The sequence below is a fragment of the Epinephelus moara genome, chromosome 20 (assembly GCF_006386435.1).
Source record: "Epinephelus moara isolate mb chromosome 20, YSFRI_EMoa_1.0, whole genome shotgun sequence".
Taxonomy (NCBI): domain Eukaryota; kingdom Metazoa; phylum Chordata; class Actinopteri; order Perciformes; family Serranidae; genus Epinephelus; species Epinephelus moara.
In genome coordinates this window covers 6,702,869-6,774,597 of record NC_065525.1, presented here as the reverse complement: position 1 = coordinate 6,774,597, position 71,729 = coordinate 6,702,869, and the positions used below count along the sequence as shown (strand labels likewise).

Sequence of the window (71,729 nt, the reverse complement as noted above, 5' to 3'; positions counted from 1 at the left end):
AAAAACCCTCATGCAGTATACTATCCGCCACATGCTCATTTCCATGCCAGCCATCTGAGGTGCACCACAGGAAGTTGTTCTGATCCACCAGAAAGTGTCCTTTCTATGTATTCCACTATCGTGATTCTAACACCATGGGGATCTACTGTACATGACTCATCAATATAGATATATCCTGTATAGATACTGTATGTATGTATGTTTGTATAGGAGTTATTATTGTATGCTGTTGGTTTGACCAAAACCTGGGTGTAACACCGCATGATATTGATGTTGTAAAATGAAGATGCACAGAAGATTCACAGACTGGTGATAATGATGGTGGTTTTTCTTGTCAATAAATCACATTTACAACTGCACATAAAATACATGTTCTTTAGTAGGAAGCAAAGGACCTTCTTTATAGAATATAATTTTACCACATTTTAATGAATGATTCTTAACAGGATTTGATTTACAGTTAGCTAATTTAGACCTGCCATGTACGACTACATTGGAAGGCTGCCATGAGTCACTGCAGTTGTAGCAACTCTTACTTTTTTCAAAGATTTTTTTTTGTCATAAAGGGGATACAAGGAACAGTTCAAATATGGGAAGGTTGTAACACCTTGAATTCTTCCAATAAGAAACAAGCTACAACAACATATCATTATAATCTGTGCTAGCAGTCGGACTAGGTTACATGAGGTAAAAACCTAGCTGATACTGGGATGGTTGCAACGCTTTCATAAACTAGATTACATGCTAATTTAATGACAATCAGTTCCATGCTAATAGTCAGTGGAAGAGCCAAAGAAATTTCAGCCTCTGCACACTGGAATGGTTGTAACAGTGGAGTAATCAGCTGTGGCTCAGGAGGTAGAGCAGAGTGAGGACTTCTTGGACTCAATTTTGCATCAATCTTTTGACCATACTTTTTAAGCCTCTGGGCCGGCGATAGCCTTGGCCAAAAGCATTATGTTTTTCAAGTTGTGTATCTGTCCGTCCCTTTCACGTGAATGTGATATGTCAAGAACCATTTGAGAGAATTTCTTCAAATTTTGCACAAACGTCCACTAAGTGATGAATTGATTTGATTTTGGTGGTCAAAGGTCAAGGTCACTGTGACCTAGCACCCATCTCATTCTTGTGAATGTGATTTCCTAAGGGGCCATTGAAGGAGTATGCTCAAATTTGGCACAAACGCCTACTTTGTCTCAAGAATGAAATGGTTTGAATTTGGTGATCGAAGGTCACTGTGACCTTACAAAACATGTTTTTAGCCATAACATAATGTTCTACATAAAACACTTTACTGGCCATTATTCAACGTCACATCTCAGAAACAGACGGGGAGACATTGGGTCAGACACTTAATTGCTGACACTAATCTTGGGTGTCTACCTTGAACCTGTTCTGACTGTATAGATCTTCTGTGCTGCCGGCGCAAAGATGTGTGAGAAGCATCCATGTTTTCACAGACATGGATGTCAACTGTACAAGCAACCTAAACGCGTTTGCAGAAGCATACATCTGTGAGGCTGTAATTCTAGTTTTACTCGTTTCTTGTGTGTTCCCCATCTCACACAAAGACCACATTCAGCACCAGTAAATATCTGTCAGATGTCAGTAGCAGTGACCAAAGTAAATTGTCCATTTCAGGTTTCACAGTTACATTTTTATTATTCACAGTGTGAGGATATTCATTTGTGTCATATCACATTCACATATTACACTTTATATCATTCTTTTAACCCGTAAAAAAAAGTCATAAATAAATATGCACTGTCAATTCAGTTCATGCTTGAGCTGTTTGCTGTGGAGGCTCTTAACAGGCAGAAGAATCCATGTTCTTTCACATGCACAGACTGAGAACCACATAGAACAAACATCTGCTATTGCAGTCAGGTAAGACTTATAATACACTTGACTTTCATTGAGAAACTTATAGCATTAAAGCTGCAGTTGGTAACCTTTATATAAATGAGTTTGTCATATTGCTGAAACTGTCATTACATCTATACAGTAGTACATGAGACAGATTACCTGTGAAAAAAAAAAAATCATTGTAGCGCTTCTAATTGCATTTGCAAGAATCCAAACTTGCAATCTTTCTCATTTTACAGCTAAACAGTACACTAATATGTTTCTGAAAACATGGACGGAGAGAAACAGGCAATGCAGTAACAGAATCTTGATTCATATTTGATCAGCGACATTCTCGGAACCCATCGGCTGTATTCGGCGTCTGACTTCCGGCAGACGGCGAATACAGCCTCTGGGGGCAGACCCCCGATTTTTTGGCATTCCGGTTTGATTTGGGCAGAGGAGGCGAATTTCCGTTTCCGACTTCCGTTTATATATAAGTAAATATGCTGAACCATTGCGTTGGATTCAGAGTTTGCAGTGACGCCAATTATGTTCCGCCTCGTTAGTTCACCGCACGGAGCGTTTAACCTGGCAACAACTGCAGCCGGCTCAAACGTGATTGGTCAATATCACGTGGACTACAAACAGCCTACAACCGGAAACCAGGGCTCTTCCGCTCTTCGTCCGGAGGCAAGATCTCCAGGGTTTGCCTACAGACTCTACATTCACTGAATGTAGAGTCTGTATATAGAGACTAGATCAGCGATGCCTAGTTTGACCACAGTTCACTAGCAGTGACTGGCATGACAGACAGCTGCCTTGGAGACTCCTTGGCCTGCAGTGGGTTTTTGCAAATATCATTAGAAGTACTGGGAGAAGGCAGGACGAGGAACATTATTATTTTTTTTTTTTACAGACTTTCTGTTTCATGTCCTGCTGTGTGGATATTGTTACAGTTTCAGCAAATATGACAAAGTTTTCTTTTTTTTCATAAAAATTTCCAACTACATCTTTGATGTCCAGTGTTGTGGCCACCCTTTAAAAAGGGAAAGATTTAGAGCAGCAGGACTTCTGTACATTCACCCGCAGCATGTGATGAAAAGCTAATAAGTAAGGTTGGTGTGCTGACATCAAGCGAAGGTTTTTATGAAAATTCAAGCATATACAGTCAATAATTCCATCTCCAACATGACAGAGGTTACGATCTTTTATTCCAGTCACTCTGTAAAAGCAGCAATGAAACCTGCCTTGTTTTGCTTAATAGGAGTAGTTTACCCTACAGTACCTAAAACTACTTCATTAGGTGAACTTTTAGTGAGGAGTAGTAGTGTTTTGTGATGGTATGGTATAAATGCTGTTTCAGAGGCCTCTCCTACATGACAACAAGAGAATTTCTGGGAAAATCATAAGTACTTGTCTTTGAGTATTAACTGGAGTGTTACTGTTATTATATATGTAAATATATATATATATATATTACTTGGTTATATTACTGATCACTAGCAAAATAAAAAGCATTATTGTTAACTAATGCAAACATTTTGTTTGGTCAGATTACAGTAAAACTCAAAACACCCTGCAGTAGCAGAGCAGTAGCATGTCACATGACCACATGCAGACATGGGACTTACACATTATTAGGACTACACGGCACAGGAAGAACAATGTGTAGCATTAAAAGAGGGGTATTCTGATGTAGACTGACAGTTCACTTGATCATGCACTGCTTGTTAAGACATCAGTGCTGGACAAAACAAAGACAATGGCATATTCTGTTGTGAGGTGGAATGTTCTTTTGCACCGTTGTGCACCTATCCATCACTAGTGTGGGTTTGTATAGTTATGGGCAAGAAAGTTTTGACATGTACCATATAGCCACAGTGTGTTTTGGACTTCAGATGGAAGGTGACGTGGTCACAGGCTGGTCAAAGGTTCGAGGTCAGTTTTCAGAGGAGTCGGTCTCCTCTGTGGAACCATCGCTCTCCACCTCCATCTTCCTCCTGTGGTGGATGTTCCTCCTGGGGGATGCCTTCCTCTGCACCTCCTTCAGCCCCCCCACTGCACTGCCACTGCTGTTGCTGCCAGGACTCACTGAGATCTGGGCAATTCTGGACAGCACGGGACAAGGACAGAGATAATGATTAAGAAAAGAAAAAAGAAAGCAGAATGGACAGAAAGTAAAGTCCAAACAAAGGAAAGATATAAAGGATGACAAAATGAGGAAACAGCAAAAGGAAAAAAAAGAAAGACATTTTAAAATGTTTTGCTTGTTACAATACAGTCATCCTGCACAGTATACAGTGTACTGTCTGTGTTGTTGATACAGGTGTGTGTGTGTGTGTGTGTGTGTACCCAGAATTGCTACATAGTGAGGACCGAAACATGTTTTTGACAAACAGAGGGAGGACAGTTTTGGAAAGTGAGAACATTTTGGCCAGTCCACACTACTTTAATGGCCTGTTTGAGGTTTAAGACTTGGATTAAGGTTCAGTTTATAGTAAGGTTTAGGTTAGGGTCAGGGTTAGGCATTTAGCTGTGGTGTTTAAGGTGAGGGTAACGGGCTAGGGAATGCATTATGTTAATGAGGGTCCTTACAAAGATAGAGCTACAAGAGTGTGTGTGTGTGTGTGTGTGTGTGTGTGTGTGTGTGTGCACGTGCATGTGTGTTCTTACAGTTTGTCCAGTTCCTGGTCCATTTCTGGGTCAATGAGCAACTCTGCCTTGCTGGGTAACGCTCCTGCAGAAAGAGGGATGAAACAGCAGGTTAAAACAGAGACAGAGGTTTTTACTCCCAAGGTATAAAACCAAGCACTATATAAACTGCTTTGTTCCAGCTGCCATCAATCTGGTAAACAAGCTGTAGAAAAAATGCACAAAATCATTATTTTGGAGCCTGTATTTATTATTTGTTTACAGTTTTTAGATTGTTTTTATTTCCGGTTTTCTTTTGTAATTTAGGGTTTCTATAAGTATTTATTACATATTTAAAGTTTTGAGTAGCACTGGAGCACTTTTACCAGTATGGTCTTGTCACGTTTTATCCTGATGTTGCATGCAGTTTCTGAAACTGTGTCAATGGATGCTTTGTACTTTCATCTGCAAACCAAATCCGCCTACGGATACAAAAACGGTAACCTGAACCTGCACCCGACTCTACTGTATGACGCCATAGTATGCTGCATCTCTTTATATGGCCATCTGCTCGAGTCACGCTACTGCAAGTGTTTACATTGCATAGCCTACACTACATGAAGCTACATGATTACAACAGGTAAACATATAAGTTTGGTCGCTGTTGTTGTTAATATCTCCCTGATTTCAGATCAGATTCCTGCTGGAACATGGCTGGATGTGTTTAGTAGCTTTTATTGGTGATTTTGACAGTAGAAAATGCCACTAATCGCCGTTCTCATTCCTGAGCTACAATGATGGTGCAGAGATGCTTAGATCCAACAGACCCAAAAACACAGACTAATCAGAGCAGACAGTATGAGGAAAATAAAGTGTTCTTTAAACAATAAATCATGTAAACGTGTTCTAGTAGAAACCTTAAACACAAGTATGAACCTGAAAATGAGCATAATAGGTCCTCTTTAAAGCACCTTAATTGCCTAGCTGCAGGGAGGCATATGGGCAAAATGCTGGATCATCTACGTCATCACGCTAATTTGAATAAATTATCCGGAACTTTGAGGTGCGATGGAAACGCAAACCACACAGATTACCAGGAATTCTTTTACCCAGGTAAATAAATTCCTGGTGATAAAGGTTCCTGGAAATGTTGGTGTAAAAGTGGCTATTGTGTATAAGTCATGTCTGAAATCCGTACAGAGGTGGACATTATAGTAAAGCAAACTGCGTACACTTATACACACATCATACAATTGTACACTCTGCAACGTGTTTAAATTCAACAACCTTTTGTGTGTAGTAGCAGTAGCAATGTTAGCATGGTAATATGTAATGTTGTACCTACCAATAGTTTGGTTGATGGTCTCATGTTTAGCCAGGCTCATTAGGAAGCTGTAGTAAGAGACTTTGTTGGTCTGTTCCAGGACTTCCCTCATACAGGACCTGGGAGGATAACTACACACAGACACAAAAAAGTCAGCTAAAACACACACAGGACAACATATCAGTGTTCAACAACACTTCTCCTGTTTGTTTTCAGCTGCTGCATAGATGAGTGCTGCTGGCGCCTGAGGGAATGTCATACTTGTATTTGTGCTGACCTTGAGCAGGCTGGCTCTCTGAATCAGCGTATGTGTCTGAGAGACACCAGCCTTGCGATCTACCACCTGGAAGCAAACCATTTCCACAGGGAGAGAAAAACAGATAGAACACCGGCACTCATAAGTTTATTCATTTAATACTCTATGTGTCACACTGATGATGGCTCTTTGGCTGAAACGTGTCCGTGTCTATATGTTTTTGCCCATATCAAATAAATGAATTCTACTATGAGTGCTGGAGTTCTATCTGTTTTTGATCTTTGCCAGTACCATTCACCTTTTTTATACTGTCTAAGATTTTTGGAGTTGTGCACACTGCTATTTTTCATTACAGTATATGGAGGGATAAATGACAGCCACAGGCCTCTCAGAGTGGCATCATCACTCGTACACTGTCATTCTAAAAGACTCTGATGTGGTATAAAACTATGCTTTTAATTTAGTGGAGTGACTAATGATCTGTGTGGTGTTTACTGAGATTTATAAGGCAATTGAAAGAGACAGGGTCTCTCTGACACGGTTAGGAAATGACGACGCACTGATATTGCAGATGGTATGCAAGCTGGGATGTCTGCCTTTCATTGCCTGTCTTGTCTGAAAAATCTTCAGACACAGACAACAGTAAAAAGAGGTAAATAGATCTATTTGTGTACATTTTATGGAGTAAAATAGAAGTCATACCACTCACATGTAGATATTGGCTTGTGTATGAATTTGTAAAAATGATGTTTCCTTTTTTCACCTGTTTATGTTTTTTGATTAATAGATCACAGTTCCACTGACAAAACAACTCAAGACTTTATTACATACATACAATTCTTCCTCCCCCACTTCCACAACTAGCGCATCCAATTTGGGAGAAGCAGGAGCAGAAGGTTGTGGATGACACCGCCTCTGCTAGTGCATACATCCCCACACCCCCTGCCAGCGCTGAGCCTGCTGTCGTAAGAAGAGAACCACCACTACTGCCAACATCGCCACCACACCCACAGATTACATTGTGGACATAACTACAGCTGCTATCTGCTGTTGTATTTATGACATTATTAGGAGCACAGAGAACAGCTGGCTATTACGGATGTGTGATACAAGATATCAGCCTATCCCAGCTGACATTGGGCAAGAGGCAGGGTACACCCTGGACAGGTTGCCAGACTATCACAGGGCTGAGACAGACAACCATTCACACTCACATTCACACCTACGGTCAATTTAGAGTCACCAATTAACCTGCATGCCTTTGGACTGTGGATGGGAGCCGGAATACCTGGAGAAAACCCATGCTGACACGGGGTGAACATACAAACTCCGCACAGAAGGGCTCCCCCACCTTGGGTTCTAACCAGGAACCCTCTTGCAGTGAGGTGAAAATGCTTACCACTGCATCACCGAGCCGCCTATAATCATTGCAACAATTCTGCTTGGTCCTTATATGTCAGACTGACACACACCAAACATAGAACTGCAAATGCTAACATTTCACCCAAAGAACAGAATACAACAAACTTAAATGATTACTAAACAACTAAATTAACAAATTTAAATTATCCTAAGTTTTATTGTCCAAAGTATGATTATTAATTAGAGATAACTTGAAACACATTTATACTGTATCTATATTTATACTGTCACTAACACTGGACATTGATAAGCAGATGTGTTTAAAAAATAAAGGTTGATTAAGTTCAGTTCACATCAAATAACCATTGTGTTTAATGTTTGTATGAGACACAAAATATTCAATGAATTTTAACATTTATTTTATTATGTTCTAAATCTTAGGATGAAATCTGTAATAATAGCCATGTGCAGTAACTACTGGTGGGATTTGTTTATCACAACTTTAGTGGAAGTGTGTCACTGGGAACTTGACAAACTGTACTGTATGTGCATGCAGCGTTCATTAAATAGTATTCACAGTGTGACATGCTACATGAGGTAAATACTGAGGTTTTTTATTACAAGCTGTGACAGAGGGACTGGTATTGTTTCCACCGTGTGTGTGTGTGTGTGTGTGTGTGTGTGTGTGTGTTTTACCTGCGTTTGAACCTGTCACAGAAGGCGTCTATACACTGAGCCAGAGTGGACGGATCAACTCCGTCCTGCTGCAGCTCCTCTGTGTCATTCTCCTCTGCAGCCACAGAGGGGAGCTGCTCGATGGACGTGGACGTGGGGACGATGACAGTGTTAGGACTCTTCCCTGCTAACAGATCCTGGTAGATCACCAACACACTGTCCAGGAACTCTACAGACACAGGGCGATGATGGGCAATTGGAAGTCAGGGGGTTAAATTCTGTTTGATGCAGCTTTTTTTGGATATGGGATTATACTTTCAGCATAAATTAGAAAATAGATAAAAATAAGATATTACATCTGATAGATGATTCCTTGCTCACTATTGGCAGTTTCTGTTATTACTTTCATATCAGATATCTGAACATGAGAATCATTCAAGTGTGGTGTACAAGGTTTTCCTCTTTCTTTAAAGGAGAGTGCAACTTCTCATCCTTAAACTATTTAATCTACAATCTAAGAGCTTTACCCCAGACTAGGCGAAACAACAAACAATGATGAAAACGGTCAAGGTCAGACATATGAAAAAGTCATGTAACACATCTCTTACTGTAGCGAATCAAATTCAAACTGTTTAAATGTGATTCTGTTGAGAAATAATTATTAACAGATGCAAATCATTAACATGCCCATGTTAATAAAGGTCACAGCCAAAGTGAGTGAAATATTTGTATAACAGGACATGCTATAAATAGCCAATATTCAACAGTAGTTTCTGTTGTACCTTGGTAGTAGAACTGCAGCTGGAGGGCATAAAGGAAATCAGAGAAAGACATCAGGCAATCTATGGCGTCGTCCATCAGAACTATTCTACAGGACAAGGAGAGAGCACATGACATCAGTTTACACTGCTCTTCTGTCAACCAATTAAAATTATAGTTGGCTCAAACTGTCACTGTATCCTGACAGTAGTGCATGAGACAGTCTGTGAAATAAATCATGTTCCTCTGCCTCCTTGTAGTGTCTCTGGTATTTGCAAAAATCCATGAGAATCCATGAGATCATTTGCTCCAGTTGGTGGGCGGTGCTTCGTTTTGGCTTGACTGATTCTAACATGGTGTCACAAACCTTCTTATTTTACAGCTCAACAGTCACTAAAATATGTCACTGAAAACAGTTTAGGTGAGAAACAGGAAATGCAGTAACAGAATCTTGATTCATATTTGATCAGCGCTGCCTAGTTTGACAGTTTGACTACCGTTCCCGAACAGTGATTGACATGATTGACAGCTGCGTTAGAGACTCCTCAGCTCTGTTTGGTTGTTTCTTTCACATGCAGTGGACTTTTGCAAATGCCATTTGGAGCACTAGGAGAAGGCAGAGGGACATGATCTTATTTCACAGATTATTTGTCTCTTGTACTACTGTCTGGACAGTAAACTGGTCACTGAGGGACATATCCTAGAAGTAACACATGTCAAAGAAAAAACAGTATGCATCTTAGACCAAAAAATGTGAGCAGTGCAACATGAAAATACATTCTAAAATATGTGTGAAGGGCTTGAGGAGAGAAGATTCTGCACATGACTGAAAGATTATATGTCCGTTTTAACATACAGCACTGTCATGTACAGTCTACACAATATAACTACATGATATTGACTGCAGTGTACTTTAACACTACTAAAATGACCGTCCTATTTGCTCTACAGTATCTACCTCAAACTCATCATCAGAGTAAGCTGAACAGGCGTATCCTCACAGCATGCATGTTAAAGTCATGGTAACCACACAAACAAAGGTGTAACCTCTTTGGAGTGTTAAACTACAGCACAAAGAAATCCTGGTCAAAAGAGTTTAATGGAATAGTAAACATGTAGAGAAGAGACTAAGTATGGTGTGTTGTCTGAGGCGTGCCCATGCACTGACCTGGCTGCACTCTGCACCAGCTCCAAAGGGAAGTCTGGACACAGTAACTGCAGCAGCGACCTGTACTCCAGCATGGACAGTAAGTCTGGAAGACAACAAGAGAATAAAACTCATGTCAGTTACAGATTATAAAACAGTGAAGCACTGATTTCAATGTTAAAGACAGTCAAATCCACCACTCTGGCTAAGCAGGCTGTGAACACTACTGTATTTCCTATTTTTAATTCACTTAACAGTCCGTGATAACTTTGAATACAAGTCTTATGTCATAACATTACCCTAGCCTTATATAGAGAAAGAGGCAATTATTTAATGACTTAAACAATCTAACTACAATGAAAACAGAAACGTTTCCTGCTCACTCTCACCTCCACTCTTGCCAATCTGTCTGTAGCATCTCCAGAAGACTCTGATGAAGGAGGCTCTGTTATGAGGAGTGGCCTTAATGTAGTTATACTCTCTGAAGAGCACGTGGTTACTGTTTTTTACACTGCTAAAACTACAAACACACAGAGACAAATGACAAAAAGAAGCAAAATTCAGGTAATCACTTTGTTAAAAATTACACACACAAGATGCATTACATTGTATTTACATCCCCCAACTCTCGCAGCTAGGACAACAGTCTGTCTTGTGAGACAGGAATGTGATCTAGTTTTGTGGAGACTCCTCACTGTTTGGATTACATTTGGTACATAACATATATTCACAGACTGTCTACATGTGTCAGCCACTTAAATGTAATGCTTTTAAAGACCTTTTCAAGATCATTTTAACCAAATTTAACACTGATATTTGCACAAATCAGATTGTTCACATTTAACCACTGCAGGTAAGTATAAAGGTCAAGTTATACATAAGCTGCTGAGCAAGGTTTTATGTAGGAATACAGTGATTAGAGTGAGTTAGGTTCATCTACATTTTGCCAACAGGTAAATGCAAAACAGTATTAGGTTAAGTGATGGGTTTAAAAACTTTATACGCCCAGCCTAATTTAGGCAATAACCCACCATTAAGCTTAACAACAAGGAAGCTAGTCTTGCATAAAATGACATGAAATTTGCATCACCTGGCCTTTCATAATGGTATTTGTGAACAAGCCAGAGCCCTAACAAGCTTATTATGGTCTGAGACTCTGGTAAAAGTTGTCTGAGAGCTGAAATGTCTTGGGGTGCACAAACCTTGTCTCCATGTCTTTTTTTCCACCCTAAAACTGTACAAAACAAAAATAAAACACTAATTTTGCTTAATATGTTGAAAAGCATGTGTCATCTTTAACTACAGGCCTTTTGGAGATCAGTTCATCTTCTACTTACTTAACTAATCACAGTAAACAACATTTTGACCAGGGGTGCCCAAACTTTTGCATGCCACTTTATATTCTATTGTATTTTTATTTTGATTTGTCACCTGCAGCCTGAATTTTGTGTTTTCCTTTACATAAATTAAGACATTTCCACCATAAATTGATGCAGATAAATTCAGCAGAATGCAGGAAGCTAAATTTCTGATGCTCAAAATTTCTTGGGGGAGGACCCCCAGACTCCCCACTTAATATTTGTCCCTCAAACGTTCAAACAAAATGACACCCTAGTCTGCACGACTGTATGGGTATTGATAGGAATAAATATGTAAGTAAGTAAAAGAAGTGCTACTGTATGCAACTTTATTTTTTATTAATCATAATGAGCAGGGTGCCCTTTAATCCGCTTGAACATCAGCCCAAAATAATGTCTGTGCATGGCACTGACAGATTCTGGGTTGGTTTGCAATATGAAAAGGCGCGCCAAGTTATAATGAATAGCCAGTTTAATTATATTCAGTTTCTGTCTTTGTGGTGATGTATAATTAAAAAATGTCCGCATTAACCTCAGTCCAAACTTTTTTTACAGACCTCCAGAAGAACCCTCCCTATGTGTATAGCTACAGTAGGTGACTGACTGTGTGTTGAGTGTAACATACTATTCAGCAAAGTAGCGGATCACCCCAAACTGGGTGTATTCCTCTTTATGTTCCAGCAGCTGGGTCACTGCATCACTCAAATAGAACAACACGTTACTGTCCGCTGGAAGAAAAGTGAACACACAAGAATCACACGTACAGATACAAAGATAGACCTTAAATTCACTGACGATATACTGACGAGACAGAGCTGCGATTAGAGAGCTCACAACTGTTAAATGAGAATATACACACAAAGAGGAGTTAGCTAAAGAGCTCAACTGTTAGCAGCGCACAGCTAACACAGAACGTACCGAGGTACTCGTCATCTGGGACGGTGGAATTAAAGCGGTTCATTCTGCTCGTCCTTTCAGGGGATAAGGCTGAAATTAACATTAATAAACTTGAGATATATGAAGCTATTATCGACGGACTGTATAGCTAGCTATGTACAATTTCAGTTTAATACACTTAATTTCAGTAGCCATGGAATTTTGCAAGCTGTCGGTGTCCTGATATCAACATGGTGGGCTTCCATAGAAACAGCAGGATGTTGTGAGTTACACTAATTGCATCCCCCTGAACAACACAACACACAAAGGTTCCTATTGCCCACATAGACATAATAATAATAATAACAACAATAATAATAATAATTCTGATATTATTGTTGTAATATTAATAGTAATAAGTATGCTAGTGTGGCTGTCATTTAGATTTGTCAGTCAGCTAAAATACCAGTCCGTACCATTATACAGTACCATCAATATTGCTGTGACAAGGAACTTTATATTGTAGGCTAGCATCATGCCTGTTATACAGTGTACATTATATTTAGTATTCTCTAATACTCCGTATGCTAGTTGTGTTGTTCCTGAACGTCAAAGAGGATTAGAATCAGGTTTGTCATTGGACCATCAAATGACTCCTCAAATCATTAATTGCAGGTTTGCTTGCAAGATTGTGGCTGTGTCTTTCTTATATCAATTACTACAGTGCTTCTCTGTGAAGCAATCCCAAACTTTTGCTCAATCACCATTTACATCACTTTTTATTTCCTCCATCTGGCTCATGTAAGCTTTCAAAATGTCTCACTTTGGTACTGTCCTCACTTTTCATGTGAGTGCTGTTCTACTGCAGAGCTTTTTTTATGAGTATAATAATGTTTACAGCAGAGTCATCTCTAATGCAGCTCTTCTTTGCTTATGCAAATATATATAAATATACTCTGCACCATCAGGCCCTCATCTTTTGCATAAAGTCTCTTGGATGTTAGTGGACACTGTTGGCTTTCTGTTCTTGAGTGGTAAGCATCTGTAGAGCCTGTGTTTTTGAAATTACACCAACATGTCTAATGTGTTGCTACACTGAACTCCTTTTTTCCCTGTAATTAAGGAACTGTTGCTGTTTTATAATTTACAGCCGTTGGAGAGTTACAGTTAGACAATTGAAGATATATTAAATGAAATGCTGTTGTGGGTTGTTCTTCTCTAAGTGTTACATTTTCAAACAGTTAGAATGCTATGTACAATAGTATTTCATGGAGAAATGTGTACCCTTATTCATTGTGTGTGGGAGTGTGAGAGGCTCCACGTGTTAAGTGTGAAGGTGTCCTTTTTAAGTGAAAAAGTCAAAAACAAAACAATTTAAAAAAAAGTTGAAATACCTAATTCAAGACTACTTGTGGTATTATGCACAGTTGTGTGTTTATTCACACATTGACATCATTTATTTAAATTACATATGCGAATAATAAAACAATATAAACATGAAACGGGATTTAAAAAACGTCAGCCAGTCGAATCAGGTATGTGTAAAGGCAATACCTGACATTAACCAATAATAGAAAGATTTTCATAGTTACAGGGAGGGCTAAATTTCAGACTGGCCAATCAAAATATCTCGTTATGAGAAGCAATACATATGATGGTCCAATCAGCAAAGGAAGTTTCTACATTAGGGGCGGTCTATAGTTCAAATGCAACCAATCAATGGCTTCGTCTAGTGACAAATAAGGAAGCTGCTAATAAGTTATACGGAGTAAATTGTTATGTATGAGACGTGAGTCCAACATTAAGTGGAGTGTATTGGGTTTACTGGTGTTTCCTCGTCTGTGTTTATGCTTCATGCAGTGAAAGTGTACACATTAAACAAAACAAGGATGTAGTCAGGGTGGTGCCCCTGTCTCCGCCCCTCCTCTGTCTCTCCGCCCTTGGAGACATTTCAAAAAGCTGTAACAAGTTGGACAAAGGCAGCAGTTGTGGGACCGGAAATTGGTATTCATTTGTTTTTAAAATAAGAGCGCAAAAAAATCTCAGTTGCACAGAAAGACATAAACGAACAACACTGTATTCCGCAACTTAGATTTACTTAAGATATTTACTCCTGCACAATTTATGTGAATGAATTATACACTTACTATTAACCGAGAAACGTTGCAGCTGACAGTTTTATTTAGAAACCGGAAGTTGTGCTTTGTCTTCAGGGCGGCGCTGCTTGTATAAAGCTCCGCTGGGCTCTTCTGTAGTGATCCCATTATCAACCCCATCCAACTGGACAGCCAGCATCGTATTGTCTCCTAGAGACGCAAACAGGTATCCAGCGATATACAATTCATTTCTTATTTTAGTCCAAACTCGTATTTTACTCTGACTTAGCATGCTAGCTTGTTGCGTTTGTGCATCTGTCGTTGTGAACTGCGTTGTTAGGCCTGGCTGTGTTGGCGCTTGTGGAGGGTTAGCTCATAGCCTTGTTTCTAAGCAGCTAACGGCAGCTACCTGCCGCTAGCAAACAATAAGGTCTCGCTATTAACACAGGCTTTAACTAATACATTTTGCCACATATGTCAACAAACTACATGATGGGCGCCATTGTTAGCTGCTTGTATTTTTTGCCGTAGCGGCTTGAACCAGAATGAGCGGGTTAACGTGCTAACCTAGCAACTGTCACAGTCGTTGCTAAGTTCGCTATTTAATGGCGCTCATCTGACTAGCTTGTAACTAACTAACGTCAGCTAGATAATATGGTGACCACTCCCAGCCTTGGCAAACTGGAAACAGCATTGGTGACATTCATTGACATGGCTAACTAGATAGCACAGTTTGAAATAGGTTGCTAACCTAATTGGTTATGGCTGGCTGTATTTGATGGTGCAGTCTAGCCTCCGGGTGCATGTAGGGTAGTTAGCCTCCTCCAGTCCTCATGTGTTCATTCTTGTATGCAGTTCAAAATCCCAGTAAGAATTCTGACGGTTTACTGCTATCTCCTTCATGCATACTGTCATACCTGTATTACAAGTGAAACACGACTGGGATTACATCTGGGTGATATATTAATATGTCAGTCTTATGATGTGTGGCAAATTCTCGTCTGACGTCTTGGTTATAATTGTATTGTAATGTAACTTAAATATTTATGAGTCCTAAAGGCATTATAACAGTTACAACTTTGATCTAACGTTAAACTGTTGTCTCAAAACGGAGTGAAAATTGAATGCATCTGCCTGCTTGGACATCTTTTCACATTACTAATGAGCTTTCTAAGATTGTATAAACCCACCCATAGTTCACATGGTGTATGTAAGCAACAATAGCTCTATCCTTAAAGGGGAACTACGCCCATTTTCAAAATTCATACATGTTATTCCTATGATTTAAAAAATATAACCTTGTGATATCATAGAGCAGGGATACTCCAACTTGCTCTGCCTGGGGGCTACTGTGCAAATGACAGGGGCCAGATTTGGAAAATATATATTAGTAAAGCAGATGGCTAATTTTTAACCCTTTGACATTTGCTGTCCTCGCTCACCTTTGCCAAGAGACAAATTCAGTCACGGCAGCCCCGCACAGATCAGGTGTAAGTAGGGGCGTTTCCAGGATTTAAGGACATTTAGGGTTCAACCTAGATCTCTGTCGGGGGATTTTGGGTATCCTGCCCTTGCACTTTTTTTCTCGTTTTTCTGACAGACAAGCTCTTTTTTGATGCCTTTTATGCACTTTGGAGCCTTATTAACATTCAAAGTTAAAAAAAAATCCCAGTGTGAATCAATTTATTTTCATTGTGAATGATGAAAAATGGCCAGCAGGCCACATAGTACCCTATCAATGACCAAATTTGGCCTGCGGGCTGTTAAGTTGAGTATCACTGTCATGAGGTTAAAAATCTGGAGCTGTTCCATAGGCACTGAATGGTGAAAAATGTTCTCACTGATGCTGCAGGCCGACAGAGGGATGCTCTCAGTATATGGGTACATTTCCTGTTTCAGAGCTAAGAACAGTAATATAGAGTAAAGCACATTTGGGTATTAAAAAGAAAACAAACAGTGTGTGGGTCCACAAAATCAGTCTCCCATTCACTGGCTATGGATTGGCTCCAGACTTTATACCCTATGACATCACAAGTTTGAGATTTACTTCTCTGGTTTCTGGCATTGAGAGAGAGTAGCTCATGTTCACAAATATTGATTGAACTTTCCTAGGCCATGGAAATAACATTGGAATTCTTAAATTAGGTGGTGTTCCCCTTTAAGCACTGTATCGTCACTGTGTATTTCTTATAATTGTGATGAGATGACTCTTGGAAGGGTATCAAGTCACTTTGTGCACCGACCATAATGAATAACCAAGGTCACATTAAATTGCACTGCTTTTTTTGATGGAGTTAGGTGCTCTTTCCATCCAGAGGTTTGCTATAATTTTTGTGTCATACATTTGTAGCAGGTGTTGTGAACTTTGAAGGATGCCACTGTACCAGTACGCCTATAAACTATTCTAAAGGCTACATCTGCTAAATTTGCATTGCTTATGTGTCAGACTGGCTCCAAGCTGACAGTACTTTGCCGAGCTATGGGTGATGTCTTTAGCTTGTTTACTAGACTGGCTTGGATCAATATGAAATATGAACCCATGGCTCCTCCCTGAATGTGCATTAACAGTCACATGCTTATGCTTGTGTGGAAGTAAGTGCATTTAAGTGAGTGACACTGCAACTGAAGAAAGTACTTTACACAGTTCTTTGGTGAAGCACTTTTACAGGACTTGAGACTGAAGAGACAGTAACAACAATTTAACCTTTTATTATTCCCAAGTAAGGCTGTCAGCATCAAAAATCTGTTATTGGTTCTGCTCATGTAGAAATTCTGTGCTCCACTTTCCCTTTGGTTTACTTGAGATAGTTTGGAGACCACTGATCTACATTACATAGGACACACAGGGTTCTTGAAAGGTGCTTGAGATGCTTAAAAGTATTTGAATTGGGTAATTGGATATTTAAGTACTGGAATGCCTTGAAAATGAGACATTTTTAACTTAGTCCTTGAAAGAGAACTTGAATTTAATTCAACAACAGTGTTGCAGCCAGGTTCACTGATTTGTAAAGTGAAACTGCTTTATTCAGTATTACTGGTTTGAATCAGCGTTTTTTTTCTTCTTCTTTTTTTTCTTTTAATGGAAAGGAGGCTTCTGCGAAAGTGCGAATAATTCGGCTCCAAGTAAAAAACGTCATGAACCTTGAACACTGAAGGAATTCCAGCTTGGAGAAGTTTTAGCTGGTTGCAATTCTCACTGCTAGATGCTACCAAATCCCCCTAAATCTTACACACTTTACCTTTTTAAATTAAGATAAATCATGGATAGCCATGATGCACTGGTGTAATGGACTCTGTGCACACTCTCACACTGAATGAGGCAGTGCCTAGTACAGGTGGAGGAAGAGTGGACTAGTCGTAAAAATGCTGCCTCTGGTTATCCAGTACTACATTTCCCATTTCCTGCTCCCAAGAGTCTTAAGGGTTCTTTTTTCGGATGTCCAATAGTAGAACTTATTATTGGATACATTTTTTATTAGTTTGATCAAGAGCCAACAAGGAATCAGTCAGGGTTCCTGGGGGCGACTAGTAAATTTAGGGTTTTGATTCTGTATAAAATGCCATATTTGGGAAAAATTAAAACAAATGGATTTGAGGACATCAAACTATTTTGAAAGCTCTGCAGAGGACATAAAAACGAAAGCAGCGTCAGTTATTAGCGGGTATTTTGAATCATTTTTAGCTGGTAGACGGGAAAAAAGGTTAATACTACCAATTAGGAAATTGCAGTGAATGTAGGGTGACTGTTTTGATTTTGTGTTTATCTTGACACAACAGTCATAATTATTAAAGCAGTTCTGGTGTTGTTAAATGTCCCAAGCTGAGGTGTGAGTGAGACGGCTTCAGCTGAAAGGACAATGTTTCTCATAAAATCTCGATTTTTGTTTTCGGGTGGTGCTCTACCGACACCAAGATGTGACACATTTTAGGGTTCACTTATTCCCCAGCAGTAAACCACGGACGATTGCACCAAATGTAATTTTGTGTCAATGCTGCTGTTTTCCAGTTGAGTACCTTTGGGGAAGCCCACCCCTGAGTGGCCACCATGGGGGACGATAGCGAATGGATGAAGCTTCCCATCGACCAGAAATGTGAACACAAGGTGACTGATTCACTGACCAATGTTTGTTCTCAGTGAAACTCAATTTCATTCACTCATTTAGAAAATATTTCCTTTAAGTCAAGTAATGACAACAGTTGTTTGTTATATTTCATCCATCCTATATACTTTCTGATATGTAATGTTTACTTTTGGTTCCTACTCGTCAGCTGGTGTTGACTGTAGCTCATCTTCACCCAAACTATTCTTTTTTCGTATGTTAAAATAAAAATAAATTCATTTCTCAGGTTCACTGTTAAACTAGCTCTTGCACAGTTTCCGACTGATAATCTCTTACAGACTTGCTTACTGTGTTTATTTGGATCCTTATCCCAGAAAGGCTTAAAATTTGGGATTAAACTACTACACAAATCTAATCCAAGTCTTATGAGCAAACCAATCCAGCATGACATCAGTCTTAATCTAATATACTGTAAGCATCTAATCTGGAGACAACGCAGTGCCATATGATTCTTTGGTTATTTAAAGTGCTTGGTTTTGCCTTTTCCCAAACTCGGTCTTAAACAATGAATTCTCATCAAATGGACTCCTAACTGGCTCCCTGTTAGGCCGCTGTATATAGTCCAGTAGCATCTGAACTTCTGCTTGAATGATTAAAGGATGAGCCTGGAGATATTCTAGATACGTACTGTCTGTATATCAAAGCCTGGTATCTTATTCGTGTGTGCCCTAGAGCTCTATTGTTGTCCAAAAACATTTAGACAGCTCAATGCTGTTGCACTGGAAAAAAATCCCTCATTAGCATGAACACACAAACTGTAGTTTACTCAGTTTGACTCTGTTACACATATACCATCCTGCTCTTACAAATGTGCTCTACTTCCATTTGGTTAGATCACCTAACTAAAACTAATGCAGGCTAATACAGCAGCCATGTCATGAAGCCTGCCTTGAAGAAGCTTTTAATCAGAGCTGAAATATTTGAGGCCCAGACACACCAAACTTACATCAAAGAACTAGAGACAATGAAGGCTGACTGTTGCATTGCCTCACATTGCCTGTGTCTCAGCCAAAAAATTACACTTGATCTCACCACACCAAGACTACAGCCAACAGCCTCCTTGTATGTATGTTATGCGTCTGCATGACAGGAAATTATTCGCCATGGCAGCAGGCGGCCGTAGTCTGTACTTGTCATTCAGAACGGGAAACTGGAAGACCGACAGGACAGATTCAAGACGCTAGTTGTCAGTTAGCACATTAACAACACAGCTCAACGTTGAAAGAACACATGACATTTACAGGGTGCACGCAAACCATCACACAGTTACTAACCATTTCTGCTGAAGAGCTCAATAGCTAAAAAAATAAATAAAGACATCTTACCCAATATAATATGTTTCGAGCTCAGTTCTCCTTGACTTTAGTCATTTATTTGCTTTCCTTACTTACCTTTTTCTTCTTGTGTACTAAGCTGAACTGCCAGTCTGAGAGGTTTTACACACCACTGGCTCTGATGCTGAATCAACATGCTGAATAAGAAAAAAGAGAGCCTAGAAGTGCTAACTAGTGCCAGCTGTGGTGGACACACTCCCAAAATTACAATAACTGCACTCACTGACAGCCCGATATTGACTGCCTGCCCGCCAGCTTGGTGTGTCAGAGATCTTAGTTAATTAATTGATTGCTTGATTGAAAGAAAATGAAATGGCGGCTTTTTTGATAACTGATTAACTGTTTTAGTAATTTTTCAAGCCAAACTGTCGAACATTTGGGGGGTGTAGTTTCTCAGATGTCAAATTTTGAAGCTTTTCTTTGTCATATATGTTGTAAACCTAAAACAAATGATCAGTTCAGTTATGTTACCGGTTCACCGATGAGCCTGAAATAAAAGCCAGTGAACAATTTGCCTAGTGTGCACTTAAAGGGAAAATGCAGAAGATGATCTAAAACAGATACTATGAATGTAGGTCACATCCCCTGTCCATTATACAGACCTCCATCTTCCCACCAGGAACCAGAAAGACATTTGTGCATTTGTCCTGTCCTGCTTCTCTTTCTCCATTTTAAGAAAGACAAATCTAATTGTGTACATCTAGTTTTGTGCTGACAAATCACAGCTGATGTTTATTTAACTTTGTATACCCCTTTCTCTTTTTGTCCTTCACCCTCTTCTTGGCGACTCTTGCTCGTCTCCAGGTGTGGAAAGCCCGTCTGAATGGTTATGAAGAAGCTTTGAAGTTGTTCCAGAGGATAGAAGATGAGAAGAGTCCAGAGTGGGGGAAATACCTGGGACTGATAAAGAAGTTTGTCACTGATTCTAATGCTGTGGCTCAGCTTAAAGGCCTTGAGGCTGCCCTGGCCTTCGTTGAGAATGCCCATGTAGCTGGCAAGTAAGTAATTGTTGCAACCATGTCATCTTCAGATTTATTTAAATGTCTGAAATTAGCAAGATTCGGGCTTAAAACCGCCCTGTGTTACAACAGTGCAGGAGGCTGCGCTGGTGGAGGCGTGTTGCTGAAGGCACCAGTGAGACAATGAAATGCAGTCCAGTTGAATTAACAGGTTCTTTTAAAGGCTTACCAGATGCTGAAACGCTGCACAAGTGTTTGTAATACTCACAGACAGGAATATTAAAGTTCAGGAAATTTATCATGATGCTAAACTGAACAATTTTATCTTTCGTTTTGATGATTGTGAGGTAAATTGCAGACAAACTGCGGTCATGTTACAAAGTAATCTGCAAGGAGTGTGCTTTTGAGTAGCCAACGCAATGCCCTGACAGATGGTGTTGCATTGCAGCAAAAGTTGAGCCCTTTGTTGTTTTGCAGTAGCACCCAACTGTGCCACCATGATGGGTATATTCAAATTTACGAGAGGGCAGCATTTTTTCATGCAGGACTTCACTGCTAAGTGTCATAGCTTTATGCTAGTTATGTTAGCATGCTGTGATTGTGAGTTATAATGGAGCTGAATTTTGTACTTTTCCCTAATGTTGTTACAATCAAGCCATGTTTTACGTGTTTTTTAGGTGCGATAGTTTAATTCATCTTCACAGAAACTCAACACAGTGGCACAGAAACACCACGGCCAACTAATGTTTTGGAGGTGTAATTGCAGAGCGACGCAGACAGGCCACTGCACAAGTAGATATGCTCAAAACAGGGTTGGCCACTTGAGTAGGCTTTAGGCTATAATCAGTGTTTAGTCAAGGAAATGCGTAGTTTAAAGGAGTAAAGTTTAATTGGAAATCTTTCCCCTTGTTTAATTTATTTTTAAGAAAGGTTTGTGTTGAACCCTTCTCTGGGTTTTCCTGCAGAGGAACTTGATGTCAACCTGATTGTTGTGTATGGTGAGAGGCCTGGCAGTTGATCTTGGTAATACTGTATGCATCAGCTCCAGTTAGGCTATTCTGCTAGCGAAGCAGGCTTTCGGGACACAGTGTCATTTTTGGCAGTCAGCTGACTGAGCTCGGAGGTGTTCTCTGGTCACTGAATAAATTATCCAAAAAAAGAAACGATTGTATTACGATCATCCGTTGAGACCAGAGGCAATATGTTTGTCCCAGTGTGAAGGAACTGCCATTGTCTCACCAAACCAGTAATGGGAGAGACAGAGGATTTTTTTAAAAAGCTTTTTTATTTTCAAAACAAACCTGCTAAGAAGGAATGTGATGTGATGATCACTGAAGTCAGAGGTGTAGCTGAGTGGATGTGAGAGGAACGTGCTGTGAAAATGCTGGAAAGTAGAGGGACAAAGAAAAACCTAGAGCATGGATCTGAGATAAGACAAACTATAGTACTTGGGGCACTGGGCCACGGTGCTCCCAGCTGCACTGACAGTACAATGCTACCCAACATTTACTTGCATGACAGATGTTTTTTTTATTGTAGCTTGTGACATTAATGATGGAATGCCTCTGGAACTGGTAAACATGGATCAAATGCAGCTACTTTTGTGTTGGTGGTTACAACTATTTGTCTAGTCAAGAGGTCCATTGTGAGAAAGATCTATGGCAAACAATGAGTCAGCCTCAGCCGCACCTAATCAGGCTGAATATGAACTTACAGTGTTAGATATGGAGATACATGGCGGTAATCCTGTTGTCATGCTGAGCCACCAACCTCGAATGAATTCAGTCCAGTTTGGAGCCAGATGTACTGCAGATCGCTGGTTGTCAGAGCTGTGTATATATAGTATATAAGTTATAAATAACTTTGATCAGATTAAATCCAGGTATATCCATGTTTTTGTGCCTTTAAAAGTCCATGTCAGGTAGCTATGTTCATAAGATTGTATCCATAAGTGTGTCTGGTGTGTTTTGCCAGGCTGATTGTGTCATTGCCCTTTGCTACAGGACAACAGGGGAGGTGGTGTCCGGCGTTGTGACCAAAGTGTTCAACCAGCCAAAGGCCCGGGCTAAGGAGCTAGGCACAGACATCTGTCTGATGTACATTGAGATAGAAAAGGGCGAGGTGGTTCAAGACGAGCTGCTCAAAGGACTGGACAACAAGAACCCCAAGATAGTGGTCGCCTGCATCGAGACACTCAGGAAGGCTCTCAGGTTAGTGCTACTTTCTGGTTTATAATTCTTAACTATTTCCTCTGTCAGTCCATAATCTGATTAGCAGTTATGGTCAAGCGTCTGCCTGTTCTGTCAACTGGTCCAAGACCAAACTCAGCTGGGGTTGAGGACTTCCAAACATTCTTCTCAATCTGTCAAATGTCTCACAGTTCATGTAGAGTAATGTCGAATCTAAATGAAGTATTCAGACTTGAATTTAGTGTCATTATTTTTTTACTGCAAAAGATTAAAGATGACTTTGAACAATGGAAAAACCAAGCCAAGTGCCAAATGCGAGTAGATTTTCCATTTTGCAAGTAAATTTCGGAAGTCTGTCGGCCACACTGGCAAGTAAATGTTTTTTTTATCACAGTAGTCATGTAATTGATTACTATGCTGAGTCTCCACCGTGTGCTGCTTTCATTTGTGGTCACCTTACTCTACTGCTCCTCTCTCGTCAGTATGAGACATCAGCTGATCTGCTAAAATATCACTTTCTGTTGGCCCGTTGCTAGCTGCCGCCATGCTAAGGTAGAACTAATGGTTATGAGTTGTGCCCATACTTATGATGGTAATGAAATAATAACATGGAGGCCCCATAGTCTAAAACAAGATGGCAAACTCTTAATTGTCTCCCTGTGAACAGCACATCACAGCTTCACTTCTTTCGTTCTTACCTTTCACCATAAAAGCCCATATACACTGCATCACTGATCACCAGAGGGAATTTATTCACATTCTGAGACTAACCTGGGGGTCCTGACCCCCACAAGGGTTCACCAAAGCTTCACATGGGGTCACGAGACTTTGCTTTTTGGGGGTTTAAGAAAACTTTTTTGTTTTTAAATATATAGTTGATGTATAACTCAGCATTAATTTATTTCTGTAAAGAAAACTAAACAAGTGTCCTATTTTTAAAGTTTGTACTATTATTGAAGATATAAACTTTAAAAAAAACCTCTCAGGATGAGGCACGGTGAAGACCTGAACCCAAGCTATATTCACAGAACCTTCCCTCTCTGCAAAACAGCCTCGCCCTGCATTACAAAAGTACACTTTTAAAACTACTATAACAATGGCTAAGAGTCAGGGAGAGGAAAACACTGAATTTGTCAAAAAGAAGCCTGTTAAGTATGTATCGTACGACATACAGAATTTTATTAAAAGTTACTAAAAACAGCAGGAAAACTCTTCTGATGGTCACAGGAAATAATCTACTCAAAATTCATCCAAATGGCTCATTTTATACAAACTTCCTGCAGTTATTGTAGTCAGTTGTTCTGCACTGTAAATGCTCATCAGTCTCTCAATGATAGAGAAGGGGTTCTTTAAGGAAAAAGATTGGGAACCACAGCTGTATAAGAGTAATTTTGCTTCAGCTTTTGTTCTGGTCTCTACTTTAAGTTTGTTTTTAGCAAAACACCTTATTATCTCAATAAAATGTACTGAAACAAATATACACGTGACACAAAAGGCAGTTTATTATTTTGGCTGGTTAAAAATTATGCTTGGCCTGTGGATGTACCAGTCCTCTTGGCCGGTGAGTTAAAAGTTAATTTCGGACACTGGCAATAGATATTTGTCAATAATACAGTTCTGTCCTGGTGCAACAAAATGCTATACTTTCATTTTCTCAGCCTATTTTTTAGCCGTAGGTTTTTCTCATTCTCATTTGTTTATTGTAATTGAAGAAAAAAAACATGTCAGCCATATGTCTAAGTGTGTCAGTTTCGGTGAATTTTGCTTTCGATAGCCTGACACCCATCAACGCATAACTAACCAGTTAATTTGAAGAAACGCCAAATGATGTGAAGTATAAGAGATTCGGTGACCACCATCAGGTCTCTTCTCAGGTCGCCTGGGTGAGTAAGCAGCTATATACTGAGCCACAGAACCACTTTAGCATTGTTAACTATGTTAGCTTTGCTGGCAGTGCTGACATTGCTAACAGAGCTAACAGTAGTTAACTATGCTAAAGGGGTTTTTCGGCTCAAAATTAAGCCGGCTACTCACTGTGACGACTGGAAGGGAGACTGGAGGGTGGGCACAATATTTCCATAGCAGCGGCACCATGGGTCTGGAGGGGGTCACCAGCAGTAATCGCTGATTGAGCAGTGATGCTAGCTAGCTCACTGACTGGAGTGGTGCACAATACAGAGCGGCGGCAGCTAGCTAACCAGTGCAGCATGATAACCTTATTAGCTTTGTGGTGGTACAATATAGTGCTAGTACTACTACTATACTGGAGTAGCAAAGAGTAGCAAAATTAACATGCAGACTGACATGTGTTACTACCAGAAATGTTCAGAGCTGTTAAATATCAATTTGATTATTAATGGCCAAAAAAGTCATATTGGCAATTTAGTATGGCAGTCTTCCATCTCCTGTCAGTGACATTAACCATTTGTCACCTCTTGGTCTGTCATCATCTTCCTCAGTGAGTTTGGATCTAAGATAGTGACATTGAAGCCAGTAGTGAAGATTTTATCCAAGCAGTTTGAGTCCAGAGAGAAGGCGGTGAGAGATGAAGTCAAGCAGCTGGCTATAGAGATCTACAAATGGATCAGAGATGCTCTGAGACCACCACTTCAAAACATCAACTCTGTACAGGTGGGACACGCTCATCATTGCACATCCTTGCCCACCTTTCATATTCGGCTTTCAGAATCAAGTTAAACTAAACAATCCATGCTTGTTCTCTGTCTCTGCAGCTGAAGGAGCTGGAGGAGGAGTGGGTGAAGCTGCCTACAACTCCTCCCAAGCAGACCAGGTTCCTGCGCTCACAGCAGGACCTGAAGGCAAAGTTTGAACAGCAGCAAGCACAAGGAGGAGACCAGTCTGATGGTAGGTTTGACTAGGTAGCAAAACAGAATAACTGTTATAAAAACTTTTTCTTTTTTTGTTTTTTGGAGCTGTAGACTCATGATCTGGTGCTATCTCCTCTTCCGTTTCTCTTTCAGGAGATGATGAGGCGGAAACAGTGACAGCAGTGGATCCATATGAACTGCTGGAAGCTGTGGAGATTCTGTCCAAGATGCCCAAAGACTTCTATGACAAAATAGTACGTTTGTCTAACTCTGTAGAAGACAATTCAAAACCCCCTTTTAAAAACACACAGTCTGTGTTAACTGGCCAAGCCTCGTCTTGGATAGCCTTATAAGGCTGGGGTAGGCAGAAATATGGAAAAGGGGGTAAAAAAAAAGAGAGGAAAAAAAACCCTGCAGAATTTGGAAATGCACCCTCCTCCTTAACCCCCACCCCCACCAGACGACCAGACATATGCACACGCTTCATACAGTAACCTGTGTTTACAGTGTATACACTGATTTATTTAATGTTGTTTCACTGTAGAGTTGCCCTCATTCATTCAGCCCCTCCTTGCTCCACTCTCTCTCTCTCTTTCTCTATTTATCAAACCACAAATGAGACCAGAATTAGCTTGCTAGCCACGCCTCGGTCCCACCATCCACTTCCTGCTGCTGTGGACTGCTTTGCTGGGAGGAGAGTGGGTAGCAACCCCCTAGTGCTGGGTGTCACATTGGGCTGGAGGCCAGCAGCAGCGCTGGGTCTAACCTGTGTAAAGGCAGCAACAGAAAGTTTGCTGATCCAGGGGCCCCCCAGAGCTTGGATTTGTGCCGACTGGATTGAGGTTGTGGCTGCTGATGGGGGGTCCAGCTCCAAAGCGTCTGCCCACTCTCCTCCTGGTGAGGTGGTGAATCAGACTTTCACTGAAAGGACATGCACAAACAGCTGCATATGTAGAACAGCCAAAAGGAATTCCCTCTCTCTGAAATGACCTGTGACTGGTCAAAGTCTCTTGTCATGAGCTAGATTTTCAAAATCCTGAAAAGAGTCAAGAGGAGGTTTATTATGGGATTTTTGCCCATTGACACCAGAACAAAACTGTGTACCTCAGCTTTAAGTTATCCAAGACAAAATTCCAAGTGAGTTATTTAACCCAGATTCTTCTACTGAGATACTTTAAACTGGAAAATGATAAGTGTGTTTTTGTAATTAAGCTTTTGTGAGATGGCACCTGAAATATTGCAGCAAATTGTGTGCTCTGTTTCTGCAGGAAGCTAAAAAGTGGCAGGAGAGGAAAGAAGCTCTGGAAGCAGTAGAGGCTCTGTCAAAGAACCCCAAACTAGAGAACGGGGACTATGGAGACCTCGTCAGAGCTCTGAAGAAGGTAAAGACTAAGTATATCTCACATTTTCAGTTAGGCAGTCTTAAATTTTTCATCATAAATAAGGTTTGATGGGGACCTGGTGACTCTGCATCATATACTTACTCGTGTATATTTCAGGTTGTGGGGAAAGATGCCAATGTGATGCTGGTGGCGCTGGCAGCTAAGTGTCTGGCTGGACTGGCCACTGGCCTCAGGAAGAAGTTTGGAACCTATGCAGGACAGGTAAGTTAAAGCAGTCTCTTTATGTTATGACAGCAGTTTTGTTAACTTTTCATAATTATGTGTCTCAAAATGTTCAGTGAAAAGTTGTGTGTTTTCACTTCAGTGAAGCTATTGGATATATGTAGCTATGGTGGCCATCAGACATTGTAACAACTTTTTGTTTCTTTCTTTTTGTGAGTTTTGAATGCCATTAAATGTGATGTATCCATTTTTTTAATGGTTTGGGCAATTAAATCAAAAGACTAGTTATTTCTTACATCTTCAAGCAGACTGCCAGCACTGCATTCATGTAGGTGGGAATAACATGAATTGAACTTAAAAAATAGATAATGTCACATTCAGGATGTAAACACTACTTGAGAATTTAAGATGTACTTTTTTTTTTTCTTGACACACATTTAACTGTAGTCACGTGACAGTGTTATTTCATGTTTCAGCATCACTGATAACTGCTAAATTAGAGCTCTGTGTGTTTTGTGTTTGTATTTTAGGTGGTTCCAACTATTCTGGAGAAGTTCAAGGAGAAGAAGCCTCAGGTTGTTCAAGCCCTGCAGGAGGCTATCGACGCCATTTTCCTCACTGTAAGTATAGTCTGCATTTGACTGCTTTCTTTATTGTATCTGATACTGAGGGAAGAAAATAAGGGGAGAGAAAGAATAGGACTTGAATGGACTGTAGGTCGGATTAAATAAAAAAAAAAAACATCACTGTGAGCTTTTGACCTATCCGATAGCCATTTTTTCACTATTTTCTAACATTGTATCGACTGAATTATTCCTTGAACAATAGAGGAAATGATGGGCAGACTAATCGATATTAAAAATAATCATTAGTTGTACCTCTAGTTCCCTGTTTGGTTTTGCAGAAGTTGTACCTTACCTAATACCCCCATAACGTTGACTAAAGTAATCCTTTTTTCCTTCAAAAATCATTCTACGGTTGACTTGACACAAATCTACGAGGCTGCTGCAAATCCTCGTGGACTGATCCTTAACTTAATGACTGTTGTTATTTATAGAGCACTCTTCTACTGACTCTCCAGAACAACTTCTGACATATTTCAGAAGACATCCTTATCTAAGTTGGATAGATTGATGGATTGCTGTTTTTATCTGTTGTTTGTACAGTGTCATATTTAATATGACATCATCTCTTTTTCTTTTTTTTCCCAGACCACTCTTCAGAACCTGTCAGAGGACATCCTGGCTGTGATGGACAATAAGAACCCGTCCATTAAGCAGCAGGCCTCTCTGTTCCTGGCCCGCTCCTTCAGACACTGTACACAGGCCACGCTGCCAAAGAGCGTCCTCAAACCCTTCTGTGCTGCTCTCATCAAGGTACACAGCGCCCATGTCGAAATATCTTAACAGCATGATTACCTTTTCCTTTTGGTAATGATGTACATGATGATAAACAGATTTTAGTTTCTTTTAGTATGCCATCACAGTATCAGACTGAAATAAAGTTAAAGATGTAATATGTACATTTTTTGCACTGAAATATCCAAAAACAACTTGACAACTGTTGCATATTTTGTTAGTTGTGTACTTGTGTAAGTTATCTGCCAGAGGATGTCATGAATTGACTTTTAATGCAGTTTTAAGCCACATTTTAACGACACACTTTTTAAAACTTGGTCATTTTGAAGGATTTTTGTCATCTGGCATCTGGATCTTAAGTTATCAGAGACAAATTGGGCAAACATTAGCGGTGGCTCAGCCCCAGCCCCTGACATGTCAAACAGCGTCGGAGAGACACTGATTTTTAACGTGAAACTGCTTTAGTGTTTTCACCAGTTTAACTTGCAGGGTCTGTTTGTTTTGAAAGGGAAGAGGCCTCTGCGGATAATTTGGCTCCTGGTAAAAACCTCCTGGAAATGAACACTGAAGGAATCCTAACTGGGAGAAACTGACTGCAATGACAGCATTACTCTGTCGTTTGTTATTGTTTTGACTGAGAGACCCTTAGTGGCAGAAAATTACATATTGTGTGATTAAGGTAAAATACAACAAAAAGCAGTTAAGTACTGCTGCCAGGCTGTAGAAAGTAATGTATTAATACTAGAGGTCGACTGATAGTGGATTTTTAAAGGCCGATATAATAAAGATAGTTTGGAACAGGAAAAAGCCAATAGCCTATTAATCAGCTGATAACACTCCCAACCCGGCTTACATTTCAAGGGTCACCTTTTAAAAGCGTTCCTGTACTTCTCTCTTTAACCATCTCAGCAAGTGAACGACTCAGCTCCAGAGGTGCGTGACGCTGCCTTTGAAGCTTTAGGGACAGCCATGAAAGTGGTGGGAGAGAAAGCTGTGAACACTTTCCTGTCTGATTTGGATAAACTCAAACTGGATAAGGTAAGAATCAGTGAGATGAGGATGACGCTTGTCAGCATGGATGAATTCAAATGAGGAGAAGACTCCCATTTCAGTTGAAATGCACTGCTAACCACTGTTCATTGTTACATGTGTAAACAGATAAAGGAGTCTGCTGATAAAGTGGAGCTCCCGGGAGGGAAGAAGGGTGCAGGAGGAGGAGGTGGTGGTGGTGGCGGTGGTGGAGCAGGGGGAAAGAAGCCAGCAGCTAAAGCTCCTCCTCCTGCTGAAGCTCCAGCCAAATCCTCTGCCCCACCCAGGAAGACCCAAAGTGGTGCTGCCAGCAAGGTATTCTCTGAACAATGCACATACAGAAAACTACAAAAAATTTGTTACCTGATTCTACCCTAGTGTTGCTGAGTTATGGACAGTATGACCTGAAGGAACTGTTTCTCCTATCTGCAGCCGTCAGCAGGTCCATCTAAAAAAGGCAAAGCCACATCTGCAGCTGGTGGAAAAACCAAGAAGGCCCCAGAGAGTAAAGAATTCACAGAGAGTGAACTCTCAGTAAGTCTGTCTGCATACTTTTACCTTCCAGTTGAAGCTTTTGTGACAAAGTGTGTCACAGTAATGTGGGTGCATTCAGTATAGGCCCAAATAAAAGATGACCATCACCCCCTTTCCAACATCTGTTTTTTGTAAGTATTTAGTATTGTTTGGAATGTTTCCCCAAGATAATGTTAGTCCAGAGAGGGAGTTCTCATAATATAAACATTTCTTCTGAGAGAAAAAAAAAAGAAAAAGAAATCCTAGCTTATTCATTGTGTTCAGCCAGATACTCATACACTGATGTCAGATGGCCAGAATGATTTGCTCTGTCTGATGTCTAAGTGATTCATGATGACATTCTATGAAGCTGTTCATTCTTGGTTCATTTCTGCAGTACACACATTGGGAAACACTACTGAACTTGTTTTCCCTTGAAGACATTTATTTCCTCTGAGGCAGCAAAACATCATATGAAACCTACAGCAACTCCTGTAGGTTGAACTGGGCCTCCTTAACACTTCTAAGGCTGAAAGAACCTTGATAAACAAGCTTGAAGCAATTTGTCAGCCTCGAATGGTGTATGTAGCATGATGTAATGCAAGAGCCTGCATTGAAAGAGAACACCTGCTGTTGTGTGTAAATATGTAGATGTCCAGTCCTATTACTTTGTCAAACAAAACTTGGTGGAAAAAAAGTCCTCTTATATCCAGACCTGTACAGTAATAGCGTGTACCCCCCTGGGAATCTGCAAACCCTTTAATTCTGACAACAGCTGCAATTACATTGACAGTAATCCTTCAGTCTGAATATAATCATTGTGGTAAGAGATTATAATATAACTGTTTACATGGTGGCTAAATAAAGCTAGCCAAATAAGATATGTGTTTACGTGCCTCACAACATTTGATCAGAATATAACTTTTTTTTAAGTTGTGCAAAGTAACAGGCAGTAACATCAAATACTAATTAAAACACACTTATCAGAAAAAACGAACACTTGAACTTGCATCAGTGTGATAAGAACTACCTAAAATGACAGAAACAGTTTGGCCCATGTCCTGTCTGCTAACATGGAGGGGGTGGGGTTTATGACCCACACTGCAGCCAGCCACCATGGTATAACCCAGGTTATTTTCTGTAGCCACAGATTACAGATGTCCCCTAAACACCTCACATGCAGACTTTTAGTAGACGCTACAATTTAATGTTGTACCCTAAACGTCTTGTATGCGTGCTACTGGTACGTCAAGTGACTCCACATTGTAGCCAATATTTTGCTGTCGGAGTTTCTACTGACTTAAATGTTGTGTGTCTGTGTGTGTGTGTTGTCAGACTGAGGTGTGTGAGGAGCGTGCAGCAGCTGTACTTCCTGCCTCCTGTATTCAGCAGCTGGACTCAGCCAACTGGAAGGAGAGACTGGCCAGTATGGAGGAGTTCCAGAGGGTAAAGTCTCTTTATCTGTTTACATAAAAATGATGGGGCCTGTCATGCTTTGGCATTTGTTCTCAAAGGACACAAACTGATATGCTCTAGTTCATTTCTAGAGGTGCAACTACCTATATAACGAGAAGTAGATTGACTGGAAATTCATCTGCTTTTGATGATCTATAATTTTATTTTATTTTTCCAAACAAAACTGCTGAATGTTCTGTCTCCAGCTCCTCACAAGTGAATGTGATGCTTCTCTTTGTCACATCAAAGTAAATTGAATATCTTTGGGTTTTGGACTTTTGGTTGAATTAATAAGCTATTATAATACTTCGCCATGGACTGTTGAGCATTGTTATAGGCATTTCTCACTATTTTTGGAAATTTAACAGACAAAATGATTAATTGAGGAAATAATCTGCATATTAATCAATACTGAAAGTAATCATTAGTTGCACCCCAACTTGGTACTAAAGTACTAAAAGTTTTTCATTTCAGAAAAATATCAGTTGCTGAAGTAACGCATATTGAGTGTTTCAGTGTGAAACACTAAAAACTTTACATTGCACATTAAAGTCTGTTAGAAGCATGGAAAATACTGATGTGTCACTACCTATGAGACAGTAATAAGCAGGAATATTAATGTATGAATTCATGTATGACTTTAGGCTGTTGAGACCATGGATAAGACGGAGATGCCCTGCCAGGCCTTAGTCAGGATGTTGGCCAAGAAACCAGGCTGGAAGGAGACCAACTTTCAGGTAACTGTCTCTGCAGCTCAGCAGCTGAAGTCAGAGCCGACTGACAGTCCGTTTCCTGGAGAGATGTGACAGCAGCTGCTCGAACTTGGAATTAACAAACTTAAGTGTCAAGATTCACTTTGCTATTCCACATTGTAGGACATTTGGGTTGGGCTTCCACTCATGCTGCATTCATAAAAAAAATTATTTATTTTATTAAGTGGGGATTAAAGTGGTTTTTAAAGCTATTCAGTCGACACTGTGGTACTCTAATCCTCCCTGATGGTAGTAACTGGTACTCAGCGTGTGGCACATGGGATTGGTCTAATATTATCTAGCTGACTTCCCTTACACCCGGTATACACTGCAATTTTGGGCTGTCCCGGATGAAAGATGACCATCATGAAAGAAACATGCCGATATCTTTGGTCGCGGCTCTGAAACGGTGGTCCTCCTCCTCCTCCTTCTCTTCCTCTTCTTCAGACTTTGTCTACACGCATAAATGCCACTATAGCAAATCCCAATACATTTCATTCATTCAGTTTATTAGATCCATGTCACACAGTGTAGCTGCACTAAACTTAAAATATTGCTAAATCTCACAGTCTGTAGGAGGCTTTAGAATAGCCTGTTTGTAGGTAGACTGTTGGGATGGATACTGATGATTCTAATGTTGTCTCTCCCTTTCATAGGTGATGCAGATGAAGCTGCACATCGTGGCTCTTATAGCTCAGAGAGGACAGTTTTCAAAGACGTCAGCCTCTGTGGTTTTGGACGGCTTAGTGGATAAAGTTGGAGATGTCAAATGTGGCGGAAACGCCAAAGAGGGATTGACTGGTATTGCAGAGGCTTGCTCACTGCCATGGACTGCAGAACAGGTCTGTAGACCGTTTCTCTGGACGGAGGAGAACTAAACCTTTTTTGCTTAAGTTGTCAACATAGAACTTTAATTTACATTTTATTTGAAAATGATTAACGGGCCAGATGATGATAACAACAATGTTGGATATAGTGTATTTACACAGTTTGTGTTTTATTTGTCAGGTTGTGTCCATGGCATTTGCACAGAAGAACCCTAAAAACCAGGCAGAGACTCTCAACTGGCTGGCTAATGCAATGAAGGAGTTTGGCTTTGCTGGGTAATTTACAGTCCTTATTTCAATACTCATTATAAGTTAAAAACATTAAGTTAGAATTGTTATAACTTACTCGTAGTTTTAACAATTCAGCGCATTTTTATCTACAAAATTATAAAATTTGAAAGTGTTTTGGCTCAGGATAATGGACAAAAGATGGTACGACACCTAAAGGGAATCTGTTGACCTTTGACCTCTCCTCTCTCCAGTATCAATGTGAAGGGTTTCATCAACAATGTGAAGACAGCTCTGGGAGCAACTAACCCGGCTGTTCGCACGGCTGCCATCACCCTGCTGGGAGTCATGTATCTCTACATGGGAGCTCCTCTGCGCATGTTCTTTGAAGATGAGAAGCCTGCTCTCCTCGCACAGATAGATGCAGAGTTTGAGAAGGTAGGGACTCTCTGGGTGGATGAGAGAATACAAAAGATCGATTTTTCAATTACATTTATAACAGAAGAAAACAGGAAAAAAAGGGACCTCTTTGCCACTTGGTTGCCCTGACAACAAGTTATGTGCAGGGAATGAGACAGGACAAGGAAAATAAAAGTTCGATGTGTATGTGTCTCTTCCTCACAGATGCAGGGCCAGTCTCCACCGGCTCCAAGCAAATTCACAAAGAAAGCAGCAGCAGCAGCGGCAGATGAGGAGGGTGATGATGGTGAGGAGCAGGAAGAAGATGGAGGAGGAGGAGGAGGAGGACAGGACATCATGGACCTACTGCCCAGAACAGATATCGGGTAACCAAATGCTGACTGTGTAGGACACAGCTTTTGTGGACTTTACCATAATTGAAAACATAATCTCTGTGGATTCATCTTAAAAGGTCTTTAATTAGATTTTTTTTTCTAGTTTCTTAATTTATAGCCACTAAATGTCTTAAAGTATTTAATAATTACTTTTTTAAATGATGCCTATAATGATACTATACTCTTGAGAAATCACATCAGCCCATATGCTTTAATGTCATATTTGAATATATGAGTGAGAGTGAGGGGGAGGGTCTTGACATTAGCACCTCCCTTTGCTCTTATATTTAGAAAATAATATTTCTAATATTATATTATGCATAAGTATTTTTTAAAATGCTTAATTCTTCAGAATAAAAGCTGAGTCAAGAATATTCAGTTCGCATGTGATTGATTTTGTACCTATTAGATTGTGAAATATGGTATTTGTTTTCGCTCCCTTTCATGTCTCTCTCTCTTCCCTCCCGTCTTTTAGTGACAAGATCTCATCTGATCTGGTGGCTAAAATTGGGGATAAGAACTGGAAGATAAGGAAGGAGGGTCTGGATGAGACTGCCGCTATCATCTCAGAGGCCAAGTTCATCACAGCCAATATTGGAGACCTGCCTCTGGCCCTGAAAGGACGACTCAGCGATTCCAACAAGATCCTGGTTAGTAAGAGAGCAGACCTGTCCTGCTGTGTAAAGGCTGTGACTGTTCTGCAAATGGCCAGTATTGATCTTTTATTATATATGGTATTAATTTTTGCAAATACACATTTTAATACAACTTTTGGTACTAGAATAATAAAATCAGTTGCTTTTAAGGTCCACTAGATGGTGCAAATGTTTTTTTCCTGGTGAGGTCAGCAGAGGTTTCAGTCAGTGGCATTTGGCAGCAAGTTCATCAAAACAAAGATGGAGGCACTGGAGAAAGAAATCAGAAATTTACTGTTAATAATTTAAACCAAACATTTTAAACAAACTTATTTTGGATTTTTAACATGGAAGTGAAGGGAAGTGTTTTACTCACATGCTTATTGTGGCCTTGCAGAGGGTGTTAAATCTGCCAACAGTTCAGTTTGTCAGGTGTATGCAGCATATCTGACAGGTTTCATGATGGTGTTCTTCAGTCTGTCTGCTTTGCATCATATTTTGCTGCAATAAAAACGATTAAAGTCAGATGAACAGATGAAAACTTTATCTTATGAGGTAAAATCGATGTTGACAAAGTTTCCTTTAGGGAAATAATTTGCAGTTGGGAAAAAAAAGTAATAAATCACAATATATCGCAATATATTTTATCGCAATACTAAGCATATCGCATTGCTAGTCCTCTAGTGATTACCACCCCTAATCCAGCATAGCTTTGTTTTAACATAAGACTACATATATGTAGACAGTATAGATGTTCATTTAACATATTGTCACTTGTTTCATTTGATTGAGACTAATTAGATTACCCTCCTTTTACTACCATTTTCCACATGTAGTTAATTTGAAGTCTCAGTTGGTTTCCCCATTAATTGGCTGTTTCTGGATGAGTCCACTACAACTGAGTGAGACCTTATACTTACATTCATGTGAAAATATCCAAGCCATTTGGAAAAGATTCATTCAGCACTAAATATCTGAAGAAAAACTATCTGAACAATAAAGTAACTGGCTGCTCATGTGTCCTTTTTTGTTAATGTTGCAGTAGTTGGCCTTCAGTTTGGGCATAAATATGAGAGGAGTAGTGGAGAGAGCTATGACTTTGCATTTGGATCTTAAATCATCTGTATTGGTCATATTTAATTTTTGCTATGTTACAGCTGCATACTGAGGATTTTGCTCTACCTAAAAAAGCTATATGGTTACCCCTAAATTTTACATTTAGAGAACAAAGAAATTGGCCAGATTTTTTGTTTGTTTGTTTTTTGTGAAGGTGTATGATGTGATATTGATTGGATAATTGAAAGCAGGATATCAGTGCTCTGAATTCATTAGTCTAAATGGGAGCAACGCCAAAATGATCTTGATGTTTTAAGTTAGAGGATTTAAGATGTCCTTTTCACAGTAACAGGATAAAAACGTAAGTTAAAATGATTTATGCTTGTGGTCTCCAGGTCCAGCAGACCCTGACTATCCTGCAGCAGCTGGCTACAGCCATGGGACCTGGACTCAAGCAGCACATTAAAGCACTGGGAATTCCTGTTATTACTGTACTGGGAGACAGCAAGGTACTGGGCACACACACTCAAGTCAGACACACCTGTGTTTCCACATTCAACAGCTATGACGGTGTAGCATTTACATTGAGATGGACTGAAATGAGCCCTTACAGCACAACAAACACCTTTTTTGTTGATTTTGCAACATTAATACTTAGCATCATACATTTTATGAAGTTACAAGGGAAAAAAATTAGTTTTTGCAGAAACAAAGTCTGAGATCTACAAAACAAAACAAACTGGAGTATCAACGGGTGAAAAACAAAGTGTTGGGGCATTAGGTATAACATACAACATTAGATTAGCAGTTTACAATTTTATACTTAAAAATGAGAAATGTACAACACAGGCAGAGTGTACTAATGCAGAACAAATAAATGGAAATGTGTAATTACTATTGTTAAATGCATTTTGGAAATGTACAGACTGTATGTGGTGAAAATAGTAAAGTAAATCAGAGGAGAATATGAAAACGTGTCACTCTGGGGACGATGTCATGTCCCTGACTGTGCGCTGATGATGGACATGTCTCTCTGTTCCTCTGCAGCCAAATGTCAGGGCAGCTGCCATGACCACTCTGCAGGCCTGGGTGGAGCAGACTGGGATGAAGGAGTGGCTGGAAGGAGAAGACCTGTCAGAGGAGCTGAAAAGAGAGAATCCCTTCCTTCGACAGGAGGTACACAGAAGCACATACATTTACTGTCTTGTTTGTGAAGGAAAGTCCTTTATTTGGCTTATTTAGAATAGGAAAAGAAATGTTTGTTGTAGCATCCATGTCATAGACTCATGTTTTGCCATCTCCATCACTTAGGTGCTCAGCTGGTTAGCGGAGAAGCTGCCCACCCTGAGGACAGTACCTGGGGACCTGATGCTGTGTGTCCCTCAGCTCTACGCCTGCCTGGAGGACAGAAATGGAGATGTGAGGAAGAAAGCTCAGGATGCCCTGCCTACCTTCATGATGCACCTGGGCTATGACAAGATGGAAAAGGCTGCTGGGAAACTCAAAGTACTGAACCAATAAATTGTGCTGTGGACACACATTTGAATAGACATTTTCAATGCTTGACCCCAGTGATTCATAGCTGTACTGTCTACAGTAATGACCGTCTCTCTCCTCATCTCCCTGCAGTCTGCCTCTAAGGATCAGGTGTTAGCCATGTTGGAAAAGGCCAGAGCAGTGATGCCGGCTAAACCTGCTGCTCCCGCTAAAGCTGGAGGGGGAAAAGGCTCTGCAGAGCAGGGCAGAGCTGCTTCAGGTTTGTATGACATCACAATGAATGACTTTAAGACTGGTTGTTAACGATCACAGTCTCTTATCAAGACCAATTCTCAGTGTCTAACTATATCTGTGCTACTTTGTGGTAGTTATACATGTGATGTAAAGTAGGGTTGGGTCCAATAGCTGATGAAATTTTGGATCCAGTTTTCATTTGATAGAATAACTGTAATCGCTAAACTTCGATGTAAACCCATCGTTTTATCTGACCTCATGATGTATGTGCTCATACTGTGCGGACTGATTGTCAAGCCATGACTTGAGCTAGGGCTGGGCGGTATGACAAAATTTTCATATCAGGCTTTTTTTAAAAAAAATAAATAAAATAAATCATATCGGTTTCACGGTATTTGACGGTATTTTGCTTGGGCTCGGCCCACTTGACATGCTGCTATGTTGTGCTATGGCCTATTCAAGTGCTGGAATTTGTTATTTACGTGACAACGCCTGAAAGCAGCACAGGCTTCGCTCCATTAGTGCCGTGCTCCGTTATTATTGTCTCGGACTCGGTTCGGCTTCGGTCAGGAAAATGCGGCCCAAGCCATGCTCTAGTGTGCTCGTGTGCTCGTGTGTGTGTGTGTGTCTGTGTGTCTGTGTGTCTGTGTCTGTGTGTGTACGTGTCTGTGTCTCTGTGTGTGTACGTGTCTGTGTCTCTGTGTGTGTACGTGTCTGTGTCTCTGTGTGTGTACGTGTGCGCGCACATCATGGCGAAACTCCGCCGTGCGTGATACAGAGAGCAGAGGAGAATTGTAAATGCGACCATGTAGAGACAGAAATGACATGCCGTCATGTAAACAAGATAAATAACATAAGGCTGTTTATTTTGTTTAATGAAAGGACAAGGTATAGACCTGTTCTATAGGCCTGGATATGAAGCGTCCGTAGCGCCAAATAATATAACGGTAGTTTCTAAAGAGTTAAGACGGGAAAAAAATAAATAAATCAGCAGGAGCAGTCATATTTCAGTTGCATATAGGGGAAACACTGCTCTTTTTGGTGTGAGTTCTTCTGGGTCATCGTGTTCTTCAGCAACACGTACAGTTGCTTCGCTTTCAGAACTCTCTCCGGCAGCCATTCTCGCCTCTAAACTTTGCCCTATGCTCTCACTCTCGCCGGCTCTAGCTCGCCTGTGGTGTGCAGCGGTGAAATGGGTCCCCGCTGAAACACTTTCCCACCACGCACATTCCGGACGTTGTTTGGGCTATTCACCGGTATTGCGGTATATGAACAATTCATATCATAATGAAAATGAATACCGGTTTTCGGTACGACTCGGTATACTGCACAGCCCTAACTTCAGCGTTCACAGTGTGCATATAAGAGACAGTAAAACGGACCGTCAGACTCTTCGGACTGTTCTGGCTATTGACAATTGCCATTAAAGATTTTGGGCTGCGGGTAGGTAAAAGTTTGTTTGCTAGCATTGGAGGGTTCCCAATAATTATGAGACCAATGTCCCAAAAGAGCTAGAAATTCAATTTTTGCAAAAAACTGGTCAGTCCAGGTTTCACCAGTTATTTCTTACTTACTCACTCACGCACTCAAGTTAGCAGCACCAACAAAGTAGCTGGGTATCAGCTTCACTGTATAATTAATTGAGTGAGATAAGTCTCGAGTTCGCCATCTTGGCCATCGCCATCTTGTGTTTTTTTGGAGCCAGAAGTGACCATATTTGGGCGAGGGGTGACTTTGACTGATAAGCCGAGGACACTACCGGCAGACAGCAGACCAGCCTTGCCCTTAATAATGGGTAATTTTAAGCCTTACTAAATTGTAAATAGGTGAGTTATTAAAAAAAATAATCACCCCCTGTACAGTTTTCATAAGAAGGGAAGTTGGCTCTAGAGACACAAACCATTTTTTGTACCAGGCTGTAAACATGTTTATTCCTGCTGTAAAGTTGGGTGTTTTAACATGGGGGTCAAGGGTGGTTGACTCGCTTCCGAAACCAGCTTCAAGTGGCTTTTCAAAGAACTGCAGGTTTGGGCACTTAAGAGTTGGCTTCGTTTTTCCGGCCTGAAAGCTGCCTCTTGTCCCCAGGGTAGAGCGGGTCACCTAAGAATATCAGGGTTGAATCCATTGCACCTCCCATTCACTTGTTGAAATGTCCTTAGGCAAGACTCTGAACCCCACATTGCTCCTAGCAAAATAGCCAGTACCTTGATTGGTAGCTCAGTGTGTGAGTTTGTGTCTGCAATGGGTGATTGAGAGCTGAGTATGCCTTTCCTCTGCAGCCTCCAGGCAGCCAGCTGTTGAGGACTTTGTTGACAGTAAACCTGAAGCTAAGAAGGTCCGAGGAGGGGCAGCCGGAAAGAAGGTACGTCTGTTTGGACCAACTTCTGTTTTTGATTTCAGTGTGCACACAAGAGCAGAGACATTTGATATTTTGTTATTCTTTCTACTGCCTATTAGATATTTTGATGGCTGTCTTGCCAAATTAGAATTGGATTTATGGTGCGATCAAGGCGGATTCTACTCCCCATTTATTTCAATAATGAATGGAGAGAAACATAATCGATGTAACCCCACCATGTGTATGGTTTTAAATTTTTAGACACTTAAGAGAGGATCTGTACCTTATCCACACGTCCATCACTCCTGTTAGTGGTTGTGCATATCAAGCATGAACATTTGACATTATTTCCTTTTTTGACTATGCACACCATTTGCTTTTTTTGTTTTGTTTTTTTAGTTGTCATTTCATGACCATGAAGTGTAAACATGATGTGGTTTCTCTACTCACCCAGCCTCCCTCCCCTCCCGAGGAACCCGTCCCTCCCCCTTCCTCCAAGGACAAGGACAGTAATGCTAGTAAAAAGCCTGCAGGCAAAGGAAAGGCTGCAGCTAGCAGTCAACAGGTAGATGTGTTGCAGGTGTCCTTGTGATGAAACTCAGTCCAGTTTGTTTTTTTACACTTCATCTACACGCTGCTACTTTTTAAAGCTCTAGAGTAAGTGAGTAGCAGATGTGGACGGAGTTTCTCAGTGGACACTTTTTTTAAGCTTGACAGATGTTAACCCCTGTCCAGCTTCTCTCTGCCCTGACCCAGTCGGGTCTTGGCTCAGTCTAATCCTGTGTCTCTCTAATCACTAATACTGCCACTAAATATACAACTGTATCCTCAAATGCACATGGGCATACAGTTGTCAGGTGAAATGAGATCTGTGAATTTGTTTTAATCTTTAACCTGTAATAATGAGCTGACATTAGAGAAATCAAAAAGTGCAGTACATGCATGCTCACAGAAATAAAGGGAGAGAGGTCATGTGTCACTTTGAGGTTTTCGGTCACTCCACTGCATGAATTTGTGTTTCTGAATGTGTGCGTTTCATATTTTGGAATTTTATCAGTGATCCTGCACTGTTTATGTGTTAACCTGCACTGAGATCTTTTCAGCATAACACTCCTTTGTCTCCTGTTTCTACTGTCAACTCTACACACCCACTACATATCATCTAAATCACACACACAAAGCCCATGAGCAAACATGATTACACACAATGCTAAGTACACATCCACAGACAGAATACTTTGGTTCACTCACTCTCCCTTACACTATGATGTCGCCCCCCCTCTCTCAGGGTGCAGCTGGTAAGAAGCCTGCAGCCAAAGGCGTGAAGGATGATGAAGACAGGTCCGGGCCAATCTTCATTCTCATCCCCAATGCTAAGGAACAGAGGATCAAAGAGGAGAAGCAACTGAAGGTATGAGACTGGCTGGAAAACATGTCATGACCCAAGTAGCTCAGTGCAGCAACAGTTACACACTGTATCTGTGAGAGGTTAACTGAAGCTGGAGGAGACTTCATTTGTTTACTTATTAGCCCCTTTTACACTGCCTTACCTACACAAAACTCCCCAGACATACTGTTGATTTCAGTTTAACTCAAAATGTTTCTTTTGTAGATCTTGAAATGGAACTTCATCACTCCTCGAGATGAATATGTTGAGCAGCTGAAAACTCAGATGTCCACCTGCTTTGCGAAGTGGCTGCAGGATGAGCTCTTTCACTTTGACTTTCAGAGACACGTCAAGGCTATAGGAGTCATGATTGAGGTAGTGGTTGGTCTAAACCTACAGATTGTGTACTAAGAGCAGGCTAGTTTTGGTAGTAAAGCCTGCATGTGTGTTTGTGTTTCACAGAGGTTGGAAAGTGAGAGCGACGCCACCATCAGCTGTCTGGACCTGATTCTGAAGTGGTTTACCCTCCGCTTCTTTGACACCAACACCACAGTCCTGATGAAGGTGCTGGAGTATCTTAAGCTGCTGTTTGCCATGCTGAACAGAGAGGACTACCACCTGACTGAGTACGAGGCCAACTCCTTTGTCCCCTACCTCATACTCAAGGTGAGTGCACATCACGGTCAGAATGACAAAAGAAGCCACTGCAAAGCTTTGTTGGCTCACAATTTCTTCCCTACTTTAGGTCGGAGAGTCAAAGGATGTGGTCCGCAAAGATGTTCGGGCCATACTGGCCATGCTGTGTAAGGTTTACCCAGCATCCAAGGTCTTCCCTTTCCTTATGGATGGAACTAAGTCCAAGAACTCCAAACAGAGAGCTGGTAGGTCTCTACAGACAGAGGGCTACCTGTCACAAGCTGCACCAATCTCTGTCCAAACCTGTTCTGTTCTACATTAATTTTCTCCCTTTTTTTTAAGGGAAAAAATGTCAAAATTCTCTGATTCCAGCTACTTAAATTTTGAATATTTATAATAATATCTTTACCTCTTTATGACAAGGAACTGAATAACTTTGGATTAGGCACAAAAAAAGAAATTTGGGGATGTTGTCTTTGGCTTTGGGAAAAACTGATCAACATTTTTCACCATTTTCTGACACTTTTATAGACCAAACAACGATTGAGAAAATAATCGACAGATTAATCGATAAGAAGCCTTTTGCTAACAGGCAAACCAACAAAACAGCTTGCACAAGTAACAAATAGATTATGAACTTTCAAAACTTATCATGTAGTCTTATGGCTTTTCTCACTTCCCTCCAAGGGCACTCCTTTTCCTTGTGTCTCTGTTCAGGCTGAGACGATATGCTCATCTCCTCATTCAATACCATTGTTATACTTGGTTGCCAATTTAATGGTGAAAAAGTTTTCTAACAACATTGTGTCTGTGGTTTCCTCTTGTCCTCAGAATGTCTGGAGGAGCTGGGTTGTTTGATAGAGGGTTATGGGATGAATGTATGCCAGCCGACTCCAGCCAAGTCTCTGAAGGAGATTGCTGTTCACATCGGTGACAGAGACACATCTGTCCGCAATGCTGCCCTGAACACTGTTGTGGCTGTCTACAATGTCTGTGGGGACCAGGTCTACAAACTAATAGGAAATGTAAGATAGAGATGAGACCATTGTCACACATTGTAGGGTGTCAAGTGATTCAACCTTGAAACCCACTCCATACAGTTTTACATTATTCTTTTCCCCATCCTTTCCAGTTGTCGGAGAAGGACATGAGCATGCTGGAGGAGAGAATCAAGCGTTCAGCCAAGAAGACGGCTGCAGCTCCTCCCAAACCAACTGCGACCGAGAGGTCTCAGAGAGAGCACCCTACTAACCCTAATGCCACCTTCCTCCGCAAGCCTGCACAGGAAGACCCCAACAAACTCAAGTAGGTCACCTCAAGACTCAGGGCTGCGGCGTGTGTGAATGTTAGCTGAGTGAAAACCAGTAAGAAAGCCAGTTATTCTTGCACACCACAAAATCTTTAATATTGAGGAGCAAAAATTCTGTGTACGAGTGACATGTTCATTTCCAAAGAGCATGACTAAAAATATGGCAGCTAAATTCTCAATAGATGAACAACATTCATTCATTATAGTGTATATTTAATCACACTGGGCATAATTAGGCTTTGATCAATACAAAAAGACTTTTTCAAAGTGAAAACAAATATCTTAGTGGGCACATTGCCATCAGTTTTCGTAGCAAATGAAGGCAGTTTGTTTGTTAGAATTAGCTGTCTAAAGTTAGCTCTCTGGTTCTCCTGAGCTGGGATTACAGTATTGCATAAATAAATCCTAAAATATGTCTTAGTGTTTTGATGCTAAACAGTTACTTCCTTGCCATAAAATCACTGATATTTCCATTAATAAGATAACATTCACCAACTTTTTTTGTTGTCACATCAGTTTTGCACAGGCTAAGAAAGCAGGGCTCGAGACTTATGTTGTCCCGTCGCCCCGGTGACAATAAGTTTTCCCCTGGGACGCCCTTGGGATGAAAGGAAGCAGTAAACTCACATATTGATGCATCAGGGGACACACCATACAAAATCCATGTCGATATTGGCAGGAGGAGAGCTAGTTAACATTTGTTGTTACCAGCCGGTGGCCAAAACTAACTGCTAACAAAGGTTGCACTGAGTTACACTGTGATGCGTTCAAGCTCTATTCGGTAAAAAAAATTAGTACGTGAAAGTAAATTATAACGTTAATATGATAATTTAATCTTGTAAAACTGACTTTTTAGTGAGAAACTAAACAATAAATACAGTTGTTTGAAGGAGAAATGATGTTTTCTCAGCAATATAAAATGGATGAAAGAGAGAATTATGATTATACATGTATAGTTAAAGAAATGCTGTTGGAGCAGTTATAGTTTTAGATGTTTTCCATATAAAATAAGGTTATTTTATAGACTGGTATGATCAAATTTGTGCCCCCTCAAAGGTAGTTGAATTAGGGACTGAATGACTATAAAATAGCTATTATTTTTTGTAATGAAGATTTCTTTGTTTCCCCGGGTTAGCAGCTGAGAACAGCAGAATGACTGTAGTAAACATTAACAATAAGAGAGAAGAAAGTACAGCTGGTATCAGTGTATTGATACTGCAGAAAATGAGGATCGAAACCATTTCAAAAATGATGAATCGCTAATTTTTAACAAACTGCACTACTCTAAGACACACACACACACACACACACACACACACACACACACACACACCAATAACTGTTTTACAAAAATAACGTCAGTAAATGACACTTAATTATTCTTTAACAGGTGGAAGACTGTAGCATGCTTCCAAATAAATGCAGTTAACTTACTTGAACAAAAAGTCCTGTAGTGGGACAGGCAACATCTTAAATGTACTAAATCCAAACTTTTCCAGTTATTTTCATAAGCATGTGTATCCATTCTATCAACAAACCCCATCTTTAATCTGTCAGTTCCATAACAGACTTGTACATGTCGGTGACCGGTGACTGTAGTTAGATTCATGCCATAATTCTTCTGAATGTTTGTCTTCTGCTTACAACTAATCTGTCCTTCTCTTCTTGTTGTGTTTTACTGAGTCATTGCATGTTGGGTTGCTCTCACAGACACTTATTTTATTAAAGGAAAATTGGCACATCAGATCCTATCCACTTTGTCTGTGAAACCAACCTCAGTGTGTGTGTGTATGTCTTGACTGGCTGCTGGGCCGGCTGCCTGTCCTCTGCCTGTGTGTCGCTTAACCCTTCATCTTTCTTCCTGTGTGATTTCCTCCTTTCTCTGCTCTGCCTTCCTTCCGTTCTGGAGCAGAATAATGTATCGCACGTATAGGATGTGAGTACCTCTTCCTCCTCGCCCCTCTTTTCTACGTCTTGTCATTGTAAGAACTCCTCTCTGAATGCAGTCTAAACCTCATCATTCATAAGACTAATGGACAGAAAAGTGTGTTGTGACATTTGAGTTTTAGTCGTGCTTCTTCACACGGCAGGGAATAAGGGTCTGTCCTTGCTCCCCACTGTCACATGGTAGGTTAAGCACAAGACTAAAGTTCAAAATGTCCTGATGTCACTTTTAAATGTGGTTCATTTATCTTTCCCCATCACCCCTTCATCCTATGTATTTAGTGTTTACTGTACCTGGAAATGAGACAAGCTGTCCTCTACTTGGTCTTACACAAATTTTGCCAGCCACAAATATAAAGACACTTTGTGCTGTAAAATTATTTAATCGTGTGGTTCTTTTAGACTTTCCAAATATAATCTGACCATATAATTCTGATAGTGAAACAAGTCATTTTGCAGGAGTTGTGATGCTGAAGAAAAAAAATCTATCCACTGATTTACAAATGTCTCTTTCACAACATAAGTCTATGGGTAAAGGTCTTTTTTGGTCCAATGGTATCATGAGATGGACTCAGAAGTTGAAATTTTACTGTTTTTATCACTTGAAAAATTATCTTCATAGTCCGGCGCACTGCCTAGGGGCCTGGGTACAGCCCTCTCTGTTGTCCTCAAAAGTCCAGTACCATTACACCAGCCCCACTGACTGGTAGTCTCGGTAACTGCATTAAGAGGAGGAACATCCTCCTCTGTATTTTCCCCTTAAACTCAGAAAGCTGCTAACTGGGCTATTAGCTTAACTGTCCACAGACTGAGCTAAGCACTCTATTGACAGATGCTAATTATTCCATGTCAGAATTCGGATTTCTTGGGCATAGAAATTGAGGGTTTCAAGGTGAAAATTTGCTACTGTACTGCCCCCATACAGCTAACTGTAGCTCACCTGTTAATCTGTTGCCAAACAGTAACATTATGCACCTTATTCTAGCTTGCCATCTCATTAGCATTAGCTAAGCCTGCTTTCATGTTAGAAATGGCAACCAGCTAGCCTCCACACTAGCAGCTTGCTTGCTAACATCTGCTCGGGTCAGGTTTTACAAAGACTTGCTCACCATGGTGCTGTAGAAGCCCAACATACTGGCTGATAGCACACCAGCTGCACCCTCACTTACACCTATGCTGCCCCCCACACACACACACACACACACACACACACACACACACACACACACACACAGGATTATCTGCAGGGCTAAGATACCGGCTATGGATACTTACTCAGTGTGCTCAGCCTGTCTCAGAGTGCAGCACTCTCAGGCAGTGCTGAATTCACCCAGCGTTTGAGAACTGTAGCTGCTTCCCTCTCAAGAGCCTCCATCACCAGCTGTTGCACCAGGCTAGCATCAGCATCTGGGACCTGTTGTTTGCATCAGCGGCAGCCCAGATGGAGTATGACCACTCGGCCGCACCAGGTGCAAGCAGGGGCAAGACTCCATTGCCTGAGGGATTTGACGATTGCCTGCCAGCAGCTCATTTCAGCTCACTGTTGGGAATGATGATGAAGGATGAGGGATGACAGCTAGCAGTGCCAGCCATGGGGAGGCCTGCAGGGCTCCACCCTGGTCACAAGAGGCATGGATTTACATGACATTTTGAAGAGGGCAGCTGGCAAGCTGCATATTCCATGGCCTAAGGTGCAAGATTCAAACTTCTGTATTGGCTATGAATGGAAGAGGCTACCAAAAGCAAAATGGGCAGCTCCTACCCATTTTTGCGGAGTGTTTGGATGAGACATGATAAAAACTGGTGATGAAGCGGTGCATTTCCTTTTTCTACTTGGTAAAGGCATTTGTAGCCAACAGCTTTTTTTCAGTGATAACCTAAACGGGTGGGCTACAATCATGGTGCTTTTTTAGCTGTGTGTAATTGATAAACTCAAAAAAGCTCATAAAATTTATGTTCAGTCTTGTGAAATTTGTTTTGCCAGTTGTTAAATAACTACAGGTGAAGCAAGAGAAGTAGCAACAGTTGCCATCATTAATGTGGTCGACAAACATTGCTTTAAAAATGTATTTTAATTCCACTTGTAAAGCTAGCTTTCAGTATGTTTTCCCCTCCTTTCTAAGGATACAAATGCTTCATGTTGGTTTTAGATCAGTGCTGTTGAGCTCCAGTTCTGGCAGTACATCTATTATTTGGACAAGATCAGGCTAATCACACACTTATATCTACCAAACAGATCTTCATTAGACTCAAAGCAGGGATGGTAAACCCACAAAACATATCCTCTCATTTAAATGTTTGACTATTTTAAAGTTGTTTTAAACTCAGAATTGTATATGATGTTTTTGGAGCCAAAAAGGGGAAATTGTGCATATTAAAAATATAGTTGATTGTTCATAAAAGCGTTTATGCCATATGAAGTCACTGTTTGGAAGTTAAACAAAAAAACAGTAAACATATTATCTTGCTATTATTGACCTTCTTGCACTGAATACATTCACATTGGACTGAGGACCAATGGATACATCAACATACTGTCAGATTCTCAAAACAGTATTAGTAAAAGCTTGTGTCAGTCAGGACTGGAGCTAAAAGGCACTGATCGATAATACACTGGACTAAATGTATATACTATCCTGTCCCCCCCCCCCCCCCCTTCAAACCCCTCCTCCAACCACGCAGCCAAGCCCGTCAGAACGCCCAGCACAGCGAGTCCTCTCACCCGTCCATCCCCAAGGAGTTCCAGTTGGACCTGGACATGATCGAAATGGACCAGAGCAGAGTGTGTGAGCTGCCCGACCTCGTCCAACACAAACTGGATGAGCTGCTGGAGCCCATCATGATCCCTGAACCAAAGTAAACACACTATGAAACACCACCTGACTAACAAAATCTAACAGACGCTGAAGCACAGAGGCAGCTTTGGTAGAAAGTAAAGCATTAAAAACAGAAATAATATTTTTTAGTCATTAAAATTGCTTGTGTTTTGTGTTCAAAGGATGCGGTCTGTCTCTCCACACTTTGATGACCTTCACAACAACACGGCCTCCACCATCAACTTTGTCATCTCTCAGGTGGCTAGTGGTGACATTAACAACAGCATACAGGCACTGGCACAGGTATGAAAACAAGAAGACTGTGTCTGTGACATCACTGATGAAGAGATGAATTGAAGCTTGGATTAGCATTTACTGTGAGAAATCAACAATTGAGATTCTAACAACTTGTGGGGGGAAAAAAAACATGCTGACTTTTTAATGTTTTGCTACTATTGGCTGCCAAGCACTTAAAAGGGAACTACGCATATTTTCCAAATTCAAACATGTCATTCCCATGTTATAATTTAGTCCAAGAAATATTATTGAACATCTCTCTCAAATCTAAAAATTAGAGTGCCAAATCTCAAATTAGTGATGTCAAGTCTGGAGCTGCTCCATTGACAATGAATGGTGAAAGATGTTTTAGATGACACTGAGAGCACCCAGGAGAATGATCTGAGTATTTGAGTACATTTTCTGTTTCAGAGCTGAGAACACTACAATAGAATGAAGCTCATTTGGGTATAAAGAAGAAAACAAAATTGTGTGGGGTCACAAAATCAGTCTCCCACTCACTGGCTTTGACAGAGTAGCTCACGTTCACAAATATTAATTGAACTTCCCTAGGCCATGGAAATAACATATTGGAATTATTAATTTAGGTGGTTGTACCTTGTAAGGCTAGGATTTATAAATAGAACTGGACACAGAGTTGGAGGTGGGGCCCTTTTTATGCCTATAAAAGTTGCTTAGTGGAGAACAAAGCCAAAAAGGTTCAACTTCTGATATAAAATTACTCAAATCTGCTGCATTGTCACGCCCATAGAGCAAGCGCACTAGAGACACTTTTCTACTGTCGCACAATATATGTGGTTATATCATCCAACCCTACCTGGGGCCAACAGAAAACAAGATGTGAAGTTGTGACCTTTTAAGTTGATGATAAAGTGTTAGCAAATAGTTGCTTATTTACACATCCATCAGTTATAAAGAAATATAATGATTAAATTGGAGTAGTGTTTCAGGCCACACGATGAATGTACAACCAATACAAGACTGTTCCAGCTCTGTTTTTGGTCTCTACCAACTCCTGAGGGAAAATTGGGCTCTTTAGCTGCTAAATACTCCAGTCTGTTCACCAGTTAGTCTCTAACTGTCTAAGTGTGAGAACAGTGCGAGTAAACCAAAGCTAAACAATGATCTCATGAAGACGCTCCATAAAGCTTAGAGGAGCTACAGAATCTAGTGATAACTCTGTATGTTCATTACTAAAAGCGACTCTTTTCATATTGTCTCATGATACGTTATAGAAATATCCATTGTAACCGCTTTGAGGTGGGATCAAAAGTATGTGGTTTGTCCCCGCAGATCGATGAGGTGTTGCGGCAGGAGGACAAGGCAGAGGTCATGTCAGGACACATTGATCAGTTCCTCATCGCAACCTTCATGCAGCTGAGGCTCATTTACAGCACGCACATGGCTGATGACCGGCTGGACAAGAAGGACCTCATCAAACTGTACAGCTGTATCATAGGAAACATGCTATCTGTGAGTCACTGCCTGCTGCTATTCTGCTACATACACTAACATGACATGTCACCAAGCGTAACTACACTGGTGAGGTAGATGAAGGACAGGAGGTAACGATGATGATGATGATGATGATGATGAGACACTGTGGTCTTTCCTCCTGTCTTCCTGTTAGTTGTTCTCTATGGAGGCCTTGGCCAGAGAGGCATCCATGGGTGTGTTGAAGGACCTGATGCACGGGTTGATAACACTGTTGCTGGATGACAGAGTGGAGGACATAGAGGATGGACAGCAGGTCATCAGATCAGTCAACCTGCTGGTGACCAGAGTTCTGGAGAAGTCTGACCAAACCAACATGATCAGGTTAGTATAAGAAACTGCTCGGATCAGAATAAAATTAAATTTGCTCTGGACTGTAACATTATTCCAAACAGTCATGTAACAAATACCAAAAGTCCAATAGTAAGCAGTAGTGGTCGCAAAAATGATAGATCTGCAAAGCTGCAGATAACGCTCAACATTTTTAATAAGACATCACTCAATCTAACATTACAGACATAATGCTGTGTTAACTCTGATCAGGAAATAAATTTTCACCTTGCGCTACTTGCACATATATGGCCGCTGGAGTTTAATTTTATTTATTTTTTTTAAGTATTTTGCAACTGACAAATACCCAACCTTAACAGCTGTGCTAACTAACTGGGGAAGGTAGCTATCAGCTAACCTGGTTCAAAGTTGAGCACAACACATAGATGGAATCAAGTGACCCTGTTCATAATGAAACTGTTGGCAAAGATAATTAAAAAAAAAAAAAAAAAATTGTAGAAGAAACAAAGTAAACATTGTTTTAATCTGTTGCGTTGACTCCTTCCTGCCTCTCTGCAGTGCTCTGCTGGTTTTGCTTCAGGACACGTTAGTTACGACAGCCCCTCCAATGTTCTCTGAGCTGGTCATGAAGGTAAGGAGTGTCACAACAGAGGACATAACAACCTACCAGTACTGACCCTGCTGCCTGTTAACATGCCACATCATACACCTCAAAGTGACTCTCCTGTGTTTGTGTGTGTGCTTAGTGTCTGTGGAGGATGATCCGCTTTCTCCCAGAGACCATCAACAGCATCAACCTGGATCGGATCCTACTGGACGTACACAACTTCATGAAGGTTTTCCCCAAAGAGAAGCTCAAGCAGCTTAAGAGCGATGTTCCACACAGAACCCTCAAGACTCTGTTACACACACTCTGCAAGCTCACGGGGGCCAAGGTAATAAACACACACAAACACACACACTGTATTAAATCGTATTTTGAGTTATTGTCTTGCTGTGTTAAAAAGTAAGTTCAGTATTTTTTAAATTGGTCCAGTATTGAGTGAGAGCGCTGCAGCTGCCAGCAGCAAAACAGGCACTTATCTGGCCATGACTTAATGTTGTATGTCAGGAACAGAAGGGAAGACTAAATTGGTGACACTAAATTTGGGTGTCCACCTCGAAACTGTGCTGATTGTATAGATCTCCTGTGTATGAAACATCAGTGTTTTCACAGACATGGATGTAAACTGTAAGAGAAACTTGACTGGCCTGCAGAGGCATACAACCATGTGGCAGTAATTCTAGTTGTTTAACCAGAAACAGACCCAAAATCACCATCGCCAAACCCACCAGACTCCATTTAAAGAAACAGTAATGTAGCATGTATAGAGCAGCATATTCTCACATCTAACTGGGTGAGTTAAGGGTTAATTTCAACCAAACCAGAGTTGATGCTTGTTTGAACAGTGGATAGACGAATAAAGATGGCTTCTGTGCGTTTTAATTTGTTTCTGTCAATTTTGAGTGAAATATGATTTGTGATGCTTTATTGAAATGGAGTCTGGTGGGTTTGATTAAAGCAATTTTGGGGTTGATTCTCTTTAAACAAAAAGGATCTTACTCTTTGACAACATTAGGGAAAGGGTCCCTACAGAGATGGACCTTTTTGTTAGAGACTTATAATAACAATCTGAGCCTGTCAGTGGCAAAAACAAGCACTTTTAGTGGACTTAAAGTGACAGGTGAACTGTTTCGCTCAGTACTGGACCAATTTAAAAAAACAAAACAAACAAAAAAACAGTTGTTCCCATTAGTCACCTGGACACAAAAATTTGGGAAAATTGGGTCCAGGTTGAAAAATACGGAACATACCCATGAACTGTATTTGATTTTAATTTATTGACTTTTCAATAAGTCATTGTATCAATGCTTCGATAAACAGATCCTGGACCACCTATCAATGATAGAGAATCGTAATGAGTCAGAGTTGGAGGCTCACCTGAGGCGGGTGGTCAAACACTCTGGAAACCTATCAGGACTGAAGAGTGACCGTGGCAACGAGAAGGGTGGTCTGCGTACGGTGAGCAACACGTACCAAATATAGCACACACACACTTTTGGGGCCATTTCATTAGGTTCTTGTCTATAGGATGACTGTGTATCTAAATGAATTATATTTTTATAAATGTGGCGATAGATGTAACGCAAATTTGACGGTTGTGTTCTGCTCCCAGGACGATCGGATGTCAAAGGCAAAGGTCAGTGACATTCTGTCTGAAATATTCAAGAAGATCGGCTCCAAGGAGAACACTAAAGAGGTCAGCAAGGCTCTGCCCTTAAAAGTTTACTATTTGTTTGTTTTAGACCTGAAAGAATCGTTTCTGCTACAATTTGTATTGACTTTTTATAACTTCACTACAGCAAACAATAGGTTAATTATAACAAAGGGCTTGAGAAACATTCAGTAATGTTTGAGTCATTTTTTTTCTCAGGGCTTGACGGAGTTGTACGAGTATAAACAGAAGTACTCAGATGCAGATCTGGAGCCTTTCCTTAAAAACACATCCCAGTTCTTCCAGAGCTACGTGGAGCGAGGCCTTCGTATGATTGAGTCTGAGAGAGAGGGCAAAGCTCGCATCCAGACCTCAGCAGGTACACCTGGAAGCTGTCACTGTAAACTTTGCTCAGAATGAAGTCAGGCGTGTATAGTAACGTGAGTTTGTGTGTCTGTCTCTCTCTGTGCAGTGATCCCTCAGCATGGCGTGGACTTCAGTCTGAGCAGTAACAATGAAGAGCTGAAACCAGCTGTTTACTATGAGAGACTCAAGATCCTCCGACAGAGACAAGGCCTGGAAAACACTTCCAGGGTTAGTTTACACATACGTATGCACACACACACACACACACACACACACACACACACACACACACACACACACACTTCAGTCCATTACAGTGCATCATTTTGAAAATAGTGTTACTTTTCTTGATTTAGATCAGTCCTCATGTACACTGTTATCCACTCAGCTCTGTTTCTGTTATGCCTCGGCACTGATAATAGCCATGGCAGAAGGCATTATGTTTTCGGGTTGTCTGTCCATCCATCTGTCCCATCCTTGTGAACAGGATATCTCTAGAACGCCTTGAGGGAATTTGGTGACACTGATCTTGGGTGTCCACCTTGAAACTGTGCTGATTGTATAGATCTTCTGTGCTGTCGGGTTGAAGTTGTGTGTGAAGCACCATGTTTTCACAGACTTGGATGTAAACTGTAAGAGAATCTTGATGGGTGCACAGAGGCATACAACCGTGGGGCAATATTTCTAGTTTTGTTTTGTTTTGTTAAAATTAAATTTTGATTATAAATTAAGTCTTGAATTTTAATCCCACTGGAAATAATTGATCAAGTCATTATTACCAAAACCTGCCACTATGTAGCTGTGTATCAATATATGTAGTTCAACAGTACTTTGGGATGTCATGATTAAATTTCATTATCAACTGAATAAAGTCAACTCATGTAATATCTTAAACAATGAGTGAAATTGGTTAATGATTCAATAGTGAACTATAGTTTACTTAGAAGCTGACTCTTCTCTCTTGCTGCTTTTATATTAAACTTTTTTGATATAGAAACAAGATCACTTTGTGCTTGGTACAAAACTATTGTTTGTCATGTCGACTACACGTTGCATCTCTCGAGTAAAAAAAAAAAAAATTCTGTTGGTGGATACATTAAAGTGAATGTCTTGTTTGCTTTCAGTTACAAATATTGAACGCTGTGTTTACAGTTGCACAGTAACAGTAATATACAGGTTTCTTCCCCTCCAAAAACACTAAACCATACATAAAAAGTTGAAGTCTAAAGCTTATGATCTGCAGGAGTCTCTGTGAGGTAACTGTAATTTATCTTTCTGCTGAAACACAGATGAGCATTGATGTTTGCCAAGGTTGATCAGCAACATCCTTAATAATAGTCATTTCCTGTACAGATGTAAGAGAAGCTAACCTATCTCTTCTCTCTCTCCATGCTGCAGAGTGTTGGAGGGGATGACGAGCCTCAACAACGACCTCCCATTTCCTCCCTGCTGTCCTCGAAGCCGTCGGTGGCCTCCTCCACCGACATGCTCCACAGTAAGCTGTCTCAGCTCAAAGAGTCCCGAGAGCTGTACCAGCAGGAACACAACGCACACTCCCATTCCCCGACGCACGCACACACCCGCTCGGCCTCACCGGCGGCCAACCTGGACGACCTGAAGAAACGTCTGGAGAGGATAAAGAGCAACCGGCAGTGAGGAGCGCTGCGCCACCACCTCATCTCATCCGCAAAGCCTGTGGAGTTCAGCTGGTAGTAGAAAATAAAACATCCCTCTTTTTAACTTGTTCAGTGTTTATATTCATGTTCTGGTGGATGGAAGTAGAAAGCACTTGGACACTAGAGCTCCGCCCCCTCCGTTGACAAACCAGGTAGCAGCAGACAAAACACACCCTCAAGTTTGAACCTGACTCCACCCACTGTGCCTGTAAGTTAGTAGACATCAAACGCATCCTAATCTGATTGTAGTCGAGTACATTCAGATTGAACAGAGGCTGTGACTGACCTCCACATAAACACACCGCAGAAACCATCTAAGTGTTTTAGCTACTATTCAAACTTACCAGAAAGACATTTTATGAAAAGCTGAAGCCTGAGTCTAGGAGTGAGCTTTGATGTAGTGTGTACAGGATCACATAATCAGCTAACATCTCAGTCTGTACAGTTTCATCTTGATAAACAAACATCCTCCTGTCCTGTCCTGTCCTGTCCTGTCCTGTCCTGTCCTGTCCTGTCCTGTCCTGTCCTCTCCCAGCCTTCTTTCAGGGTGTCCCCCACCCTCCACTCTCCTATGTCCACTTTTTACTGTATTATGATAAGAAACTGAACTCACCCACCTCCTCCTCTCTGTTTCAGTATCACGGCACAACATGTTGTACATATTTAAAGGTCGTTAACCACTTAACTGTAATTAAGTGCTTCTCATGTGGTTTCAGGACAAAACAAAGTCATAAAATGTTGTTTGTTCCTGTTCTACCATAATGTACAACATCACTGCTGCTGCGTTTGGGCGGAGAAACACTTGTAAAGAGCTCATGTTGTAGCTGTGTAAATGCAGCGTGTGAGTGCCCCCTTGTGGCCAAACACTGTCACTGTAATTCTCAGCTCAAGCCCTGTTTGCACTGGGAGCGTCTAATGGTTTGCAGAAAGCTCATATTTGCTATGTCTGCATCATTAGTATGAAAATTCCAAATCAGCGTTGTTTAGTAGCAACGCTGATAGTTGACACCTCTTTCAAAATAGCACGGTGTAAAAATGGCTTGAAGCTCCAGCACTTCAACAGTGTCTGATTTCTGTCAATGTCAGACACTTAAGCTGCCACAAAATGAGTTGAACTGCATTCACACAGTGACATCAAGCCCTCTAAATCCCATCAGTGTCAGAAAAAAGACAAACTGACAAAAGCCACAGCTGTATAGCAGGTGTTGAAGGAAGTTCTTTATGTGTTTTATCCTGGTGTTTGAACAGGGAGTCTGTCTTGTTTTATTCTGAAAGCATTTCATGGTCCTCTGTTTAAAGTCAGTGGTTTTTAGTATTCAAATTTTTAAGGGCCAAAAGTTTTCAGATTTTTCCTCCCAGCAGAACTCTTAAGATCAACTGTAGTGTTTGGTTGGGATCAAAACCTGCAGACTTGGCACAGGGTGAAAAACTACTGCTTTTATTCTGGAGAAGTGGCCCAATTTAGCGCCACCTGCTGTTGCTTTTCAGCCAGTTGGGACTGAGCTGCTTCATTGAGGAGGACCAAGCAGGGCTGTATACAGGTGTGTTTAAGTTGTGTGTTGGACTGTCCTGTGGGTTGACATTTGGCTGTAAATACTGTATTTAATGTCCTCCACTAACACCTCCCTTCAGTTATTTAACAGCAGCCACTCTGTTGTGATTGTAGGCTTAAAGAGTACGGCATGAAGTCAGTGATTGCTTTTATTTTCTCATGTAAATAAAGTTTGCATTAACAAAACTGCTGTGTAATTAAGTCATTGTTTTTCTGACGACGGCGACGATGAGGATTGCCCCGTCAGAAAGAAACAAACACAAATAACATTGTTTTTGTATTTAATTTGAATGTCAGTACTAGTCTTACATTGTTACTCTCCAGCTTTCCTTGTATAATCCATAGTGGGAAAAATGGCAATAAAGTCTTGGTTTTTTTTTAACAATCCGTCTTTGAGTTTGCTGATTTTGAATTAAAATGGCTGATACATGAATATCCAATAACTGACTAGCTGAGCTGGGGAAAAAAACATGCATAGTCTACATTTAAAATTCATAAAGTATGGGTGCCCAGGTAGCTCACTGCATCGAGTGTGTGTGCCATCAAGGCTGGATCCTTAACGCAGCGGTTCCCCTTTCTCTTCCCTTTCACATCTGAATCTTGAGAAAATTCAATGATGCAGGAAAACATGAATTTGTGAGGTCTTAATTTCCACAAATATTTTATCTAATTTTAATTTCATCATGGAGCCACATGCTGTACACTACTTACTCTTATTTACTGAATGAACATTTAAACGTAACAGGTTTAAGTTAAAGATGTCAGATTTTGTATGCACTCAGTAGATACATTGTTCTTAAATTTTGGGCACAAATTTGTTCAAATCCATGTCAGTGAGCACTTCTCCTTTTCCAAGATAATTCATCCACCTGACAGGTGTGACATATCAAGATGCTGATTAAACAGCATCATTACAACACAGGTGTGCCTTGGTATGGTCACAATAAAAGGACACTCAGGGAGCATATTATTGGTATGCCGACTGCAGGACTGTCCACCAGAGCTGTTGTCTGTGAACTGATTTTACTACCTTAAGACATCTCCAATGTTGTTTACATGAGTTTGGCACTACTTCCAACAAGCCGCACAAATGCACAAGTCATTAAGATGACAAACTGCAGTCAGGTTGAGACCCTGGTGAGGACGATAAGCATGCAGAGGAGCTTCTCTGAGACAGTTTCTTACAGTTTGCAGAAATTCTTTGGTTGCGCTAATCAATTATTCCATCAGCTGTTCAGGTGACTGGTCTCAGACTATCTTGCAGGTTAAGATGCTGTGAAGGGCCTGAGCTGGTGTGATTACATGTGGTCTGGGGTTGTGAGGATGGATGTGCTGCCAAATTCAGGGAAACATGATGCAGAAAACGTTTTTCTCGCAAGCCTTCATAGAAAATGACAAAAATATTGATTGATTGGGAACTACGTTTGATAATGTGTTAACAGCAAAACTAGATCAAAACATCCGTTTACAAACGCTCATATAATCCAAGTCTCATTTATCTAGTGCTCCGTGCTTCCCAAACACAAGTGTTTTTGCTAGATAAAGAAAAATAAAATAATATTAAAATAAATACTGGAGTCTGGCTTTGAAAAATTTCACTTTCAGTTCACTGTCAGATATAAAGGTTTTTTAGTAGAAATGCATGTGCTTTGAAAGTACTGAGGATACGACTGGATACTAGCTGTGTGAGAGTTTGTTGTTAAACTTGATCCCTGATAAATCAATGTTTGCCATTTTCCTTGGGTTAGTATTCCTTTAAAAATGTAAGTGTCTGATACCTGTAGACACCCTGTTATGATAATGTTGCCTTCAGAGGACATAAGTAATTAAACACTGAAAAAAATATAAAATGATAGGAGCTGTGGGAACATGCACATATACCGTAAAACTTCAATTAATAGCCCAGGCTATTATTTGTTTAAATCACAACACTCAACCGGCCGTATTTGGGACAGGCCTTTAATTCCTTTCACAAACTGTTTCTCAGCAAAGATGGGAAATACAATCAGATTGTTCATGTTAACCAGTATGAATATTACTTCTATAAAAATTGGGGTTTGAATAACATATCAATTATGAATCATTCATTTGATCTAGCTCCGACAGACAGCACATCAGAGAGAGGTGGTTATGACACCCCATTTTATGGCACCCGAGGATTAAAGCACCCGCAACAGCCTGGTTTTATACATCCAAAGAACTTCTTTACAAATGAACTACTTTGCAGAGTAGACCAGACCAGGCATCTAATTGAGACAGGCCTTTATTTTTCAAAATGTGAAGCCACACCAGGCTGGTAAAAGGGACTGTATGTTTTATTGTGAGTAGGCTTTTGATTAAAGTTTTATGGTATCTTAAATCATAATGTGCAGTGAGCTTAAGTTAAACCTCAGACAGACACAAGATGATTTTGGTCTCGACAACACTAGTTTACACCCGTCTTCAAAATCAAACCAGTGCTAAACTAATGACTAGTAAACATATGAGCAGTCTATAATGTTCACTTGAAAATATAAAACATGTATATACTGTTCATAGCTAATGCTGACAGGACACTAGATGATGCTTAGTTGCAAATGACTAATTATTCTAATTTGAACACTCAACACCAACACTGAATGATATTTGTCAAGATTTATTTGAGAAAATATAAAGAATACAAATATGTATGGAAAAAAACAATTGTATATTTAAGAGTTTCAAACATTTCGATCTACAAAATATCTAAAATAGCTCAGTATACTTTATTTACTGTATATAGATACACTGAACTACATATAAAAGTAATATTAACAACACTGTACAGATATATGGCACAGAGGGGCAAAGACTATGTACAGAGTAGATTCAAGCACTTGTGGTATTCACTTCCATTTCTTTGATAAATCCCTGTTTTGTCCTGCCGTTCTTCACAGCTGACAGCATCTCATTATAGGGGACTGTTGTGTAGAAAGAATCAGAGTGTAAGCAGATCTCTGAAGGTCTTAGGAAACTGTGATTTCTTCGTTGTCTGACTCTGAGAGCTCTGACTGTTTGCTAGACTCTGACGGAGAAAAGGGATTGTGATGATGATGGTGGTGAAGATGTGACTCGTTGATGGGTGCAGTCCTGTCGAGCCTGTGGCAGTGGGTGCTGCCTACGTCAGTGAGGTCAGGGTGGGGGTTGGTTTTGGTGGGGAGGGTCTGCTGGCGACAGCCACCTGTTGAGAGCAGCTCCCTCTCCTTGGAGTTCCTCCATTTCATCCTGCGGTTCTGAAACCAGATCTTCACCTACACAGGACACAGAAAAAAAATAACATTAACACCATGTGGTTGTATGTCTCAGCCATCATCAAGTTGCATTTACAGTTTACATCCATGTTGATGAAAACATGGACGCTTCACACATGTCAATTCAGTATCTGACCAAGTGTCTCCCCTTCTGTTTCTGGGATAGGATGTTGAGAAATGGCCAGAAAAGTGTTTCTGCAGAACATTATGATGTCACAGTGACCTTGACCGTTGACTTTCGACCATCAAATTCAAATCAGTTCATTTGTGAGTCCAACTGGATTTTTGTGCCAAATGTAAAGAAATTCCCTCAAGGTGTTCTCAAGATATCCTACTGACCGGAATAAGATGACCGCGGTCACTTCCTCAAGGTCTTCTCGAGATATTGCATTCACGAGAATGAGACGAATAGGGGGACAGTGACCTTGACCTTTTACCACCAAAATCCAATCAGTTCATTGTTGAGTCCAAGTGAAACTTTGTGCCAAATTCTTAAAAAATCATATTGCATTTACACGAATGGGACGGACAGACGGACAACCTGAGAACATAACACCTCTGGCCACAGCTACAACCGGTGCAGAGGCATTTACCAACTACTTACCTTGTTAACAGCTGGTTTGGGGTACAAACTGGACAGAAAGTTTCCCTACAAGCCCAGTTTGAAATGACCAATATGAGACCAATGGGGCATTAAATGCTTTAGTTCTTTCTCATGACATGGTTGATATATACACTTACATATAATTATTTTCTAAAATATAGATCAAATAGTCCTTGGTGTGTACCTGGGAGTCTTTAAGTCCCAGTTTACTGGCAAGTTTCTTCCTGTCTGGTTTGCTGATGTATTTCTGCTTCTGGAAAGTTCTTTCCAGGGCTTTCCTCTGGAGGTCTGAGAACACAGCTCGCCGTAGCATGCCCCTCCTGGGCTTCCCTCTGGGGGCCAGGGGCCATGGAAACGTTCCGGGGACAGGAACCACAGAGGAGGAGGCTGGAGGGACAAAACACAAGAAAGAGTAAAAATGTTAAAAATGGAATAGCCAGCCACTTGATCTGATTTTCCCCATGGAAACGATTTGGACAATCATTTTTATCATGTACTGTGATGATGTCAAATGACTGAAATATGAAAATATGTATTTTAGTAGGTTTATTACAGGATGTGTGCAGGTCTTGAAAAACTTCTTAAACTAGTTAAGGTCATAATCTAATAGCAAACCATTTAAAAGGGTTACGTTAAACAGTTCAGATGTTAAATAACAAAACTTACATGTGTCGGGAGAAACAGACTCTTTAATCAATATCAGTGACCCAGTGATTACTGTACATGTCAAAGTGTAGACAATAATGGCTTTCAGAACTCCTTTATTTATTATTATAGCAGTAGTATTTCTAGTATTTATTCATTATTATATGATTTATGTTTATTCTTATTACAATATCAGTTAAATGGCACAACAACAATAAATCATATGTCACAGAAAGCTGCCACTGCTGTGGCATCACTGATTGGAGATAGATGCCGCAATAGTTCTCTGCTTGAATATGTGTTTGACTCTAGATTTTTTAAAATATTTTGCAGCCATTATGAAGCCAAAAATACATTGCAAATCCCAATCCATCCATGACTAAAATTTAATGTAAAGTCTAGATGAATGCCCCAGATTGTCAAAATGACATAAAAACTTATTGCTCACCCCTTGTGAGCTCAACATATTTTTGTGTGACACATTTATTTTGTGTCCGGTGTACTCAAAACGTTTATGTTACTGTACTGTACCAAAGTAAAAGTTTTGAGTGCAAGCTGTTTCCAAAAAGATTTTAAGTTAAGTGAACAAATTGAGTTTTACAGTGTATGATGTGATAATAATCATGAGCTAGTTTGTAATATCAATTTAGTCATGTTGTTACATGCTTTACATTCCCCTGCATTTATTTCTTAAGCTGCAACAAATTATGTTTCTGACAATGTATGGTTCATTTTGATAAACTAACAATTTTTTTTCCACAATTGCTCAGATAATCGTAATTTATTCTCTATTATATTTAATGCCGTCTAAATTGTGAGGCGAAGGAATTGAGCTTTTTGCTATTTCTGGCTTCTGTACATTTCTTGTGTGTCTTCAATCAGTCTAAAATGTTAGAAATGAAAGGAATCTATCCGTCCATCCATTTTTCTTTGTTTTACTTAATTATATTTTGCTCCTGTTTTATTTGCATCTCAGTTGATAGAAAGGCAGATTCTACATGGATGCAAGTTTGAATTCTACTTACGAGTTGAAGCTTTTCCATTGATTAAGCAGGAGTTCTTTTAAACTTTTTTTTAATCATTATATTCTACATTCCTCAGCAGTCTCAGAAGAGTCATCCCTTCTTGTTTCCGTCGTCGGCACACAAGCTCCCTAATGCTGCCCATAATATACTTGTTCTGCCTGAAATCTGGTGTTTAAAAGCCCAATTTGTCCAGCAGTGGAAACAGAGCCTATGCTAATGAGACGGGCTCTCCAAAGCTCGGCTCACACTGCCTCTAATGAAGCATGAAGGGGGATTGTATAGGCTGCAAATGCATAGAGAAAGGTGATTGTGTTGTAATGAATTGAGTGGAAAAGGCCGTCGACAGGCCAGTATATTACAGGCCCATTAAAGACAGGTCAGTATAATGTAGAGCTGTTAGAGAGTCTTGACTTAAGCTTTAGGGGATACACACAGCTTAGAGCTGTTCACAGTGTTATACACCTGATTCTAAGTACTATTACAGATACTCTATCTATATATACAAATATATATACGTTGTATTTTTTGTAGATTTATCAATATGCTGGTCAATATTTGTACATATATAAATCAAAAGAAAGCCTGGTTAAAACTTGTGAATTTAACAAAAATGTGTGCAACAAAGCTGACTTAAATCAAATCTTTAAGGTGTGTGTGTGTGTGTGTGTGTGTGTGTGTGTGTGTGTGTGTGTGTGTGTGTGTGGTTTTGGCTCCTATTGGTCACGGTGCTGGGAGCTTTGTGGGCAGGCAGAGGGGCTTGGTGGGAAAACGACGGCGCGTGAAGAGGCGCTGAGTTCCTGAGCTGGGAAGATACCCGCCTCACATTTAGACCATGACAAACGGCACTAATATATTTAGAGCGTGACAAACTGGACTAATTTGTAGATTAGGACAACTGGTGCTAATGTCAGCAGTCAGTGCGTCGCCTAAATGGTCCCTCAAATTGGCAGAGCTGATTCCAAGCTGCCCGGGGGTATTCCCATGCTAAAAGGCTGACAACAGCCGACCAAGGCCTCACCGAATGGGTTTTCACATGTGATTTCAGAAGCTGTAAAATCCCACAGTGTTGGACTGAACTTGTCAGTAGCCAGAACTTTATGTTTGGCCTGTTGAGTTTTAAAGTTTTTAAATTTCTCCCATAGAAGTCTGCTCTGTGTGGTGCTCTGTCTACAACACACTGCAGTCACAGATGAACCTCCACCAAGAAAAGGGCTATTACACCAATCTTATTTTAATTAAAGTCTAGTATTAACCAGATATATCAGTGAATTCATGAATTAATCAATATCAGTTTAAAATGTTGCCTGAGTCATATAGTGGCAGTATGCTTTGTTAACCATTAGGCTTGTGATTTCTTAATCTTACTTAAGTAAAGGGTAATTCATTAATTATATATTATTATATACATTACAGTATATAATTATACATTTTTATGCAGCCAAACAAGGGTTTAGATTTTGTTTCAATACTGGGGGGACAAATATGAAATGGGAGGTTAAGGGGTCCTTCACCAGCAACTTGTGATTATCAAACACTTAACATTTTTGTGATTTTTTATGACCGATATATGTTGTAAATGTCTTTAATTCTGTCAGAAAAAAAGTCCTCTTCTACTTCCATGTTTTTTTATTGGTGACGACAAATGCATGTGTTAATCCTATACCTATCCCGCCAAATCAGTCATGACTCAACATCACACATTTACCTGTAAATAACTGTACCTGTATAATTCAGATCAGATCACAAAATAATATTTAGTGGAAATGCAAAAAAAAAAAAAAAAAAAAATCAAAATTCTTTTGGATTTGAATTTTAGCCTAACAGCCACTCTTTTTTCATCTCTATGGCTGACAAGTGTTGGAGCCTAAACGATGGTTATTTATTCATCACTGAGATTTTGGCGGAGGAAAATTAAATTCCACTGACTAACAAATTTGATATGATATACATATGAATCAACCCCTGGGTTCTGTTACTTTATGAAACAATAAAAATGTTTATGTGCACCTAATAAAAAGGTTAAATCAAGTTTCTTTTTTTTTGGCATATAATCCTATTTCCCATATTCACCAAGCTTGGCAGAGGAGATCAGCTGCAGATCTTCTCTCGTGTTTTTTGGAGAGAAAACTAGAGATGCAACTGACCCGCAAACTCAGTTATTTTCTGTTATATTTCTGCTTTATATTTTAAACTTTATATATTGTGGATACAAGCAAAATGCCAAGGTGAAAATCACATCCTGAGATCAGCGCCCCACTTACATTGAAACCTACATGTAAGTGCAATATGTGAAAAGATGTTTAGGTGATGATTTTCTCTCTTATAGCGAGCCATCAAAATCACACTCAGCAATAAATAAACAGTGTCTTGGAGACTTGGTATTCTGAGACTAAAGATGTACGTACTGTATATGACACTAATAAGTCCACTAACCTGTGAAACAGGAAGCTCTCAGGAAAGGATGAAGGCTTCCATCAAAGAAAGGCAAAGGGAAGGACTTGGTCTGGAGACTCTGGACTGAGGAGCGAGCAGAGAAATAATAGACACTGACTTCACATCTGTGCTTTGTCAAAACAGCAGCATATTTAGTAACAGCTATAACTATGTCCATATGGAGACAGAATTAGTTGAAAAAATAATCATACATTTTTAAGTTATGTTTGGTGCACCAAAGCAGTAATGCAAGTTATTTATATGCTTGCTGGTTTACTGGGCCTACAGTTTTTATAGCCTAAAGGAGCCAATATGATGACTATATCTGCTATATGTCCATACACTGTATCTGTCTGTCAGCAAGAGTGAGAGTAACATCAGTTTGCAGTGCTGGTGGCCTTGGAGGGAAAAGGTGCCTTGGAGTTAATATTGCATAGGCTAAGGTGAGGTTTAATAATATAATAATACTATTAATAACAATAATAATAATGCTTCATATTTGCTATATTTTAGTATTTTTTACTAATAGCAGTAGGCCCCTTAATAAATATTATATGCTATCCATCATCATGCAGATTATTTTCCTCCTACTCACCGCTCCGTGTGGACGGTGCCAGTATCGCACTGACGCCGAACTTGAGGTATCCGGAGTCCGGGCAGGCAGTCTGCGGAGAGCCGGGGCTGCTGCGGTTCAGCTGGACGGGGCTCTGAAGCACAGAGCGCTCTGTGCCGGCTTCTAACGCCCGGGGAGGGCCGCCCGGGCCCGGGCTGAGCGGGAGGATGTCCACGGGACTTCTGGAAGAGAAAGTCCGATGTATGAAGCTGACAGGCTGGCTTAATCGGAGCAGATCTTCTACCAAGAAGCCTGAGTGGAGTGAGCGGTTCAGGGGCAAGGAGAGAGCCGCGGGGGGACGCAGTAAGCCCGGGTATAGAGGAGGGGGCAGAGCGCTGCAGGGAAACATCATGGTTGTCCGACCTGGAAAAGTTTTCCAACTGTTTTTTTTTTTTTCCACAGAGATGTTTTCAAGAAAAAATAAAGAGGAACACAATCAGCACACACTCACTCTGCGCTCTGTGCGTCTCTGCGCCCTCTTGGAGAGGTTTTATACAAGGGAGTCACTCCTACACACACACACACGCACACACACACACACACACGCACGCACGCACTTAAGCACTTGTACGTGTGCACGCGCACAAGTTCAATCCTCAACTCATGGCTGCCTGAATCTCGTTGAACACTAAGTTCAGGCCAAGGGGATTGGTCAACCGTCCTCTGATTCTTCTGTGATTGGACCTCAGTCAAAACAATTGTCCTCCTGGTTCTGTTTTATTTATCTGATTGTTTACGTGCAGCTCATACAGAAATGTTACTATATATTATATAATATTGAACATATTGTGACAAAAACATTATTAGAGGCATTTGAACAGTTGTAATAGCTATGAAGTGTTGGTTCAGTGCAGACTGCCAACATGAAGCTGAATGTGTTCTTCTAAAATTAAGTCACTGGTCACAATCCAGTAATCATTCACATATAAATGCGGCATTTAGCCACCCGCAAAATGTTCCGACCAGACGGAGGAATGCATTTGTTTAATAATACATAATAGATAAATAAATAAGTAAATAAAATATTTTTTTTGAAAAAATGCATAACTTGCAATGGTTTAGATCGTTTTGGAAATCTGTGTAAAATAATAATAATAATAATAATAATGATAATTGCCCCCTCCCAAACACAGACAAACACACACACACACACACACACACACACACACACACACACACCCCTCATTAAATGTGACCTTGGCCTCGCGCTTCTTCTGATCCCGTTAAGCATGAAGCGACGCTCGGCCGCGCGCCCGCTGTCCGTTCTTTCATCCGTTTCTTGCTGTCTGTCAGAGCAGCACCAGTCCGCACGAAGAAGAGCTTTGAGGCCGTCCATTATGAGGGGAGCCTATCTTGTTGGATGTGATGATGAATTTAATGACAGGATTTGGGCTATTCACTGAGGAATCTGACAGTAGTTTATATTATAGGCCCGTGATCTTAGATTGTCTGTATACAGGCCTTCTGATGAGGACGATAATTAGCTCATATTTAAGCCACCTATAACTCAAGTTGCCTAGAAATTAAAAATGAATAAATAAACGAAATAATTTAAGGTTTAGAAGCACTACGTTTTAAGTCAGATTTCAAAAATTAATCACAGCGCTTATTTTTCAATACCTTATGTTGGCATTGCATCATCATCATCATCATCATCATCCCTCATAAATTACCTGTCATTCAGTCAACATGTCAGGGAGACAGGTGGCCTTTCCGCTTAAAGCGATTGAAAGAGAGAGAGACTTAAAGTCAGCTTTGTTCTGATCGCCTTTGATCATGGTGATAGTGTGAATGTCCCCTGTTGACTTGACTGAGTGTAAAATGAGTCAAAGTTCAGAAACACAGAACACCCACTGCCCCTCAGCCAGTGGTGCCCCCAGATATCTTTCACAGGGGTGGCCAGATGGGGCCACTAAAATCCTGGGGTGGCACATGAAAACCAAACGCCATGACTAAATTTAAGGAATTCTATTCTGCTGCTGATCTATATAGGCTAGTTAAAAACTGTGTCATTATGGTGAGTTAAAGAATCACATATTGATACAGGCCTATTCTGGCTTCTTATTTTACAGTTAATATTAGGCCTACTAATTATCTTATGTGCATAAACATTTCATAGACAGTTAAAATTTTGAGTTCTACAACAATCCTGTTTTGATGTCTCATGTATCTTTATGTAGTCTACTGAATAGGCCGATAGTCCCTTCCGTTAAAAAGACAAATATACAGCTTTAATTTGAAGGAGTTGATAGTAAGGAACACATTTTTTTTACTGGGAACAAGCCCACTCAAGTTTAGGGGAGACTCATGGATACCTATAAAACCCAGTTTCATTCAGATATTTTGAGGTGAGCGTTCAAGGGACCCCTATGAAAATCGCCATGCAATTTTTTTCCCGCATCAAAATTTAGCCAAAATTTGGAGTGTTATTTAGCAGAAAATAACTAATTCTAAGTCTAATATCAGTAAAATATTGTAAGTATTTATTACTGAATACAGACCGTGGCGCTGACCTAATATTAGTCTATCTTTACTGTAGAAAGTTACACTGTGGCAGGTTCAGACTACAGGACACATTTATCTGTTCCGACAGTCACAATGTCATGCAGCAATTGTGGAGTCATAAAATCGTGTCATGATTTGCAGCGGTGCCTGGACAGCGTGACGTGTGTGGTTGTGCTGCTGCCGTGGTCCTGCCAGATGCCTCCTGCTGCTGCTGCCATCATTAGTCATTAGTCATACTTCTACTGTTATTATACACATATGATTATTGTCACACATGTATACTGCCAGATATTAATAAATACTTTCAACATATTGTACCACAGTAGCCAGAACTATAATATTATTACTTTCATTAATTTTGTTGTAAGCTACTGCCATTACCTGCATCTCTCTCTCTCTCTCTCTCTCTCTCTCTCTCTTTCTGTCTCATTGTGTCATACGGATTACTGTTAATTTATTATGCTGATCTGTCATTGCTCATTCATATGCGTGATGTCATCAGATTATTCTTGTCCTATATTTATTATTAATACTATTATTTTAGTCACTGTAGCTGTTAATGTGCCAGCTGAACTGTTTTGTAATAACATAAAAGGTGCCACCAGATGGCAGGAGCTACATCTGAAGTACCGCATACAAACTCACTGAAGTCACTGAATTCCCCACAAGAAGTTCCTGCAAATGTTTAACAATAAAAGCCTTTTTAGAAAATGAAGAGATACTCTCAATCAAAATTATAAGGGGCTTTTAATTTTTAACAAATACGGGAAGTGTTGAGTTTGAAATGATGGCATGATGCATCAACTTTAACAGGAAGCGGATTAAAGGGGAAAATAGAAAAATAAAGATGAAATGAGAAATAAAGGTCTGTTTCTAATGTAATCTGTTTCAAATGAAGCTGGTACCCTCTGCACTTGTGGCAAGTAAAAGCCAAGATACTATTTATTGATTTTATTCCTTTACATCCTTCTGCTAGCTTGATGCTAATGGCAGTACTCACCAGGCTGCTAAAGTGCCTCTGCTGTTTCACGCCATCATTTTTCTTTTGTTACTCTGTCATGGTAACATCCTTAGAGGAAATGTCAAAAAGACTGGGGTATTGTTGCAACAGATCACTCTGTGTTCCTATTGGTCAAAGTGACGGCTGTGACGGGAGAAGTCATGGAAGACAAAAAGAAAATCAAACATGCTAGACTTTATATCGGGATGTCATGAAGCATCCCAGACGTGGTGTCTACTATGATGCACTACATAAAATAAAACGATGGATTATTGCAAATGACACTCAATGTTGTTCACGATCTGAGCCAACATGTTACGACGCCAGTTCTGGGTATAATCTGACTGATATTGTGTAGTCCAAACCTGGCATCAATTACTTTGATTAGCTTTGATCTTTTCAGACTAACAATAATTCCTGTCATTATACAAATATGTCAGCAACCAACCTTTCTGTCCTTTTTTCAAATCTTTTTAACATTACCACAATGAGGAGGACAACCCGACTGATGTTGGTGATGTGACATTAGGCTAATTCCTATTGATGTAGCTTTCTGTTAGCTATCTAGTTAGCACGCGTTATGCTAACATCAGCAAACTTAAGATAGGACTATACATAATGTCATGTGTCCATGAAGATTGCAACAGTCCCCCGGCACATCTTTTGACCATCTCGACAATGTGGTTTTCTTTTCAACATGTAGATGAGCCTTGTACATAGCATATTGAAGTATAAATGTATAACAGCAAAGGGGTATGTTGATAAAGGTTCTGCCATGTTCCGAGCTTGTTCAACAGTTATTGGAGCCCAGAGCAAAAAGGGGTGGGACTTTGGAAAGGCTAAGAGGCCGTTTACACGTACACGGTGATTTTGATAAACGGAGACATCTTCCTTCGTTTGTGCCCTTCGTTTACACGCAAATGGAGATTTCTCCTCTGAAAACGAGTCTTTCTAAAAACTCCGGCCAGAGTGAAGATTTTGGAAAACTCCGGTTGCGCGTTTGCATGTAAACTGAGATAAACGGAGATAAACGGAGTTATAGGCAGTTGACGTCACAGTATGTGCCGGAACTTGCGCCTGTGTCAAAAGTGCGACCTATGTTGCTATGGTGACAATGGATACATGGAAGGCTTGAGCTTCTCGTTACACTGCCACCTACAGGTTTGGCATGCTCTTGTGTATATATACACGGGTAAGTGTAAACGAAGATCTTTTTGAAAACGGAGACGGTGAAATGTCCGTTTATGAAAATAACTGGCAACGTGTAAACGGCCTCTAATTGTATCAGGGTGGCAATGGCCCCCCCTGCCCTCTTTCTCGGAGGTGCCACTGCCCCTGAACATCTCATGGCCAGAAGAAGTCGTTCAATCATCAATAAAAATCATGATAGTAGGCTAGTTGCTCAAACAGGCAACTGTTTTTGACCTCAGGCTCTGTTTGCTGCAGCCAACACTTAAATGTGTCATAACAGGTTACTTTATACTGCTGTTTATATGTTACATGTCCCCAAATGATCTTAATAAAGTACACAATGGTTTTAAGCTGCCACATGAACTCAGCAACTGGAAAATTGAAATTCAATGCAATGCCCTTAATTTAGGCTTCCTGTGAAATCTGAGAATGTATAAAGTATGGAGTCATACCCCATTTTGTTGCATCGTGTTCAAATATATGGCATTAATGGTTGTTATGGATTAAGTTTGCTGTTATGGCAAACAATTCTACTATTATAAACAGGTTGTCACTGTGGTGGTGTTCTGACAACAGAGACAGTTGTAAACAGTGGTGGATGAACTTCAGAAAGATAGAGGTGAGAGAGGAACAAAGAAGCTTTTGAAGAAGATTTGGTCTGGGAGTTTAGGGACGCGAGCTGAGGGTGCGCGATAAGACCTGTGACTAATGGCATTTGAGCACGTGCTGCTCTCCCCCTCTATGTTCATCTTCCAGCCTATATTTCTCTCAAACAAGCATCATTTCTCACACTCTCTTTCCAGTGTCACTAACTCAGCAGCAATCTGCTACACATCCATTGACACTGAACATTTTCTGACCAAATTACTATTATCTGTATTCCTAATGCTGTCAAATTAACAACCTGGAGCTAATATAAGAAGGTCATTAGTGCCCAACCCCCAATTAACTGATAAAAATATAATAATGAATATAATAATGCATCCACTTATGGTTAATATTAATGCTTCATGCACATTGTGTGAGGACGTTTGTGCCAAATTTCAAGAAATCCCCTCAAGGCGTTCTGTAGGTATGACGTTCACGAGGGTGAGACAAATGAGGTCACAGTGACCTTTGACCACCAAAAGCTACTCAGTTCATTGTTGAGTCCAAGTGGATGTTTGTGCCAAAGTTGAAAAATTCTCTAAAGGCATTCTTGAAATATTCAGGAGAATGGAATGGATGGACGGGTGGACAACCCGACACCATAACGCCTCTGACGTAAAAATAATTGCTATGCTATGACAGGTAATCAAGCACTGCCAGTCAAAATAATCATTAGCAAATGTAATAATCGTAATGAACTTAAAAAATTGCCATTATTATTATTATTATTATTATTATTATAATTATTGGTTCTAGTATTATGGTATACTGCAGTTCTGCATGTGGTTTGTCCAGGTGGTGTTGCTGTACCCCAGCAAAGGCTGTTGCTTGACTGTTGTTGTAAATACAATAAATGTCAAACACTTTGTCTTTATTTTGTTACTTTAAAATGTATTAAAAAACGGAAAACCAAAACATAATATGAGTGTTACGTGGGCTATATCATTGTCGATTGTTATAGTTTCTGCAAAATGTTTGTATGTCATAAAATTTTGATAATAAAAAAGTCATAAAAAAGTAATTGTCGGATACGTCATTAAAAATGTCATAGTTTGTGCACTTTTCCTGTGCAGCCCTCAATCATATGCTGGCTCACTGAAATGGCACTCAGTCATCAAAACATTGAGAACCACCACTTTAAGGTCAGTTTAGCTGTTAAGTTAAACACCCCCCATACCACCCCACCCCCTGGAGGAGGATTGGGTCTTCCCCACTGTTAAATAGGTGCTATGACCTTGTGTTTGTGGGCCTACGATGATACCAAATAAACACACAAACAAACAGAAAAAAACAATGCAGTTACATAGCAAATCTATGCCTTTATTTCCTATGGCCTCTGCAGCACCTGCGAACTGTTTACATTACCATACACGGCAAAGAGGTTCACATTTTAGCTTCCATATTTTAACCATTTGCCACAAGAGACATTAGAATAACCCATAAATGTAGGCAATGGGATATTAATTACTTCAGATGATTATATGAAAGGCTACCCTAATAATTTACCTTAGAAGGATCAGTATCTTCTTTAAAGGGTAATTTTCCCCAAATTACAATTTTCCAGCTTTGAAAATATTGTGCTCCCAACCTGATACAACAGAATTAAACGGAGCTCACTGCACTGAATCAAATGACATTTAAAGAAATCAACTGCAGCTTATCTGTAAACAACTTCCATTGGAACGTCTGTTGAAAAAGTACTCTGTATGAAAGCTGGGGGCAGGGTGCT

The 71,729-nt window shown here is 40.3% G+C and overlaps 4 protein-coding genes across 6 annotated transcripts in view; 2 read left to right on the top strand and 2 right to left on the bottom strand.

The window, feature by feature from the left end:
• Window positions 1-347, top strand: part of mapk8ip1a (mitogen-activated protein kinase 8 interacting protein 1a) — a 51,292-nt gene extending 50,945 nt beyond the window's left edge. For both annotated transcript variants that reach the window (XM_050073559.1, XM_050073558.1), the window contains one exon: window positions 1-347. This exon is cut by the window's left edge and continues 5,069 nt beyond it. The gene's annotated coding sequence lies outside the window, so the exon portion shown is untranslated.
• A 1,295-nt stretch (window positions 348-1,642) lies between these two features.
• Window positions 1,643-12,515, bottom strand: cstpp1 (centriolar satellite-associated tubulin polyglutamylase complex regulator 1). The gene is made up of 9 exons (XM_050074112.1): window positions 12,279-12,515; window positions 11,986-12,088; window positions 10,392-10,522; window positions 10,024-10,108; window positions 8,879-8,964; window positions 8,118-8,325; window positions 5,825-5,934; window positions 4,522-4,585; window positions 1,643-3,956 (listed from the first exon to the last, which is right to left on the bottom strand). The coding sequence occupies exons 1-9, from the start codon at window positions 12,358-12,360 to the stop codon at window positions 3,788-3,790; spliced, it is 1,038 nt and encodes a 345-aa protein (XP_049930069.1). The 5' UTR covers window positions 12,361-12,515; the 3' UTR covers window positions 1,643-3,787.
• A 1,936-nt stretch (window positions 12,516-14,451) lies between these two features.
• Window positions 14,452-56,452, top strand: ckap5 (cytoskeleton associated protein 5). 2 transcript variants are annotated; one of them, XM_050072648.1, is made up of 44 exons: window positions 14,452-14,558; window positions 18,339-18,434; window positions 20,592-20,785; window positions 22,750-22,956; window positions 25,395-25,566; window positions 25,668-25,800; window positions 25,917-26,017; window positions 27,032-27,145; window positions 27,263-27,367; window positions 27,859-27,948; window positions 28,540-28,704; window positions 29,596-29,724; window positions 29,845-30,030; window positions 30,148-30,249; window positions 31,564-31,674; window positions 32,328-32,420; window positions 33,092-33,277; window positions 33,444-33,538; window positions 33,745-33,928; window positions 34,115-34,275; window positions 34,760-34,934; window positions 36,371-36,484; window positions 37,023-37,151; window positions 37,287-37,481; window positions 37,605-37,731; window positions 39,986-40,068; window positions 40,499-40,609; window positions 41,333-41,455; window positions 41,657-41,806; window positions 41,894-42,097; window positions 42,177-42,312; window positions 42,899-43,092; window positions 43,200-43,372; window positions 48,003-48,176; window positions 48,319-48,439; window positions 49,727-49,906; window positions 50,064-50,251; window positions 50,777-50,849; window positions 50,965-51,153; window positions 52,143-52,280; window positions 52,435-52,518; window positions 52,693-52,852; window positions 52,946-53,067; window positions 54,238-56,452. In XM_050072648.1, exons 2-44 carry the CDS (start codon window positions 18,378-18,380, stop codon window positions 54,493-54,495), a joined length of 6,186 nt encoding a protein of 2,061 aa, XP_049928605.1. In that variant the 5' UTR covers window positions 14,452-14,558; window positions 18,339-18,377; the 3' UTR covers window positions 54,496-56,452. The 2 variants fall into 2 exon arrangements, with proteins under 2 accessions (XP_049928605.1, XP_049928606.1); XM_050072649.1 differs by lacking the exon at window positions 40,499-40,609.
• Window positions 56,453-58,695: 2,243 nt separating this feature from the next.
• LOC126407606 (homeobox protein DBX1-B-like) lies at window positions 58,696-65,115 on the bottom strand. Its single transcript, XM_050072650.1, has 4 exons — window positions 64,639-65,115; window positions 64,044-64,127; window positions 60,125-60,327; window positions 58,696-59,336 (listed from the first exon to the last, which is right to left on the bottom strand). Exons 1-4 carry the CDS (start codon window positions 65,006-65,008, stop codon window positions 59,052-59,054), a joined length of 942 nt encoding a protein of 313 aa, XP_049928607.1. The 5' UTR covers window positions 65,009-65,115; the 3' UTR covers window positions 58,696-59,051.
• Between the last annotated feature and the right edge of the window lie 6,614 nt (window positions 65,116-71,729).

Coding starts and splice junctions, on each gene's coding strand:
- cstpp1 (XM_050074112.1), bottom strand. CDS start 12,360: ATGTTAATTTCAGCCTTATCCCCTGAAAGGACGAGCAGAATGAACCGC. Junction 10,523..11,985: donor ATCCGCTACTTTGCTGAATA/GTATGTTACACT, acceptor GTGTGTTTGTAG/TTTTAGCAGTGTAAAAAACA. Junction 8,965..10,023: donor CTGGTGCAGAGTGCAGCCAG/GTCAGTGCATGG, acceptor CTTGTCCTGTAG/AATAGTTCTGATGGACGACG.
- ckap5 (XM_050072648.1), top strand. CDS start 18,378: ATGGGGGACGATAGCGAATGGATGAAGCTTCCCATCGACCAGAAATGT. Junction 28,705..29,595: donor TCTGTGCTGCTCTCATCAAG/GTACACAGCGCC, acceptor TAACCATCTCAG/CAAGTGAACGACTCAGCTCC. Junction 30,250..31,563: donor TCACAGAGAGTGAACTCTCA/GTAAGTCTGTCT, acceptor GTGTGTTGTCAG/ACTGAGGTGTGTGAGGAGCG.
- LOC126407606 (XM_050072650.1), bottom strand. CDS start 65,008: ATGATGTTTCCCTGCAGCGCTCTGCCCCCTCCTCTATACCCGGGCTTA. Junction 64,128..64,638: donor GGCACCGTCCACACGGAGCG/GTGAGTAGGAGG, acceptor CTCGCTCCTCAG/TCCAGAGTCTCCAGACCAAG. Junction 60,328..64,043: donor GAGAGCTTCCTGTTTCACAG/GTTAGTGGACTT, acceptor TTGTCCCTCCAG/CCTCCTCCTCTGTGGTTCCT.